Genomic DNA, 72,089 nt, shown 5'->3' with positions numbered 1-72,089 from the left:
AATAGGGCCAGAAAGGCTTTCCTCCATTGGGCTCTTCTTTTGCTACTTTGTATGAGTCTGTGGAAAGATAAGGTTGAAGTAGGCCTCAGTCTGCACCTCTGTTGGTTTTTCCTGTACTTCTCTTGCTTGTTTCTGCACCTTTTTTCCTCTTTCTGGACTACTGTTGCCTCTTTCTGTATTTTTTTTGCTTCTTTCTGCATCTTTCTTCCTCTTTCCAAACATGTCCTACCTATGTAGGCAGAGTTAGAAATTAGATGTCATTCGAGATGTCATCAGTGATGTGATCAGTGATGTTACTGACCATGTCATGAGTGATGTAATATGTGAAGTCATCAGCAGTGCATTGTGGGGGAGCGAGTTACAGTTAGCTCAGCTAACTATAACCGCTGCATTTCTCGGGTTTTGTACGAGTGAAATGTCAGCCTAGGTATAACGTACTTGAAAGTAACCTGTTTTTTTTCAGTAAATATATATATAGTTCACTTCTTCAATACCCATAGAGAAAGAGGGAAGCACTCTTCTGCAAACATCCAATCTATTTATTTTCACCAGGACATAAAACAAAGAGTGCTTCCCTGGCGTGTTTCGGTCTCCTGACCTTATTCATGGGTGTAGTAGTCAAATCAACTTGTCATGTGACCGCTGTCCTTTATACTTCCTAATTGCAGAGATACCGGCCCGCCAGTGCCAATATATCAACACTGTTAAAATAGGTTACCTTTGGTATGTAGAGGCACCAGCCCATACGCAATTATCTGGGTACTACTGCGCTGTGCACCCTGAACGCCTGTTACGCCTAAGCAGGATTTTTGATTGAATAGATTATATTCGGCATCCCGAATACAACGCCCTTGGTTTCTCTGACACCTCTGCCAAGTCTTCCGACAATTCGGACTCTGGCGAAGGCCCCAGTACATCTAAAAATAGGAACAATAACACCAATTTTTTAGACAAAGATCAGAGACGCCAAGCCAACCTGGGCACAACATGCCCCCCATGTTGGTACAGTGCCCCAGGAGACAGACAGACGAGGCAGAGATATTACCAATGGTAAGACAATCGGCATCACCCACACACAATACAGACGTAGCCCTGACCACCAATACAGACTCTATTCCTATTTTCAATCTATCTAATCACCAACTGTCGGAAAAGGAGATTGCATTACTCAGCAAGGGATTATCCTTCGTCCCTACCATCAAACCCAATTTTCTTGAGTTACAGATTGAACTTCTCCGTTTTTTCAGAAAGACACGCCTTCAAGCCTTCTTCCTTGATAAACCTTATGCACCATCAACAGCTTACACATCGTTTCGTCCACACTCGACTTTCTCCTCACTTCAAAATAGCATACACACTGAGATACAGACCTCCAAAAAACTAGTCCTTAAAGAGATCATGGACTTAGAAAAAGAACATAGGTATATCCCACACAATCTCCCAATTGTAGAGAAGAATGCTCTACTTGGTTTAAAACAAAATTAAACCGTAGTTATTAAACCTGCAGACCTAGACACTTATAAACAGGAAATTCAGAGGCAACAGACCATTATGTGAGACCCACATCAGATCCTACAAGGGAGATCCAGACCCTCATCCATGACATCTCAGAAGAGGGGAGAGCACAGGGGTTCCTTAGCAAGAATGAATTCCTATATCTAAACACCAGATCACCCCATACACCGGTGAGTTATAGTACGCCAATTACCATCTTTCATTGAGGACACTAAAGACCTACTTAACAAACTGGAGAATTTCACCTGGCAGGATGATCTTACTTTTGTCACACTAGATGTTAATGCGCTCTATACAAGCATTCCACTGGACAAGGGCATGGAAGCCCTTACATACTTTCTGTCCAAGAGGGATGCTACTCTATATGAACACACCAAAATGTTGATTGAACTGACTAAGTTAACCCTGGACAATAACTACTTTAAACACCGTGAAACCTGGTATAGACAACACCTGGGGGTAGCTATGGGAGCCAAATTTTCGCCTTCCTTCGCCAATATTTATATGGGTTTATTTGAACATCAACATATTTGGAGAGTTTGTCCATCCTATCTCACCAACTCCATTGTCTATTGGGGTCGCTTTATTGACGACATTCTTATGATTTGGAGAGGAAGTGACACTGACTTACAAGATTTCTTTGCCCACATGAACACAAACGAGTACAATCTTAGTTTTACCCATAGTCACAATAGAGAACACATTGACTTCTTAGATGTCACATTGTATGTAGATAATGGCAAACTTGAATCGAGGTTATTTCGCAAAAAGACGGCGTGTAATTCCGTGCTACATGCCACCAGTGCTCATCCAACTACACAAATTAGGGCAATACCTTATGGTGAGATGACACGTATAAGGAGAAACTGTAGCACGGACCAGATATTTCAACAAGAAATCACAAATCTTAAGCAACGTTTCTCTACCAGAGGTTATGATAAGGATACACTGGACAAAGCTCACACCAGGATTAACAACAAAAAACGCTCAGAACTACTAAAGCATAAATTAAGCTATGCCAATACATCATGTAGAAAAGTGAATATCATCACACGTTTTCACACACATAGCAATGAAGTATTCCGTACTCTACACAAACACTGGCATTTACTTCGATTAGATCATGACTTGGATCTTTACCTTGGCAACAAACCTGGGGTTACATACACAAGGGGTAACACTCTTAGGAACATTTTAAACTCTACCAATAAACAGCCTATAAAAAATGATCTAGCTTTGACCTGGTTACCAGCCAAACCGAATGGTTTTTATAAGTGTTCCATGTGTAACATATGCCAGTTTGCTCACAACAAAATCACGAGTTTCAGGTACAACACTGGTCTGACACACAACATAACGCAGTTCATTAATTGCAACACTAAATATGTTGTATATTGTATTGTGTGCAAATGCAATCTTATCTACGTGGGAAGTACTATTAGAGCTCTTAAAGAACGAATACAAGAACACATTCGAGCCATACGAAACAATAGTACGAATTCTCCTTTAGCCGTTCATTATAACACCGAACACAAGTCCACGGAACTTCTGGGCTTAAAATTCCATGGTATTGCTGCATTACGTGATAACCCTAGGGGTGGTGACAAGATCTCAGCTCTTAGAAAATTAGAAGCCATGTGGCTGATTAAACTGAGATCAGTGGATCATGGTTTGAACATAGATAGAGAACTGCATGTATTCCTACGTGATTAACTACATGGTTATTATGTTTTCTCTGAATTATCTTTGTCATTTACCACATTGTCAGCATAGGCACAATAGTAGTCCAATATTGTTATCATCTTGATTCTGCAAAGTTCCTTATACATACAGGTTGTTACTTGTTACTCTGATTTCCATTTGTTGTAACTATCTAATATTGATCAATTCTTGTCACAACAATGTAGTACTATCAGTGCCTCTACTCATCATATATACTATTATCTTTTGGGGCTCTGGCTATATTCTAACATTTCCTTTGCTTCTGTGTGTTCCATCCTTTCGTAGCCTCTTTGGACACTAGTTTTCTCCTTCTCAACCCTGCCTATTTCCATCATTAGGCTTACTTAACACTGTTTACAGCATTAGTTTGTGTTAAAGTTTTCTCCTTCTCAACCCTGCCTATTTCCATTGTCAGGCTTACTCAACATTGTTTACAGCATTAGTTTGCGTAAAACATTACTGCTCTTTTGCACCACAGTCTCTGCCTACTGTTACATTCACCATTACAAGATGGCGCCGGTCTATTTACCCTATGGCCCCGCCGTTATTTTTATCATAAATAAGTCACTTCGTGGGAGTGTGTAGTTTTAATACTCTTTTCTATTACACTACTATGTTTGATCCCGTTCCGGGCTCACTAACATTATTCTAACATTATCACAGTATATTACATTAGCCACTACAAAATGGCGGTGGCCTTTTATATTCTAGTCCACTCTCGCTCTCTGATTTTTTGAGCCGAGTGGCTCCCAACGCTGATCATGTGACTAGTCTCATTACATGAATCCACGTTACACGGCGTTTTCCCGGTCTGACACTGCCTCCGGTGAAGCGTTATCAAGCGCACATACTCGGAGAACTTACTTTGTCTCTTCTACGGTGAGTTGACGTTTAGTTTATTCTGATGTTAACGTGAAGTTCACCACCTTTATTGGGACCTCCTGTCTCCCTTTTTTAATCATGGCTCACTTCATTTTTAGATGTTTCCGTTCTACTTGGACATCTACCAGTGACTCTTTACATTCTCGCATTTGAGACGTTTGAACATCGTATCAGTACGTCTTGGGGGTACTCCGTCCGCAGTATACTTTTGGTGAGTCACTGTCAAGTATTTAATGGTACTGACAGCATTATTAATAGTATTATTGGGAATTCCCGTCTTTTTGTTTACTTACTACTCATTTTGTTTTTAGATACTACTGTATTTTAAGGACATTATCTTTTCACCTTCCACTAACGCATTTAAGATACATTGGGATTAGTTACGCGACCCCCGACACTATCTAGGTGAGTTGATGATTTGGACCAGTCTTTGGATGTTTTTATTAATACCAGGACTATTACTCTAGAATTTTAGACGGACATGCTCTTCTAATTATTTGCATGTCACCATCAGCCTTCTTTTGATTCATATTACTTCTCCTACTATCCGGTTTCACTGCAATAATTTTACACGTGATGCCTTCTCCAATTAGTCAGACCGTGATTGATTTGAAATTCTATCTTCTAATTAAATTGGTAACAAAATAAATATTTTTTGTGTGTTGTTCTAGATATTCTTGGCGCTCTCGTTCCACGTAACTCGAGCGTAATAACTTGTACCTCTTATGATTACATCTGGACTTCATTGCATACTGTATTCCTTCATAGGTATGTGACTTATACATATATCTCTCCAGGAGCCGGTATTTTATTAATTCGACTCCTTTGCTTTCTCCTTGGTTCATCACTACACTTCTGATATTTCTTAGCTTCACTGGCTTGTCAGCTCATTTACTCCACACACTTCCTCTCTATATTCTTTTCTAACAACCTTTGATTTCTTTCTATCATCTTTATAGGGACCTCTCTTTTAATATGACACGGACTCCTGTATTCTCGTGAGTTGCTACTTCACACCCTGTTATCTCTACAAATTGGGACGTTGGCCTTTATTCACAGCCTCGTGGTAATTCTAACATCACACCTGATCGGTGTCTTCTAATGCTTATACCTCTTGGGCACTGTTTTTCAGTCTACAATCGAAATTATATTTGTTTTATTTTAATGTCTAAATCATTTAGTTTCTTACATATATTTTATCTGTTTGTTTACAGCCTTGAGAAAGTCTTTGGTACTTACATTGTACTGACGAAACACGTGTTGGCTGTTTTCGCCTTTGGAGTTTTTATTCTAATACTACTATCAAATAAAAGCAAGTTTTGCATCATAAAGAACTTGGACCTTTCATCCTAATTTTTCACATCAGATGATTTCTACATATGAACTTTCCGAGATATATATGTATATCTGTTTCAATTTCTGAGTAACGCATGAGTATATTATTGGTTATTCAGTTCTACTTCATTTATACTATTTATGGTTGTGCTGTAATAGCTATAATTATTCATATTATATAGGTTGATTTTCTTTCTACCTTACTGGCACTTTTGGGTAGTGAGTGCCCATAGCTAGCCAAGCACCCAAATCCATTTTCATATTATCAAACGTTATACGCCTTTTTGACTGTTTTAAATACATTTGTGTGTTCTTTGATGTGCAGGTTTTTTTCTTTTAAGAACACCACTACCCTCCCTAGTTTGTTTTCAGTTTGGTGGTGACCAGCACTCAATTCTTTTGTAGGCGTTGATCCGATTGTAAGTGCATTTGGATATTACTTCACGTTTTCCTTATCATGGCAGGTTTTGATGATGAAAGGGACAAATTATTTAATGACATTTTTAGCGTACAAGGCATACAGTACACCAAAAAACCTATAACTGAGGTAAAACCTCAAGGTTTAAAGCAATTGTTTGTCAAACTAGAGAGACTTCGTAAGTCAGAACTCTCTAGGTGGTGGGACCTCACCACTCTCAAGAAATACATTGAATTAAAACAGGTACCAAGAGGCCTGAGAGTCATCATATTTCCAACTTTTGAGGATCTTGATCCAGATCTCCTCCTAGAGTGGGAGAATCTGATATCCTCATCCTCATTCGGCATGATGGACTTACTAATCCGACATGCAGAAAGGAAGAGAGGGAAACTATTAGAGGAGATAGAACAGATTGAGGAGGAAATCAAGAAACTGAATCTAGCTGAGGCAACAGAAAAAAATTTCAAAATTTTGAAAGATGTACTTAACGCACATCAAACATATATTCGAGACAAAAAAAATACGCAAACTAAAGAGGGATGAAAACGACTACAAAAATGGTCGTATTTTTACATTTGCGAAGAAATTTGACGAAGAAAGACCAAGAGCTGGTATAAAAGATTTGGACACCAAGAACTCAGATGCTCATACAACAGCAACTGACTCCGGTCTCTCTAGCACTGCTAGTGATATCAGTGATGTAAGAAGTGAGACAGCCCCCACATCACTGGGTAATGCCAATACTGCTCCAGGTACATCTTCTTTTTTATCGGAACTCGAGAGATACAGAAAGGGGACCAGATTAGGGTTCAACAACTCAAAACAAACAGGAAGAAGAGAACCAGGCGAGGGGGGCACAAAATCAGACTTAGAAAACAGCAAAAGAGTTACAAGATCGGCGTCGCGCATACAGAGGAATTGAGTGATGACACTAGACTCTCTATGATTACCAGCGATCCAAGTGTTAACAGTCCTATTACTAACATTGTAGATGATGTGTCAATTGTCAATTTGTCCAAATTAACATTGGATAATGCTGCAACAATGGTGTTAAAAAAGGGTTTAAGTTTCTGTCCCAAATCAAGACCTGATTTCACTCAAATCCATATTGATTTATTCAAATTTATTCGCAAATTGAAATTAAAAAAATTCTTTGATAATCAGAACAAATTGTGTCCTTTACCTGTATACACAGCTTCCAAGAGTGGACAAACCATTGAAGACATCAACAATATACAAATGCTTCTGTCCCTGGATGAAAGTATTGACTTAACACCCAGTATTGGTACGATACTAGATGATCTAAATATAACCACAAATTTACAAACTGATAGTGGATTGAAAATGAAATCAACATTCACCCCCATGCTGGCTGCAGATAATTTAATAGATTGCTTTTATAAAGCAGTCACATCTGACCTGCATAGACTCGAGGACAAACTAATACGCACTCCTAACAGACATAGAGACAACTTGACAACCCAAGAAAGGAAGGCTCTTTTTCATCTAGCCGAAAATACTACAATTACCATCAAGGAGGCCGACAAGGGGGGCAACATTGTCCTTATGGACAATACTGACTACTTTGGTGAAATTGAGAGACAGCTTTCGGACACTAGGTCATACACTAAGATCACCTACAATCCCTTGCCAGCAATCAACGAACTAGTTGAAAGTACACTAACATATTGGCGATCTGAAGGACTGTTATCAGACATGGAAGCCAAATATTTAGTCATCCCCTCACCCAGAATAGCTTATCTGTATATTCTGCCCAAGATCCACAAAAACCTCACATCACCTCCTGGGAGACCCATTATCTCGGGTATTGGGGGACCCACGGAACATATCTCAGAATTCATTGATATCTACCTCCAACCAATAGTACGCCAATTACCATCTTTCATTGAGGACACTAAAGACCTACTTAACAAACTGGAGAATTTCACCTGGCAGGATGATCTTACTTTTGTCACACTAGATGTTAATGCGCTCTATACAAGCATTCCACTGGACAAGGGCATGGAAGCCCTTACATACTTTCTGTCCAAGAGGGATGCTACTCTATATGAACACACCAAAATGTTGATTGAACTGACTAAGTTAACCCTGGACAATAACTACTTTAAACACCGTGAAACCTGGTATAGACAACACCTGGGGGTAGCTATGGGAGCCAAATTTTCGCCTTCCTTCGCCAATATTTATATGGGTTTATTTGAACATCAACATATTTGGAGAGTTTGTCCATCCTATCTCACCAACTCCATTGTCTATTGGGGTCGCTTTATTGACGACATTCTTATGATTTGGAGAGGAAGTGACACTGACTTACAAGATTTCTTTGCCCACATGAACACAAACGAGTACAATCTTAGTTTTACCCATAGTCACAATAGAGAACACATTGACTTCTTAGATGTCACATTGTATGTAGATAATGGCAAACTTGAATCGAGGTTATTTCGCAAAAAGACGGCGTGTAATTCCGTGCTACATGCCACCAGTGCTCATCCAACTACACAAATTAGGGCAATACCTTATGGTGAGATGACACGTATAAGGAGAAACTGTAGCACGGACCAGATATTTCAACAAGAAATCACAAATCTTAAGCAACGTTTCTCTACCAGAGGTTATGATAAGGATACACTGGACAAAGCTCACACCAGGATTAACAACAAAAAACGCTCAGAACTACTAAAGCATAAATTAAGCTATGCCAATACATCATGTAGAAAAGTGAATATCATCACACGTTTTCACACACATAGCAATGAAGTATTCCGTACTCTACACAAACACTGGCATTTACTTCGATTAGATCATGACTTGGATCTTTACCTTGGCAACAAACCTGGGGTTACATACACAAGGGGTAACACTCTTAGGAACATTTTAAACTCTACCAATAAACAGCCTATAAAAAATGATCTAGCTTTGACCTGGTTACCAGCCAAACCGAATGGTTTTTATAAGTGTTCCATGTGTAACATATGCCAGTTTGCTCACAACAAAATCACGAGTTTCAGGTACAACACTGGTCTGACACACAACATAACGCAGTTCATTAATTGCAACACTAAATATGTTGTATATTGTATTGTGTGCAAATGCAATCTTATCTACGTGGGAAGTACTATTAGAGCTCTTAAAGAACGAATACAAGAACACATTCGAGCCATACGAAACAATAGTACGAATTCTCCTTTAGCCGTTCATTATAACACCGAACACAAGTCCACAGAACTTCTGGGCTTAAAATTCCATGGTATTGCTGCATTACGTGATAACCCTAGGGGTGGTGACAAGATCTCAGCTCTTAGAAAATTAGAAGCCATGTGGCTGATTAAACTGAGATCAGTGGATCATGGTTTGAACATAGATAGAGAACTGCATGTATTCCTACGTGATTAACTACATGGTTATTATGTTTTCTCTGAATTATCTTTGTCATTTACCACATTGTCAGCATAGGCACAATAGTAGTCCAATATTGTTATCATCTTGATTCTGCAAAGTTCCTTATACATACAGGTTGTTACTTGTTACTCTGATTTCCATTTGTTGTAACTATCTAATATTGATCAATTCTTGTCACAACAATGTAGTACTATCAGTGCCTCTACTCATCATATATACTATTATCTTTTGGGGCTCTGGCTATATTCTAACATTTCCTTTGCTTCTGTGTGTTCCATCCTTTCGTAGCCTCTTTGGACACTAGTTTTCTCCTTCTCAACCCTGCCTATTTCCATCATTAGGCTTACTTAACACTGTTTACAGCATTAGTTTGTGTTAAAGTTTTCTCCTTCTCAACCCTGCCTATTTCCATTGTCAGGCTTACTCAACATTGTTTACAGCATTAGTTTGCGTAAAACATTACTGCTCTTTTGCACCACAGTCTCTGCCTACTGTTACATTCACCATTACAAGATGGCGCCGGTCTATTTACCCTATGGCCCCGCCGTTATTTTTATCATAAATAAGTCACTTCGTGGGAGTGTGTAGTTTTAATACTCTTTTCTATTACACTACTATGTTAGATCCCGTTCCGGGCTCACTAACATTATTCTAACATTATCACAGTATATTACATTAGCCACTACAAAATGGCGGTGGCCTTTTATATTCTAGTCCACTCTCGCTCTCTGATTTTTTGAGCCGAGTGGCTCCCAACGCTGATCATGTGACTAGTCTCATTACATGAATCCACGTTACACGGCGTTTTCCTGGTCTGACACTGCCTCCGGTGAAGCGTTATCAAGCGCACATACTCGGAGAACTTACTTTGTCTCTTCTACGGTGAGTTGACGTTTAGTTTATTCTGATGTTAACGTGAAGTTCACCACCTTTATTGGGACCTCCTGTCTCCCTTTTTTAATCATGGCTCACTTCATTTTTAGATGTTTACGTTCTACTTGGACATCTACCAGTGACTCTTTACATTCTCGCATTTGAGACGTTTGAACATCGTATCAGTACGTCTTGGGGGTACTCCGTCCGCAGTATACTTTTGGTGAGTCACTGTCAAGTATTTAATGGTACTGACAGCATTATTAATAGTATTATTGGGAATTCCCGTCTTTTTGTTTACTTACTACTCATATTGTTTTTAGATACTACTGTATTTTAAGGACATTATCTTTTCACCTTCCACTAACGCATTTAAGATACATTGGGATTAGTTACGCGACCCCCGACACTATCTAGGTGAGTTGATGATTTGGACCAGTCTTTGGATGTTTTTATTAATACCAGGACTATTACTCTAGAATTTTAGACGGACATGCTCTTCTAATTATTTGCATGTCACCATCAGCCTTCTTTTGATTCATATTACTTCTCCTACTATCCGGTTTCACTGCAATAATTTTACACGTGATGCCTTCTCCAATTAGTCAGACCGTGATTGATTTGAAATTCTATCTTCTAATTAAATTGGTAACAAAATAAATATTTTTTGTGTGTTGTTCTAGATATTCTTGGCGCTCTCGTTCCACGTAACTCGAGCGTAATAACTTGTACCTCTTATGATTACATCTGGACTTCATTGCATACTGTATTCCTTCATAGGTATGTGACTTATACATATATCTCTCCAGGAGCCGGTATTGTATTTTATTAATTCGACTCCTTTGCTTTCTCCTTGGTTCATCACTACACTTCTGATATTTCTTAGCTTCACTGGCTTGTCAGCTCATTTACTCCACACACTTCCTCTCTATATTCTTTTCTAACAACCTTTGATTTCTTTCTATCATCTTTATAGGGACCTCTCTTTTAATATGACACGGACTCCTGTATTCTCGTGAGTTGCTACTTCACACCCTGTTATCTCTACAAATTGGGACGTTGGCCTTTATTCACAGCCTCGTGGTAATTCTAACATCACACCTGATCGGTGTCTTCTAATGCTTATACCTCTTGGGCACTGTTTTTCAGTCTACAATCGAAATTATATTTGTTTTATTTTAATGTCTAAATCATTTAGTTTCTTACATATATTTTATCTGTTTGTTTACAGCCTTGAGAAAGTCTTTGGTACTTACATTGTACTGACGAAACACGTGTTGGCTGTTTTCGCCTTTGGAGTTTTTATTCTAATACTACTATCAAATAAAAGCAAGTTTTGCATCATAAAGAACTTGGACCTTTCATCCTAATTTTTCACATCAGATGATTTCTACATATGAACTTTCCGAGATATATATGTATATCTGTTTCAATTTCTGAGTAACGCATGAGTATATTATTGGTTATTCAGTTCTACTTCATTTATACTATTTATGGTTGTGCTGTAATAACTATAATTATTCACACCGGTGAGTTATACCCTGCCCAAGGTGCATAAAAGTACTATGATTCCACCGGGTTGCCCAATTGTATCTGGTTGCGGCTCAATTTTGGAGCCTTTGGGGAGATATGTTGAACATTTTATCAAAGATTTTGTGCCCCATACGCTATGCCATATAAAGGATACCATGGCTACGGTTAACTGGGTTGAGGGTAGGGGTGGGCGGAATTTGCGGAATTAACCTTCGCAAATTATCGCGAGAATGTTTAAAATTATCGCAAACAAGCAGAAATATCGCGAAGATGCGGAAGTTTTTTTCCGGCATGTTCGCGAGATTTTCTGCATGGTTGCGGGTCGCCAACTTACCCATGTGGTTGCTTGCGGGCGCGGCCATCTTGTTTTGAGTTGTTCTCGCGGTGCATGATCGCGAGAAGAAAGACGTGATCGCGCGACGCATGACGTCACTGCGGGCGCGAACTGTCGCGAGACAGCGCAAATGGCTAAAAACAATACAACATCTCATGGAGAACGCGACCGGATCAAGAAAACTTGTCGGCGAACGCAGGGATTCAGGTAAGGCGATCGCGCGCGCGCGAGAATGTATCATTTTACAGCGCGAGCAAGAAACAAATTATCGCCAAGCTGCGGAAACCGGAATTTTTGACATTTTCGCGCTCTCCGCGGAACGCAAAAATGTCAAATTATCGCAATTTCCGCGAACGGAACGAAATTTTTGCCCAGGCCTAGTTGAGGGACTCCCTTTTGACGCTGAACAATGTATATTGTGCACTCTAGACGTCGAGTCGCTATATACCAACATCCCCCAAGAGAAGGGTATTCATGTTATTGGAATTACTCTTAACTCAAGACCTCAACATCATCCGGTCCCGACTTCATTTATTCTCTACCTACTGAAAATATGTCTGTCACATAATTTCTTCCTGTTCGATGGCAGCTTTTACCAGCAGGTAAAGGGTACGTCTATGGGCGCAGTTTTTGCGCCCAACTTTGCCCTATTGTACATGGACTGGCTGGCAACCCAAAGGATATTATCCCCCTTCAACCCATTTCTCACGAACATTCTAGAGTGGAAAAGGTACATAGACAACATTTTTCTAATTTGGAAAGGGATGAAGAAACCCTTCTTCAGTTCCAGGAGTGGTTGAACGCTTACTGCAATGGTCTGAATTTCACTCTGACCAAAAGCAGACAAAATGCTATACACAACGCTCTACCGCAAACCTACAGAAAAAAACACTTTATTAGCTTACAACAGCCATCACCCACGAGCATTACGGGATTCCCTTCCCTACTCGCAATTCCTTCGTATTCGAGGGAATTGCTATCGTAAGGAGGATTACTTCAGTGAGGCTAAGATTCTGTCTAAAAAGCTGACTAATAGAGGTTATCCCCGCAAACTTGTCAAGAATTCCCTGAAACGAGCATGGTATTGCCCACCTGAAAAACTCCTGAGTCCCAAAACCAGAAGTAGTGGGGACAAGACTGTCTGTGTAACCACATTTTCTTCTATTTCTAATGCAGTGAAAAAATGTTTTCTAAAACATTGGCCCATACTGAATGGAGGTGAAATGAACTTAGAGCGTCCCTTTTTGCTCTTAAGAAAAGCAAGAGCATCAAAGATTACCGAGTGAGGGCAGCACTGACTAGCTAATAAAGCCCGCAAACACTTACTGAGATGTGGGGCCTTCCTCCTACAAGGGGGCATTTTAAATGCGGTGGGTGCAGTGTCTGTCATTTAACAGCTGATACAAAAAAATGTGTGCATGCCAACATAGATGTAACCTTGCCTAATTTTTCCAATTGTAACACTCAAAATGTAATATAAGCAATCACATGCCCCGTAACTTGATCTATATTGGGCAAACCACACAAAAAATCTAAATCAGAATCTGTCAGCACCGGAGCCGTGTGCGATGCAAAACGCCTAATGCACCACTGGTTGAAAATTTCACCACTCATGGCCATACTGAAGACGACCTACGATGGCAAGTAATTAATGTGGTCCAACAGCCCCCCAGGAACTCCATCATCACCGGCATCCTCAAGAAAGAGGAGCTGAAATGGATGTACGCACGGCTAGCCTCCATACTGGCCTAAATCGTATGGAAGACTGGACCAATCTTCTATAACAAGGACAATTGGCGTTTTTATCCTTCCTACAACTTTAGCACTATAATTACCCGCCCATTGGTTGTTCCTTTGACCTTCGTTGCCTAACGTGACTGTTTTGAGCTAATTGTGCACCTACGGTAATTGCGATGATCTTTTACAAACACCATTAGCCTAGCCGGTGAGCCACACTGTTATACCCAATAATGAGTTTTTCCAAATGTATACTGTTCCTATTTTTATACTAAACCGCTTAGTGGCAACTTTTTTATTTTATTCTACCCATCCTAGTATACTGATGATAAAACATTTTTTGGCCACACAATGTATTATTCTGTCACTGTATTATAACTTGTCTGGAAGAGTCCCTTCAGCTTTCTCTATCCCATCTATTACCCACAATTTCCCCTCATTACCACTTTTCGTATCCCTTCACCTAGCCCTTGTCTCTCCCAACATGGCGCCAACCATTAGCAATTCTTCCTTGGTTTAGTGTTGTAGTGCTCACCCCTTCACACATGCACATACTTGTGCCGAGTCACCCTATTGAGCCACCGTCCGACTCAAGCATTGCTCAAGCAACAGCCGGACTCCATTGGAGTATCCTAACGAGCACTGATACTTGCGGCTAGAAACCCGGCACTTGCCTTCACCGATCATCCGAGCCGGATCATAGGTAAGCACCTCGACCACTGCCATTACCATTTGAGTTCAAGTCCACCTTCAATTGGTCCAATTCCATGCCTGACCCTCGTTCCCTTCTTGTGACCCTCCAGGCTTCGGACCACATGCCTTAACTGGACCACTCCTTACCCTGTGTAGGTGAGAATCTTTTCGGTTCCATACCATGTTCCTTCCCTCCGGGGACAGACCTCCATCTATCCTGCAATTATACTACGGCTTAATTCTTAACCAAGGCCCTAGGCTACACACCCCCACCCGGTAAGCCCCCATGCCCAACTGCACCATTGCGGCCTCCCACCTCTCTTGGTACTGTAACCCCTTCATCTCCTACCTTTTAGGCCACCTGGACCTTCATCACGACCTCACTGCAGCCCTAACCAGGCTATATTGCATCCTACCATTAACCTAGGATACAGTTTCACAATGTGCATCAGAGTAAGCATTTTCCTGATTTTTTTAGCACAGTGTCAGCTCCTGCCATCATTCCCTGTATTATTAGCATATGTCACCTCCTAATTGCAGAGATACTGGCCCGCCTGCGCCAACACATCATCACTGTTAGTATAGGTTACCTCTGGTATGTAGAGGCACCAGCCCATCTGCAATTATCTGGGTACTACCGCGCTGCACAACCTGAACACCTGTTACGCATAAGCATCACCTTGGTTTACACTTGCATGACCGAGTCTGTTGCATAGATCCCCTTCCAGGCTGCGATGCATCTTTTTACCTTACAGCATTACCACACTGGGGCCCGAACATGTGGTTTTTCACTCCTGTGAATGTTATTTCAAGCGCGCTCTAGTGCGATTTACCAAGTTTGTGACTATACCTCCAAGATTATTAAATTCTTCCCTCATGTGTTCCCCACCTTCTTTACCCCTCTACCTTCTCCCATACTTATCCAGGCAGCTTCCCAGGCATTTGCTTGATTGCTTAGTCCTGATGATGATCCCATTACCCTGTTGGGGATTGAAACATGGTCGATAATTACATCTTAAACTATAAACTGCAAATTAAGAATTATTTGGAGTATAAGATGTCTGTGTTATTGTGACTACTATTAATTTGTATCTTCTCTAAAGAGTCACTTTTAAAGTCACCTGCCTGTGGTAAGGAAATCAGCTGATTTCCAAATACCCTGTCACGTCCTGCTCACTAATTGTTTATGTATTGTCTTGCTCTATATGTGTATAAATAAATTTCAAATGCAGTCCATCTGGACACGAATAGACCCAGTCTTGATTGAAATATTGTGGCTATCTGTATTGATTCTCCTTGAAAGGGACCGCTGTCTCTTAACAATTTGTCCTTTATACCAACGGCTCATCTGATACGCCAGGCAATCTGAGTTGCGAATGATGCACTATAGTATACATAGAATATCAAAACAATCATGTTTTATGAACTGCAATCCAACTGGAATACATCATTAGGTATAAAAGTCACAGTTCTTGTAATGACTTTCAATCAGTTCTCTGATATATATATATATATATATATATATATATATATATATATATATATATATATATATATATATATATATATATATATATATATATATATATATATATATATATATATATATATATATATATATATATATATATATATATATATATATATATGTTCCATGAAAAGCTCCATTTTACCGGGGGCCCCTGACCCTGCAGGGCGGGCTCTGTAAACAAGAACGGAGAATCCTGTTGCTGCAGATTGTGCCAAAATGTAGAGCCCAACTCCGACTTCTGCATTTCTGTTGCTTCTTTCTGCACATTTCTTTCTTTTTCAGTGCTTCTATTGCCTCTTTCTGGAAATCTCTTCTACTTTCTGTATCTCTTTTCCCTCTTTCTGCACATCTGTTGCCTCTTTCTGTACCTCATTTGCTTCTTTCTCTACCCCTCTTGCCTCTTTCTGCACCCTCCTTCCCTCTTTCTGCACCTCTATTGCCTTTTTCTGTACCCCTCTTACATTTTTCTGTACCATTTTGCCTCTTTCTGCACCTCTGTTCCTTCTTTCTACACTTCTTTTGTTTCTTTCTGCACCTGTCTTGCTTCTTTCTGTACCCCTCTTGCCTCTCTCTCCACCCCTCTTCCCACTTTCTGCACTTCTGTTGCTTCTTTCTGCACTTATTTTGCTTCTTTCTGCACCTCACTTGCCTCTTCCTCCACCTCTATTGCCTCTTTCTGCAGTTCTCTTGCTTCTTTCTGCACCTCTTGTGCCTCTTTCTGTACCTCACTTGCATCTTTCTGTATCCCTTTTGCCTCTTTCTGACACTCTGTTCCTTCTATCTTCACCTATCTTGTCTCTTTCTGCACCCTGTATGCCTCTTTCAGCACCTCTGTTGCTTCTCTTTGCAGTTCTCTTCCTCTTTCTGTATCCTTCCTGCCTCTTTCTGTACCCCTCTTGCCTCTTTCTTTACCTCACCTACTCCTTTCTGCACCACTCTTTCCTCTTTTTCCACCTCTGTTGGTTCTTTCTGCACCTCTTTTGCTTCGTTCTTCACTTCACTTGCCTCTTTCTGTACGCCTCTTGCCTCTTTCTGCACCACTGTTGGTTCTTTCTGCACTGCTCTGGCTTCTTTTGGCACCTCTGTTCAAAATTTCTACATCCCTCTTGCCTTTCTTTGCATCCCTCTTCCCTCTTTCTGTATCTCTCTTGCCTCAGTCTCCACCCCTTTTGAATGTTTCTGCAACTCTTTCTGCAGTTCTCTTGCCTCCTTCTGCACCTCACTTGCCTCTTTTTGCACCTCTGTTTGGTCTTTTGCACTGCTCTTGATTCTTTCTGTACCTTTCTTGCAAATGTCTGCACCCCTCTCGCCTCTTTCTACACCCCTTTTACCTGTTTCTGTACCTCTCTTGCCTCTGTGTGCACCTCTGTTCCCTCTTTCTATACCTCTTTTGCCTGTTTGTGCAAGTCTCTTGCCTCTTTCTGCAGTTTTCTTGCCTCCTTCTGCTCCTCTGTTGCTTCTTTCTGTCCTTCTATTGCCTCCTTCTGCATCCCTGTTGCTTCATTCTGCATTTCCCATACTTCTTTATGCACCTGTCTTCCTTCTTTCTGTGCATTTATTGCCTGTTTCTGCATCTTACATGCCTCCCTCTGCACTTTTCTTGCTTCTTTCTATAACTCTTGCCTCTTTCTGCACTTCTATTGCCTGTTTCAGTACCTCTCTGGCCTCTTTCTGCATTTCTCTTGCCTGGCCTCTTTCTGCACTTCTCTTGACTCTTTCTCCACCCCTCTTCCCTCTTTCTGCACTTCTGTTGCTTCTTTCTGCACTTATTTTGCTTCTTTCTGCACCTCACTTGCCTCTTCCTCCACCTCTATTGCCTCTTTCTGCAGTTCTCTTGCTTCTTTCTGCAGCTCTTGTGCCTCTTTCTGTACCTCACTTGCATCTTTCTGCACCCTTTGTGCCTCTTTCAGCACCTCTGTTGCTTCTCTTTGCAGTTCTCTTCCTCTTTCTGTATCCTTCCTGCCTCTTTCTCTACCCCTCTTGCCTCTTTCTTTACCTCACCTACCCCTTTCTACACCACTCTTTCCTCTTTTTCCACCTCTGTTGGTTCTTTCTGCACCTCTTTTGCTTCGTTCTTCACCCCACTTGCCTCTTTCTGTACGCCTCTTGCCTCTTTCTGCACCACTGTTGGTTCTTTCTGCACTGCTCTGACTTCTTTTGGCACCTCTGTTCAAAATTTCTACATCCCTCTTGCCTTTCTTTGCATCCCTCTTCCCTCTTTCTGTATCTCTCCTGCCTCAGTCTCCACCCCTTTTGAATGTTTCTGCAACTCTTTCTGCAGTTCTCTTGCCTCCTTCTGCACCTCACTTGCCTCTTTTTGCACCTCTGTTTGGTCTTTTGCACTGCTCTTGATTCTTTCTGTACCTTTCTTGCAAATGTCTGCACCCCTCTCGCCTCTTTCTACACCCCTTTTACCTGTTTCTGTACCTCTCTTGCCTCTGTGTGCACCTCTGTTCCCTCTTTCTATACCTCTTTTGCCTGTTTGTGCAAGTCTCTTGCCTCTTTCTGCAGTTTTCTTGCCTCCTTCTGCTCCTCTGTTGCTTCTTTCTGTCCTTCTATTGCCTCCTTCTGCATCCCTGTTGCTTCATTCTGCATTTCCCATACTTCTTTATGCACCTGTCTTCCTTCTTTCTGTGCATTTATTGCCTGTTTCTGCATCTTACATGCCTCCCTCTGCACTTTTCTTGCTTCTTTCTATAACTCTTGCCTCTTTCTGCACTTCTATTGCCTGTTTCTGTACCTCTCTGGCCTCTTTCTGCATTTCTCTTGCCTGGCCTCTTTCTGCACTTCTCTTGCCTCTTTCTCCACCCCTCTTCCCTCTTTCTGCACTTCTGTTGCTTCTTTCTGCACTTATTTTGCTTCTTTCTGCACCTCACTTGCCTCTTCCTCCACCTCTATTGCCTCTTTCTGCAGTTCTCTTGCTTCTTTCTGCACCTCTTGTGCCTCTTTCTGTACCTCACTTGCATCTTTCTGCACCCTTTGTGCCTCTTTCAGCACCTCTGTTGCTTCTCTTTGCAGTTCTCTTCCTCTTTCTGTATCCTTCCTGCCTCTTTCTCTACCCCTCTTGCCTCTTTCTTTACCTCACCTACCCCTTTCTACACCACTCTTTCCTCTTTTTCCACCTCTGTTGGTTCTTTCTGCACCTCTTTTGCTTCGTTCTTCACCCAACTTGCCTCTTTCTGTACGCCTCTTGCCTCTTTCTGCACCACTGTTGGTTCTTTCTGCACTGCTCTGGCTTCTTTTGGCACCTCTGTTCAAAATTTCTACATCCCTCTTGCCTTTCTTTGCATCCCTCTTCCCTCTTTCTGTATCTCTCCTGCCTCAGTCTCCACCCCTTTTGAATGTTTCTGCAACTCTTTCTGCAGTTCTCTTGCCTCCTTCTGCACCTCACTTGCCTCTTTTTGCACCTCTGTTTGGTCTTTTGCACTGCTCTTGATTCTTTCTGTACCTTTATTGCTAATGTCTGCACTCCTCTTGCCTCTTTCTACACCCCTTTTACCTGTTTCTGTACCTCTCTTGCCTCTGTCTGCACCTCTGTTCCCTCTTTCTATACCTCTTTTGCCTGTTTGTGCAAGTCTCTTGCCTCTTTCTGCAGTGTTCTTGCCTCCTTCTGCTCCTCTGTTGCTTCTTTCTGTCCTTCTATTGCCTCTTTCTGCATCCCTGTTGCTTCATTCTGCATTTCCCATACTTCTTTCTGCACCTGTCTTCCTTCTTTCTGTACATTTATTGCCTGTTTCTGCATCTTACATGCTTCCCTCTGCACTTTTCTTGCTTCTTTCTATAACTCTTGCCTCTTTCTGCACTTCTATTGCCTGTTTCTGTACCTCTCTGGCCTCTTTCTGCATTTCTCTTGCCTGGCCTCTTTCTGCACTTCTCTTGCCTCTTTCTGCAACTCACTTGCTTCTTTCGGTGCTTCTCTTGCCTCTTTGTGCACCCCTGTTGCTTCATTCGGCACTTTCCATGCTTCTTTCTGCACCTGTCTTGCTTCTTTCTGCACCATTGTTGTCCCTTTTTGTACCTCTTTTGCCTGTTTCTGCAAATCTCTTGCCTCTTTTTGTAGTTCTCGTGCCTTCTTCTACATCTCTGTTGCTTCAGCTTCTCTTGCCTCTTTCTGCACCCCTGTTGCTTCATTCTGCACTTTCCATGCTTCTTTCTGCATTTGTTTTGCTTCTTTCTGCACCCGTCTTCCCTCTTTGTGCAACTCTCTTGCCTCTTTCTATACCTCTCTTCCCTCTTCTGCACCAGTCTTGCCTCTTTTTATACCTCTGTTGCTTCATTCTGCACTTCTCTTGGTTCTTTCTGCACTGCTCTTGCCTCTCTCTGCATCCCTCTTGCCTCTTTGAGCACCTCTTTTGCTATTTTCTACACTTCGATCTCCTCTTTCTGCATCCCTCTTGCCTCTTACTGCACCTCTAATGCTTCTTTCTGCACATCTCTTGCTTCTTTCTGCAGCTGAATTGCCTCTTTCAGCACCTCTGTTGCTTTTTTCTGCAGATATGTTGCCTCTTTCTGCACCTCACTTGCCTGTTTCAGCACCTCTGTTGCTTTTTTCTGCAGATCCCTTGCCTCTCTCTGCACCCCTCTTTTCTCTTTCTGCACCTCTCTTGCCTCTTTCTGTACCTTTGTTGCCTCTTTTGCACTTTTCTTGCCCCTTCTGCACCCTTCATGCCTCTTTCAGCACCTCCGTTACGTCTTTATGCACTCCTCTTCCTTCGTTCTGTACCTCTCTTGCTTCTTTCTGCACCTCACTTGCCTCTTTCAGCTTCTCTGTTACTTGTTTATGCACTTCTCTTCCTTCATTCTGCACCTCTCTTGCTTCTTTCTGCACCTCACTTGCCTCTTTCAGCACCTCTGCTGCTTTTTTCTGAAGATCTCTTGCCTCTTTCTGCACCCCTCTTTTCTCTTTTTGTACCTCTCTTGCCTCTTTCTGCACCCCTATTCCCTCTTTGTGCACCTCTCTTGCCTCTTTCTGTACCTTTGTTGCCTCTTCTGCACTTTTCTTGCCCCTTCTGCACCCTTCATGCCTCTTTCAGCACATCTGTTACGTCTTTATGCACTCCTCTTCCTTCGTTCTGTACCTCTCTTGCTTCTTTCTGCACCTCACTTGCCTCTTTCAGCACCTCTGCTGCTTTTTTCTGCATATCTCTTGACTCTTTCTGCACCTCACTTGCCTCTTTCAGCACCTCTGTTGCTTTTTTCTGCAGAGCTCTTTCCTCTTTCTACATCCCTCTTTCTGCACCTGTCCTGCCTCTTTCTGCACTCCTGTTTCCTCTTTCTGCAACTTTCCTGCCTGTTTCTGTCCCTCTCTTGCCTCTTTTTGTACCTCAGTTGCTTCTTTCTAGGCCTGGGCAGTAAACTCTGCTCCGCTTGTGGAGTTTGCGGAGTTTTCTGCACTCCGCATTATGCAGAGATCGCAGAGTTTTTTTCCTAGCTCGCGCTCACCAACGCCAAGTTGGCGAGAGCGAACAAGGAAAATCTACTTCCCGGCGAGATTTTTTCTCGTCTGCGATCGTCAACATCAAGTTGGCGAGCGCGAGTGTGGAAAGTAAACCTCCTGGCAAGATTTCTCAGTGCAGGAGGGGTGTCAGGTTTCTCATTGCAAGTGGTCAAGTATGCTCGAAACCGCTTGTGTTGAGAAACTGCCCGTTCACATTGAGAAAGCTGCTGCTCGAGTAAAAATCTACTCGAGCAGCAGAAAAGGAAAGCCTGCACTGTGTTTGGTGCCATATGTGATGATCGCACAGTGTGCATCCAGCACTGTGCCATTACCGTGAACAGCATTTATCTCACTCGCGGAGATCCACGTAGTGCAGCTGAGTTTTTTACCACTTCGCGGAGTTTCGCGTAGTGCAACTATGTGAACTCCCCTGAGGGTTACTTCTTTCTGCACTTCTATCGCCTCTTTCTGTACCTCTCTTGCTTCTTTCTGCACCTCACTTGCCTCTTTCAGCACCTCTGTTGCTTTTTTTTGCAGATCTCTTACCCCTTTCCGCACCTCACTTGCCTCTTTCAGCACCTCTATTGCTTTTTTCTGCAGATCTCTTGCCTCTTTCTGCACCCCTCTTTTTTCTTTCTGCATCTCTCTTGCCTCTATCTGTTTCCCTGTTCCCTCTTTATGCACCTTTCCTGCCTGTTTCTGCATCTCTCTTGCCTCTTTCTGTACCTCTGTTGTCTTGTTCTGCACTTTTCTTGCCTCTTTCTGCACCCCTTTTGCCTCTTTCTGCACCTCTGTTGCTTCTTTCTGCACTTCTCTTGCCTCTTTCTGTACCTCTCTTAACTCTTTCTGCACCTCTGTTGCTTTTTTATGCAGATCCCATGCCTCTTTCTGCACCTCACTTGCCTCTTTCAGTACCTCTACTGCTTTTTCCTGCAGAACTCTTGCCTCTTTCTGTACCCCTCTTTTCTATTTCTGCATGTCTCCTGCCTGAATCTGCACTCCTGTTCCCTCTTTCTGCACCTCTCCTGCCTGTTTCTGCACCTCTCTTGCCTCTCTCGGTACCTCCGTTGCCTCTTTCTACACTTTTCTTGCTCTTTCTGCACCCTTCGCGCCTCTATCCGCACCTCTGTTACTTCTGTCTGCACTTTTCTTCCTTCTTTTTGCACTCCTCCTGCCTCTTTCTGTATCTATCTTGCCTCTTTGAGCACCCCTCTTCCCTATTTGTACAACTCTTGCCTCTTTCTACACCTTATTTGCTTCTTTCTGCACTGCTCTTGCATCTTTCTGCACCTTACTTGCCTCTTTCTGCACTTCTCTTGCTTCTTTCTACACCTCTGTTGCTTCTTTCAGCAATTCTCTTTTCTGCAGTTTTTGTCCTTCTTTCTGCACCCCTCCTGCCTCTTTCTGTATCTCTCTTGACTGTTTGTGCACCTCTCCTACCTCTTTCTGCACCACTCTTTGCCTCTTCTTGCACCCCTGTTACTTCTTTCTGTACTGCTTTTGCTTCTTTCTACACCTCACTTGCCTCTTTTATTACTTCTCTTTTTAAATCTCTGTTGCTTCTTTCTGCACCCCTCCTGCCCCTTTCTTCGCCCCTCTTCCCTCTGAGCAACTCTCTTGCTGCTTGATACACCTCTCTTCCCTCTTTCTGCACTAATCTTGCCTCTTTCTGCACCTCTGTTGCTTCTTTATTCACTTCTCTTGACTCTTTCTGCACCCTTCGTGCCTCTTTCAGCACCTGTGTTGCTTCTTTCTTCACTTCTCTTCCTTGCTTCTTTCTGCACCTCTCATGCCTCCTTCTGCACCTCTATTGCTTCTTTCTGTACTCCTCTTGTTTCTTTCTGCACTGCTCTTCCCTTTTTCTGCATCGCTCTTGTAAGCCATGACTGTTGGGTATCAGAGTCCTATGTGAGTTAAGGCAGAAGTCAGGCAGTCCGGAGCCCGGAGCGGAGCTGAGAGGCGGCAGGTGGAGTGCAGGGGCAGCGAGCCACCACCGCCGAAAACACCACCGAAACACACAGAAATCAGGTGGGACCCTGAGCGGGAAACAAGCCGGCAGACACAGCACCTCCAGACCTGTATTCGGCCCAGAGGCGATTGTACACGAGGAGACTTTTCACACTAAAGATATCGATCAGGAGTTGGGGAAAGTAGATATTTACTACTTTGAACTCGCGTACGCGGCGAGAGTGGAACCTGTGGGAATACCCTCGGTGATTGCACCACTGGGTAATTTGCATGAAAACCCTGACCTTGCGCTTTTAAACACTGCTTTTGTGACTCAATGGATTGGTTTCCTCCAAAATCCTACAAGGTTTTAGGAGGATCTGTTGTGAACTGATTTGAAATTTATCAGCCCTGAGTTAGTCATAAAGGGGAACAGTCCCGCTGCGACAAAACACGTTGGTTAAAAGAGAATAAAGAGAATAAAGAACACAAAGAGGAACAAGCATTACGGCATTTTTCATTTCTTAGAAAAATAACTACTAACTGTAATTTGACTGTTTTGCCGTGTGACTTGAATTTGGTAAAATTGTTGGTTCAATCTTTTGATTGATTATTTTGGGGGAAGTGGGTGCTTTCTCCTCCTTTCAAGAGCACCGCACTAATTTGAACAGTTGTTACTAAGTAGTGTATTCCATGTATACAGACTGAGACTCATGCATCTAGAACAGTAGAGCTCCGGCGGCGAGTAGAGACCGAGCCAAGCCGCCATTAGGAGTGTCCGCAATGTGCGAGCCCAGGGGTCAGACCAAAGAGGCGGCCTGACTAGGTCGGGTGCGGCTTGCGGCGCCTTTGTGTGCCCTGCTTGCTTCAGCGCTCCAGCTCGCAGCAAAGACAATTGCCAGAAGAGTGTAAAGAAATGCATCCTAGCAACGCTGTTTCTATTTTTTTTCCGATGCTGGGTTTTGTTTCTACAGTAGTGTTCCTTTATTGAACTTAGCTTGTTCTATTAGCAGGGCTGCATTGATCATAAGCTGAACTATAGAAAACAACCTAGCAATTAAGTTAACCAGTACCTTGACTGAACCTTGACCGAATTCCTGCTTCTACATTAAGGGCATATCGGGCAGTCCTAAAGGCGGCCTCCAAGGAGGGAAGTGCCTAAGGGTGACAAGAAGCTGCCTACCTCCCCAATCTCACCCCATTCTCATCCTTCATTACCCACCACTGCAATAGGTACTCATATTGCTCTAATCGACCAAAGTCAGCCACAGTCAGCAGCCAGTTACCTCCCGACCCCACAACCCCAGATCCCTGTCCCCCAAAGCTCCGGTCAGGCTTGGCAGATCAGGTTTGGGATCACCTCTTAGCATGGCCCTCAGCTGGGGCGTCAGTTTAAATAAATCTGCCAGAGCACTTTGTCCCGTCGCAATACCAACAGTACTAACAGCACTAATAGTACCAACAGTACCAACAATAATCAACAGCAACAATAACAATAACAATACCACAACAATACCATAACAACACAATATTGCGACAAACAGACGAACATGAGATCCATCAAAGAAAGGAGGTATGTTACAAATGTTATCAGTAACGGGAAAAGGAAAAATAAGATTTTAAGACAACCAACCAAAAGTCAGGCTACTACATCTATAACGCAGGCCATGGGGTAATGGATAGACCAACGCCATCGCCAGTGAATCCGCATAAAAACTATTTTCAACCCAAAATATATTCCAAGTTTTCATTCATGAAAGACGCTGGGGCAGTGCTGAACCTCAGCATTAACAAGCAATTGGGCCTCCCTTCTCCATTACATCCAGAAATGAAAACTCCAAAAGGCAAGGGCACACTGGCCAAATCTGCACTAAATGGCAGCGGTGAAACACTATTCAGCACAAAAACCGACGAAGCAAAAAAAGAAAAATTAGATCAGGAGCGTGCGCAAGCAACAGGAATGGAAAGATCAGCAAAATGTCAAGCACATTGATAAACACATTGGAAAAGGGAACAAGGAAAAAAGTCAGTCCAAAGGAAACTCGCCTTCCTCTACCCTTGCGAAGGCTCTAAGAATATCATCAAGAATACCACTGGAGCCAGATAATAAAATACGGACCTGCCAGTGCGCAACAACTCATGCAACCACAGCACTTTTGGAGTCAAAAGCTTTTTCACTCACCTCCGACACAACTTTGGCAGGCATTGTGGCTATCACTACTTCAGATAAACTACCAACCAAACCAGTATAAGTAAAGAACCTACAACTGAGTTCGGACGCCACAGCTCCCGATTATACCAATTAAAGAACCAACGTAACACCACAGTATAGCAGGGACCAGGGAAATGCATCAAATAACATTGACATCAACACCAAGTCGATAAATCCAACTCTCTCTGGACCGCACTCAAAACTTCTGGCAATTACTTCAGGCAGCAGAATAGTGAAGGCTGGGGATGTACAAGAAGAGACCCCGAAAAAGACCCCAAATCACGCAGCCAGCAACACTTCCTTCCTCACGACTGAAGAATGGTAAAACCTGGTCACCACATACTCCACTGAGGACAAAGGCACACAACACTTCATCACACAGGAAGTGTGAAAAGGGAGCTGATAGAGGACATGCCAATCAGAGGGAAGAAAATATGGGCAGCCCTCCTAAACACCAAGCAACTTTCAACAAAGGCCATGGAATACCACTCAGATAAAATGGACCTTCAACTCACCCTTCTCAACTGTCTATCCCTGAATGTTACAAGCATCGATAGTAAGCTGTGTGAACTTAACAACTTCATTAAAAGAGCCCAAACTGAAACGACAATAATCCCTCCGAGCTGCACCTGCCATCTAAATATCGACATACTTGAAACACCAACTGCAGTGATGGGTGATCTCCTTATGGACCTAAAAAACAACAAATGCAAATAACACACCAAATAGTGGCAAATTTAAACCTAACAAAAGTAAACAAACAAGTGAACTCTTAAAAGATGTGGCACTGCCCGACCAGGACCAAAATGAGCGGGTCAAACCCGACAAGAATGACAATGCCCCGGTCACTCCCTCTGTGGTGGCTAGGAAAGATCTATGGCCAGGAGTACAAGCGGCACCCGAGTGGGATCAACAAGAGGAACTAGGGACCCAACGATAAAGCATCTAACATTTGTGCCAGATTTAATTGATTAGGGGTGGTTGAAACTGATGGTACTCCTGAAGACACTAGAGTGTAGTTAGGAGTGTCAGTGCCAGGGACAAAATCAACGCCATTTTCTTCTAAGGCCTGAAACCGATTAGCAGTTTGAATATTTGCCTATGCCACCTCATCCACTACAGGGTTGGTCTTTTTAGCATTCATTTTAGCCTCTGATACCTTTGATACCTTAATTGGAGATCTCTCACCCTTACCAATAGATAACTGAGGGGAGTCCAATGTTAAGGAAGCGGTTTGTTGTGTTTTTTCCTGCACTTTAAAATAAGATCTTAAGGACGGAGTTATCTTAAGTTGCAGAGTTTCTTCAACTGTCGTGTTGAAATAGCAGAAGAATATTGTGAAATCTGGGGCTGAACCCCCTTGACTTCATACTTAGCTCCTTAATAGTTGGTTTCCCAGCAATAGAAACAGAGGAAGGGATAAAAGGTGAGGCTTCCAAATGACCCAGAGGGTTAAATGCTTTATTGCGCAATGTGTATCTGGTGGGTTGTTCTGGGACTATACCCTTCTCTTAAACTGCTACTTGTAAATGTGGGTCGACAATAGCCTCGGAAAACCCGAGAGAAGTACAGTGGCCATATGCACCCCTTTTATCTATTTGATTAAGGTCCAGAGCTGGGGTCCTCGGTTTTGATTTCCTTTTTCACCGCGGAGACTGATTTGAGGGGAGATAACATTGCGATCCACTCTAATTGAGCTTTTAACTCATCTGGGGCTCATGAGCTGAGCAAAAACAGAATGCCCGATAATCGAGGTGGAGAAAGGCTGGGGGCAACCAGTAGAGAAAGAATGCTCTTGAGGTATTCTCGTACTCTCTTGCTCTTGTAACAGAGAAAGAGAGTTTTCTAGAAAAAAAATCTTTCGAATACTACCAGAACAGCTCTCAACACTACCAACACTGCTGACAACGTAAAAAGTAACAGTTACCACTTTGCAGGGGCTGATCCTACCTGGTGTCCCACAGAGAGAAATCCTCGATGAGGCGCGCCTATCAAGGCAGATCCCAATGGCTGCCTGAAGCAGACGACCCCCACTGTATTGTACCTGGGAACGCCTGTTCAGGCCAGCCAGATCCAATCCTGTGCTCGAGGCCAGCCCACCAGCTGGCCAGCCCAGTCCTCCGGCAAAAGGCAGCAGAGACGCCGCCCCCGCTCACCCACCGACAACCCGAAGAACGCCAGGAAACACCAGGAAATGTGGCCGAAGACCAACCGAGAAGATCTGTGGCAGCCAGACCGGGAAAAGGACACGAAAAAGGAAACACCACAAAACCGCAACACTCCATGAGCTAAACGCGGCGTCCAACTGTGGTAAGAGCGCATTAAACATTGGGTTGAATTATGTGACCAAAAGCCCAGGAAACATTAGATCGGCACCAGGGGTAGGGAGGACCTCGCAGCAAGAACTAGCCCGCCACCATGTTCCCAACTACGACCTTAGATGCTTTATCCTTGGAAATCAGGAACAAGTTCGCTATTTCAGAGACGAATCAGGCCAAAATACAAGAGTTGTGTGAATCCTTAGAAGTCAAAATGACAACAATCACTGAGAGAATTTGTGGAATGGAAGCCTCAATTGAAGCCTTGAATAAACAAGTTGAGTCAAATTGTACTGAGATACAGGCATTAAAAGATGGGGAAAAAGGCATACTAGATAAACTTGAGACCCTAAAAAATAATGCCAGACAAAATAACATCAAAATTATCAATATTCCAGAAGGCTCAGAGGGGGATGACATCAAAAACTACATCATAAAACTGCTAAAAGAGTTTATTCCAACCATGGCCTCTAAGGAGTTGGAGTCTGATATACAGAGAATTCACAGAGACCCCTTTACAAAAAATCCAAATAGGAAAAATCCCTGGCGAATTTTGGTCAACTTTAAAACTTACGCACTAAAAGAACGTGTGTTATCGGAAGCCTTAAAAGCTGGTAGTTTAACGAAAGTGGACTGGGCATTTTGGATAAGGTCAGACCTCTCAAGAATCACGCAGGTCAGACAGTGAGAATTGGGGAAATTTATGCCAACTTTAAGATTGTTGGGCGCAACAGTGCAAACGGAGATTACCAGCCTTATTTAGGGTGATGTGGAAAAAACTAAATGTTTAATTTTAGAGACCATAAGGAGGTAGGGATCTTCATTGATCAAATAGGGGTAAATTTACATCATACCCAATGTGGTTAAGGAGGGTTCCTTTGGGGGGGCACACACGAGAAATAAGACATGTTGGTTTTTCACTGGGTGGGGAGCAAATTAGGGAAAAAAAATAAAAAGTGCTCTTAATTTTGTCAGTGTCAAGGAAGTTGCTAATAAGAGAGGGGTAGCTCGAGATCAGAGTGGGCTCTCTCTGATAAGGGAGAGGGTGCATTGGGTTGCCTCAAATGCCTGAAGTAACTCCAATTAGAATCTGTACATGGTACATTAATGGCCTCAGGGTAGTGGGTAGACGAAGAAGGATTTTCCAATATTTAAGTCAATCTAATTTTGAATTTATCATACTACAGGAAGCTCATCTCACAAGTGATGAATGGGAGGCGGCTGTTTCTAAGCAGAAATGGATTGATGGTTCTCTCCATACCACACAAACCTGCTGCACTAAAGGTGTGGCCATTATCTTTAAAAGAAAACTGCCAAAGTAATCTTGGGCCTCACCAAGATAGATGATAAGGGGCGACGGATTATGGCTGATATTAAGATACAAAATGACTGGGTGGTCCTGGTGGGATACTACGGTCCAAACTTAGATGATGATTTAGCACTTACAACTATATAAAATCATTTAGTGGAATCCAATCTGCCGATCATTATGGGCGGCGATTTTAATATCTTATCGAACCCCTCTCTTGATAGGTCAAGAGAATAGTATCTACCAAAATGGATTACCAGATTAGAGTCCTGATGGACGATCTAAGCCTCATAGATATCTGAAAAACAAAAAACAGGGTGGTAACTGGCCCTCTGAGCTATACTTTTCATAACAAAAAACAAGGTCATCGTTCTAGAATCGATTACTTTCCGATAGATACTAGGCTGACAAATAGTGTCAGCTCAGTAACACATATCACAGAGCACCTATCACATCATTCAGCGGTGTTAAGGGATTTACAATTTACAAGACACCCTGTAATAGGAAGGTGGACGTTTGATAGAGTCTTTCTCCAAGATGTTTCAGTAGTCGAACAACTAAAGAATGAGACTTTTTTTTTTAAGTAAATGATCTTTCAGCTCCCATAGAGGTAATATGGGATGCCAATAAGGCATTTATCAGAGGCAGAGTTATCAGTCTCTCAGCTAAAATCCATAAGGAATCTAAAGAAATGCTTAAGTTATTGGAAGCAGATATCGTTAGAGCACTATATAATCAAGCGGCCAACCAAAATAGTGCAGAGCAGAGGGAGGATAACTCTGAGGCGATAGCCAAGTGGCAAGAGATGACAGACTATCTAGATAATATTACCAGAAGAAGATGGGAAGCTAGTAAACTAGCTAAATATGAATACGGAGAAGGGTTTGGGAAACTCCTTGCCTGGAAATCTCGTGTTAATCAAGCCAGAAATGTAATCAAGGAGATTCTTAACACAGAAACCGGGGAGTTAATATCAGAAAGGACTAATATGGAAAAACCATTTGAATCCTATTTCCAAGCACTGTATACTGATGTGGTCCCGGATTCCCAAATAAAAAACTATTTGGATAGAAAATCCTTACAGGCTATATCTGACGATCAGGTCCAACAGTTGAATGAAAAGTTTTCACTAGAAGAAATAAAGACCACAATAAAATACCTAAAAAGAGGCAGTGCTTCAGACTTAGATGCTATTCCTAATGAGTTTTACATTGTCCTTAATGAGACACATGTTCCTGTCCTGGAGAAATCATTTGATAGTATTTTTCTAATCACACTCTAATCCCCAATTCTTGAAACGAGGCAGCAGTTACTCTGATCTTGAAGCCCAATAAGGATTAAAAATATTGTGAATCCTATAGACCCATTTCCCTGCTGAATTCTGACTACAAAATCTTTGCGCAAATTTAAGCAGGGAGTTTGAACAACATGATGGGTTACGTGGTCCATCTGGACCAGAAGGGGTTTATTAGAGGACGCCAGCTTCATGATTTAACTCATGAGCTGATTGGAGCAATTGACATCACCTTAGCTAATACGTTGCCGCTCACTATCTTTGCTTTTGACGCAGCCAAGTCCTTTGATCGGGTGAGCTGGTCTTGTTTGCATCATATAGCTCACTCGTTTGGCCTAGGAGAATTTAGCATGGATAATAGTCAATGGAAATTTAACTAAATTAGTTAGGCTGGAGCGAGGAACTAGGCAGGGCTGCCTCCTTTCTCCCCTCCTCTTTGATCTTTACATAGAACCATTGGCTTGTAACATCAGGGCCAGTGAACTCTTTGCCCCATTTGAATATTTAGGATGGGTAAAAAACTGACCCTATATGACAATGATTTGATGATTTTCACGAGGGAATGGTCAGCAATTCTGCCAAGGTTGGAGCAACTTCTGATAGATTTTGGGAAGATATCTGGCTATCTAATCAACTCACAAAAAACAGAAATTATGTTGTGGAATTTGCAAACCAGTTCCCCTTTAGCTCAGCAGTAAATAAGATACTTACGCATTCAAAATACTCAGGACATTGATAAATTGGCCCAGGTTAATTTGGAGGTAAAAAGAAAAGAGATCAGATCCCTATTAAGATCATGGAGCAACCTCCCATTGTCAATTATTGGTCGTTCCAATCTTGTCAAAATGTCTGTTCTGCCCAAAGTCACCTTTATCTTTGATACAATTCCTTTATTATTTAGCCCTGAATCTTTGAAAAATATACAGAGTGACATAAATAGCTTTCTTTGGTCCAACAAAGGGGTCAGGATTGCATGGAAGAAATTAAGATGTGCAAAACTAGATGGGGGTATAGCCAGTTCTGACCTTCATTTTTATAGTTGGGCCTTCCATTTTAAGAATGTGAGATCTCTCTTATTTGACTCTTCTGGTTATCCTCCCTTTCTTTTAGCTATGTCAAAAAGTGTTGCTCAGGAGGGGGATGGGTTTCTTTTCAAATTTGGACATCCTAAGTACTTTAAAAAGTTAAACTGAAGGTTTTAAGGTCTACCTGTGAATTATGGTTCCAGCTGAGGAAGTCTTTCAGAATTTCGTATTATTGCTCAAGTGCTCCTATCTGGAATTCTCCAGGTACCCCTGAGTGCCTTAAGGATAGCTTATCAGTCCCACTATTAGAAAATGGCATACAGAAATGGGGTCAATTACTGCAAGACAATAAATGACTTCCATGTGATACTCTTAGCATTCTAACAAACGGAAGGCTGTCCAGATTTAAATTCTATCAACTGTCTGGTTGGGCTGTTAACCAGGGCAAGGATGGAGTCGCGAATGAAGAGCTGTAGGATAAGTTATTAGCCCCCCTCCACCAACGTAAAGAAGTATCTAAATGGTACTGGATTTTAGTTAAAGGAGATCCCCTGTTAATGCCTATGGAGGAGCCTTGGAGAAGAGATTTGTCTTCCAGCGATGTGACATCTTATTGGCAAGTATCTATGCGTACTTTATGGAGGATTGTGAAGGCCGCCCCATTGAGGATAAACCATCTGTTTACACTCCATAGGGCCTACTGGACTCCGAAGAGGCTTACCAAGCTGGGAGGAGGAGTGAAGGCCTGCTCGAAGTGTGCCCTGGGGGGTGCGGATGATGTGCACATGTATATACAGTGCCCCTAGATCTAGGGCTTCTGGCACCAAGTGGGTAAGACAATCTCAGAAGTAACTGGCCAAGAAATTAGGGTAAGCTTGGTTTTAGTTATTTTTGGAATTTGGCCTGAAGATGGTATTAAAAGCTGTCAAATTTCCAAGCTTCATTTTTATTTGTTTTAATTCTCTTGATAAGAAGGGAAATTTGTCTAAATTGGGTATCCCCCAACCCTCCAAAGTTTCTGGATTGGGTTGCCTCTGTTAAAAGAGTCGATAAATTGGACATGGGATGTATGTCAAAGAAAATAATTAGATTCTGGGGGCTAAGGGAGGAGTGGGTCAATAAAATTAGTATTTCAACTTCCTAGAAAAATAAAATTCCAATGATAATGAAATAAGTGAGTTCATGGGATGATGGCTCATTCAGAGATCAATGGTTCGTTCCTTCCTAGCCAATTCCCAAGAGTCCTGTGGTCGGCGACTCCAAGAACCCTTGAGGTGGAAAGAGATTTACAGGGCTGCGTGTCCCCTCTATTTGGTCCAGGAGAGTGCCATGGTACTGCTTTAAGTCCACTCACTTTCTTTCTTAAATGAGGACAAATAAATCAAAAATAAAAAGAGGAACTAGGGACCCGTGGTAGAATTAACAAGAGCAAGCATTCCGGCTTTGGCCCCCCAGAGCCCTTAGAAGATCTCCAACAACAACTGGTTGAGCATACCTCTAGCAGCTGCAACAAGCAGACAAGCCAATCTGACGAAGGGGACGCATCTCAGAACAAGTGGCAATCAGCCAATCAAAGCAGGAAACAGAGGCAAAAAGGGAGGAAAAAAAACCCATCCATAAGACCCTTCTTTTTAAGTAGCAACAAAATCCCTGAGCTGACACCAGTCAGAAGAAAGAGTAAGTGGAGAGCCACCAAAGCCACAGTCTGAGCTGATTGCCACCGGCACACCCCGTCCAATAGGGAAAGAACATGTAGGAAAGGAATGTTTAAGTGAATATAAACATCCAGAAATCACCAACTTAATTGAACAGGCGGAAAATAAACCGACAACGGCAGCAGCAAGGGGAGACGCCCCTACGATAATAGCAATCGTCAAGGCGCCCACCAAGCCAGTAAAAACAGCGGACGTCAAACTAAAAGTGGAAATAACAAATAGAATGGGATCATATATACAGCAAACCCTAAACGTAGGGCAGAGGAAAAAAGAGGCAAGTACTGAAACAGCAGTAAGAGTGGAACCAGAAAAACAGCTGTCCCTTAAACGATGGGAGAAGAGAAATTGATCCACACTGAGGAATCCCTCCGAACAACTCCCAACAGAAGATGTACAAGACAATCCTGTTCATCCCAGAGTATGAATCGAAAGGACGGGGTGATATCCTAAACAGAGGAAACATTCTGCGAATACGAACTGCCATCAGCAACCTGGCCGGGATTGGTTCACATAACCTGGAATCTGTAGAATTTGAAACGTTTAAACATCTGTCGGAGCAAGAGGTAACAAAAACAGCATGGGCAACCCGGGAAATAGCGGAGAAAATTCTTAAGGAGGAGTACCAACTAGAAGCTTGGGGGATCCGACTAAAGTTTCACCACGCAGTCAGTTATCCAGTTATACTTTGACACCAACAAGAGCCTAATGACAGCAGGCCAAGCAATAAGAGAAGTTTCTGGCCCACTAACTCTGTGCTAAAGGGGGCACACAGTACCTCTGTAGAGGCCATTAAGAGCAACATCCCTAACACCCTGAGTTCACAGGCCAACAGTGGAAAAGTTATTTCAAACGATTGGACTTTGATAGCAAAGGCTATAAACACCAGACCCGAGAACCCATGACAGAGAGCAGATCAGAAAAAAAATATTCCAAATATAAAACTATGTTCCTGGAATATAAATGGCCTGGGAACTAAAACCTTGGATAAGGCCCTACTGACGTACCTCCAACAATTTGATCTAATTCTCCTCCAAGAAACGTGGCTGGAAGACCCATTTCACCTACAAGGTTGCAAAGCATATCATCTCCCAGCAACCAGAAGTTTGAAATTTGGCTATTTGAAAGGAGGCCTTATGACATACGCCTTGATCAAAACCATAATGACAGTTAAGGAACTAACAAGTTAAAACACCCCAACAAACAGAATAAAGACAGTACAGATGGACATAGCAGGACTGAAAGACAATCAGCAGCTAATACTTGTTAATATCTATCTACACCGTTGCAAAAAAAAAACCGGCACAAAACTCCTGGTTGCCGAACTAACAAAACAAATTTCCGAAGAGGCAACTTTAAACTACATTATCTCTGGAGACTTTAACATGTTCCTTTCAGGGTGCACCAACTTGGCAGAAGACCGACAATCAGCATGGGGGGCCCCACTCCAAGACGAGTGCAAGTAGGGCAAACAAACTAAGATCTCTAAAGACCTCTTGAATGATCTAGAAAGTCTGTCTCTTGTAGCATTAAATAGTTGATTCACAGGGGACTACCCTCAAGCTGCAACCTTTCCATAATGCCTTCACAAATACCACAATAGACTACACCTTTTCATCTCTATCGCTTTTCAGCTCAATAAAAGATTTCAGGATTGGAACGCTGGATCACAGTGATCATCAACCACAAGAGATCATACTCGCCGCTCACGGAACGGCACTCACCCATTTGTTGATCCAACTTCAAAGGTCACAATAAATCACAAGAGAATAAAATATTAAATGAGCGATCCAGGAAAACTTTTGGCAGTATCAAAAACACGGTGGGAGTAAGTAAACTGGTGTGCGGGAACAGCATAACAACATGGGAAAAATTTACCAAAAGCTTTGATCCATCTTACTCCAAAACAGAGTCAACGATTTTCCACCAATTATTTATAAGCAGGATCCAAATTACTGGGCTGAAGCTCTACTACCCCTTTTTAATAATATCGTGGAAGCTGAAAGAATTCCACATTCTTGGAAGGGATCAATTATTTCACCGATCCACAAGAAAGGTATCAAGATTGACCCAAAGAATTACAGGCTCATTGCACTAATTGACATTGAGGCCAAATATTATGCAGGACTTTTATTGGATGAACTCACGGCGTGGACACTGGAAAATGCCGTAATTTCCATCAATCAAACAGGCTTTCAAAAAAAGATGGGCACAAAATAAAGGGAGCCAAGTCTGGCACATAGAACTCACACTTATGAAAGGAGATGATAAGAAAAAAAGGCAGTCTTGGCATGGCCTACCTTCAGTCAGCAATTAGGCTGCTTGCTTTAAGAGACATATGGAAAACCAGTATGCCCCACAAAAGCTTCAAGGATCTTGTAAATAAATCAGTAAAGATTGTATCCCTTGAAGAAGACAAAGCAGCACTAAGCAGGAGGGCTCATGGATGGTTTGTAATTCAGAGTTACTCGAGGTACAAGCCACAAACTTACCTAGAAACAGGCTTCTCGAGACTCATAAAGGAACGTTTTTTGCTTCTGCGGTTGGGAATCTTACCCGTTAAGAGGCACCTCCCTCCATGGAAACGCACAAACACAACTAATCATTGTGGACTATTTGGCGACACCAAAGAGGATATCTTACACTTACTGTGCATTTGCAAGGGCTTAGATGAGAAACGAAGACAGCTATTAAAGCCACGCCTGATTGAAAGTCAGATACAAACATGTAGACAGGTGGTAAAAGCCTGCTTCAAGAGAGGCGACATGTGGTTGGCCTGCAGCTTCGTCCACTTTATGAGCGCAGTAAAAACAAAGCTAAACCTGGCAGTACTCTAACAAATCGGTCCTCAATCCAAGCCCATCGATCTCTGAGCTACTCACTGGAATCCTTCTTAAAAGATATCTACTGGGGTACCTACTGTTTACAACTACTGTTCCTTGGGGTTTTAAATAGTCTTTTATCTGTGGGTCATTAATTGTGACATAAAAACTGCCAATTGTAACTGGCAAATATGTGCTTCTGGATGAGCATCTTTAGACTTCCATGCTAGTTCAGTCATGACTCTTAAGGCCAATTTTATAGAAATATGCACTGCACTGCCCTAGGAACATTTTAGGAGAATGGTCCCTAAATCTTACACCTTTCTCTTTTTCATGACAATCATCGCTTCTTATTGCTCGTACTGTATGCGAGTTTTTATACTCTCCTTGTAATTTTATTGATATATTGTAATTTCTAAATGAATTTTAACTAACTTCTCTATTACAAAATTGGTTGTTTTATGCACTTTGCACACATGTTTTACTATGTAGCTGATTGCAAAGGTTTTTGTTAATCAAACAATAAAGAGATTACTTGCATCCCTCTTGCCTCTTTGAGCACCTCTTTTGCTTCTTTCTGCATGTCTCTCTCATGTTTCTGCACCCCTCTTGCCTCTTTTTGCACCTCTGTTGCTTCTTTCTGCAGTTCTACTGCCTCTTTCTGCACCTCTCTTGCTTCTTTCTGCACCTCGCTTGCCTCTTTTTGCACCCCTCTTTACTCTTTCTGCACATCCCTTGCCTCTTTCTGCACCTCTATTCCCTGTTTCTGCAACTTTCCTGCCTGTTTCTGTGCCTCTCTTGCCTCTTTCTGTACCTCTCTTGTCTCTTTCTGCACTTCTCTTGCTCTTTCTGCACCCTTCATGCCTTTTTCAGCACCTCTGTTGGTTCTTTCTGCACTGCTTTTGCTTCTTTCTGCACCTCACTTGCCTCTTTCTGCACTTCTCTTGCTTCTTTCTACACCTCTGCTGCTTCTTTCAGCAATTATTCTCTTGCCTCTTTCTGCAGTTCGCTTTCTTCTTTCTGCACCCCTTCTGCCTCTTTCTGTACCTCTCTTGATTCTTTGTGCACCTCTCCTAACTCTTTCTGCACCCCTCTTGCCTCTTCTTGCACCTCTGTTTGTTCTTTCGGTACTGCTCTTGCTTTTTTTCTACACCCCACTTGCCACAGAATGTGCAATAAACATTCATATCCACACAGATGTCTCATGTCCACCATCTTTCTTGTGTGGAACTATGGATGAATATAGGGTCAGTAATTCCCCGTACCTTCCTTGTTGGCCATATTGTGGGACTTGGCTCACAGAGTGACACTTTGGTTTTGCAACCCGGGTGACGGTAGCACTCCAACACGGATACCAAGTAAATATTTGTCTAATAAAGCGCTTTAACATACTACTTTGCTCGAACGTTATATATATATATTTATAATCTGGCAACTAGCACAAACCAAAATTTTACCACACAACCGGAAAAATATTGCCCAATTATGCGTGATCTAGCCCAATCTGGAAGCACTGATGCCACAGCCACTCCCTCACGGCTGGTATACACGCATACCACACACATCCAGAACAGGCGTCACAGGACATGTGACACTACTAATATAAAAGACCGGGCGCACGTGCACTACGCCATTTTAGTTAAGCTTTCTATAGCCCAAAGCCAACTAAAAAGTAGCCCAAACTAGCCCAATATTGCTACTTTAGGGAAGGAGGGGCAGGGACAGCGTCAAGCAGGCGGTGAATGCATTGGAATTGATGATGCAGCAGTATGCCAAGTAAATATTTGTCTAATAAAGCGCTTTAACACACTACTTTGCTGGAGGGGTGTATATATATTTATAATCTGGCAACTAGCACAATCCAAAATTTTACCACACAACCGGAAAATTATAGCCCAATTGTGCATGATAGATCCCAATCTGGCAACACTGATGCCACAGTCACTCCCTCACAGCTGGTATACACCCACACCGCACCCATCCAGCACAGGCGTCACAGGACACGTGACCCTGCTAATATAAAAGACCGGGCGCACGTGCACTATGCCATTTTACAGTTTAGAATTCAGGGCCTCACTTCTCACTGAGTTAGTAGCACCGCAAGCACTGAGCTGGTGTACAACCTGCGATGATGATAGGTGCACTAGTATGTCCTCTGCCATGGCCATTTTAAGACTCAATACCCCATGTGAGACCTATTACCTTCCAGAACGTAGCTGCATGATGTGGAGGGTGCCTTGACCGCGAAAAGATGATCAGTGAGACCTGGGTGCACAGCGGCGGGCAGATACCTCTGGGCGGCGGGAGTGGATGGGGTACAGCAGCCTGGATGCAGAAAGGCTGCACAGCGATTTGGGCGCACACAGTTATATATGCCCTGCCATTACCCTTTCTTACTGCATTTTGAACAAGTTTTCCAATAGCAGGACAGTTTTTAGAGTCGGCCAAATGTCCATCGCTCCCACATCTGTAACAAAGTAGTTGAGTATTTCTTTTTTCATACTTTGTACCCTTAAATTTACCATCACATTTTGCTGAACTTTCCTTTCTCTGTTTTTTTTTAAAGAGGTAAGGTGTGTTGGGATCATCGAAGCATGCAGACACAAGCGTGACTTTCCTCTCACAGCTTGTGACTGCCACGCGTCGCTTTTGGAATGTTCTGTTTTGAATGTGAGAAGGTTGGGAGGTAGAAGTTAATGGGGGTTCAGTCGTTCTTGCTTTATACTTGCTGCTTACAAAACATGTTCTGAGGATTAAACCACATCAAGAGAATTACCTTCTCTGTCTTTTCATTCCTGCATACTGGTCTTTCCTACAATTACTAATTCTGTACTGTCTTTCAGATGTGGGAGCTTGAGGATGCACTATGTCACGGCACATGGCTGGAGACACACTGGTGACACAAAGATGAGCTGTGAAGATTTTCTCCAGTGTCACTCTCTCACTCTCTCTCTCTCTCTCTCTCTCTCTCTCTCTTTCTGTCTCTCTCTTCCTTTCTCCTTTCTGATTCAAAGATTGACGTCCCCCCCAACACCACCAGAGCTGAACATGTGTAGAACCTGCGATGATACGTGCCCATCCTGGCAATCAACATCCATTTTGAATTGTGAACTCCGTTGACGGCGTGTACTGAGTCTGAGGAGGTTCCTTTGGCATGTGGTCGACTCTCTTCGACACACGCCAGTGTGAGAAGGTGAGCAGAGAGGCTTGTTTACGCAGCAGCGGGCACTCAACTCCAGCCAGTGGGAGTGGATGGGGTACAGCAGCATGGATGCGCAGCGGCAGCTCCGGATAGTGGGAGTGCATGGGGTGCAGCAGCCTGGGTGCGCAGCGACTGTTATACACCTCTGGGCAGTGCAAGTGTTTGGGCTACAGCGGACTGGGGACCATAATATCAAGAACGGCGATAACATTATCACCCCTTTAGCGGCAGCAAACTGCTGCTAAAGCAGAGATAAGTGGATTGATAATATGCCCTTAAGAATTCCCATAGAAGCCCAGGTTCTGGTGTGAAGGACATCAAACCTGGGCTTCTATGGGAATGCACAAGGGCATATTATCAAGCCCCTTATCGTTGCTTTTGCTGCAGTTTCCTGCTGTTATTACCATTCTTGATAATATGGATCTGGGTGTGCAGCGGCTGTTAGACACCTCTGAGCAGTGGAAGTGGATGGGATGCAGCAACCTGGGTGTTCAGAGCCAAAACAGAGAATTACGCGTGTGCAGTTCTATATAGTCTACAATGACTAGTTCTATACTATCTTTCTGATTACTAAACTTGAGGGAGCAGTATGTCCCGGCACGTGGTTGGAGACACACCGGTGACACAAAGGTGAGCTGTGTGTTTTTTCCAGTGTCAACACTCCCTCTCCATCTCTTCCTTTCTCTCTCTCTCACACTTTCTCTCTTTCTCTGTTTATTCCACTATCTCTCATTCTTTTTTCTCTCACTTCCTCTCTCTCACACTGTGTGTCTCTTTTCCTCTCTCTCACACTGTTTCTTTCTCTCTTCCTTGTATCTCACTCTTTCTTTCTTAATATTTCTCTCTTCCTCTCTCTCACTCTTTGTCTCTCTCTTCCTCTATCTCACTCTTTCTCCCTCTCTCTTCCTCTCTCTCTCCCTCTCTCTCACACTGTTTCACTCTTTCTCTCTCACTCTTTCTCTCTCTCCTCTCTTTCTCTCTCACTCTTTTCCTCTCTCTCTTTCTCTCTCTCTTCTCTCTCACAGTTTCTCTCTTTCTCTCTTCCTTGTATCTCTCTCTTTCTCTCTCTCACTCTTTCTCTCTTTCTCTGTCTTACTATTTGTTTCTGTCTTCTTCTCTCTCTTTCTCTTTCGCTCTTTCTTCCTCCCTCTCTCACTTTTTCTCTCTTCATCTCTCTCACACTGTTTCTCTCTTTCTATCTTTCTTGTATCTTACTCTTCCTCTCTTTCTCTCTCCTTTGCTGGATGCATAACGCACCATCTTATTTTACTTTTAGTTTTGCAGGCTGTGATTCACGCCATGGATGTACATAGTTTTATTTGTTCTTGTTTTCTTTTAATAAAATATTTTACAAACATAGTTTTATTTGTTGTTGTTTTGTTTTAATAAAATGTTATATATGTAAATCCATACATGACTAAGATTCTTATCTGTCCAACCTTACAAGCATCTTTTTTATTAAAACTGCAACACCAGCCGATTTGTTAGGCTCAACATTTAAAAACGTTCCTGTCACATTTGTTTGTGGGGGGTGAGTGGGGATGGCGGACAAGCAGCTGCTGCTGGGGGATGTCGGAGTACAGTTGGGTGTCTGACCTGCATCATCGTTGCCTCCATTGCATCTTTTCTCATAGACCTTCAAACTGGCGGCCTGGCTCTTAAAAGTGCGGCCAAGAAATCGCACAAGAAGAGCTGCGAGCCCACCAGTGGTTCGCAGAGAGAGACTTGCGGGCCCAAGAAGGTTGTTGACCGTATGCTAGTGATGTGGGAAGAGGGTGCATTACCTGCTGATGTGGGGAGAGGCAGCGTGAAAGGGATATCTCTCACAAACAGAGATGTTTTCAGAAATGCCTTGGACAGATGCCAGCTGGCGGACTGAATCACATAATGTCTTTTCAATGCTCATATAGTAAGACTTATGAACAGTTCGTATCCAGGCTTGCAGAGGAACAACTGCGGCCCGTCCGCTCAATTTACAGAGGCAGAACAATGAGCCGTCTGCTCCCAAAGGAACACCAGCGTAGAAGCTCGCAGAGGTAGAGGCACAGCAGCATACTAGCTCACAAAGGTAGACAGCTACGAGCCAATGGACTGGCTTCTAAAGGCATAGCTGCGAAGTGGTGATGTTGGGCACATTGAGCATGAAAGGGTTATCTTCCTACTGGTGTCCTGGAGTGGAAGTCGTGCTGCCTGGCGCTCACCTGTTTCTGCTTATTGTTAATAAATCTTAAACCTTCACTGCTTCCAAATCATCATTATACAGAGCTCCGCTATATTAAATTGCCCCCGGAACCTTTCTTTTATATTTTCACTTGATGCGAGGCACAAGATGGCTGCTAACAATTCCTAGTTTGAAGTGTTAGCAGCCAATCAGAGGATACTTCCTGCTTTGAAGTGTTAGCAGCCAATAAGAGGCAAGCTCGTGCTCGGGAGTTAGGCACCGACCAGATATAGACATATTTTTTTCCTTTAATATCTCAAAAACAGATTTACACCATTTCTAAAAAAACACGCTTTCTAGACCAAGAGCTTTCTCCCTGCCAAATTTGGCGTAATTCCGTTCAGCAGTTTGACTTGTAGCCTTGTCTAAAGTTTCCTATAGAAAATGAATTGAGAAAACATGTTTTGACAACCCCCTTTTTTCTCAGCCCCCCTTTAGCAATCACCCCTAAACTTTAAAGATAGGAGCTGATCAAAAAAGAGAGACTTTTTAGAAAATTCCATAAAGAATCATCAAACGATGCCAAAGTTATAAGCAGATGGAGGGCTCCAGTAGAGGGGCTCCACAACCCCCCTCCGAACATAAGTGAAGCCCCGAGACTGCGGGGACACCAGCAGGCCCCACACAGCCCCAGCGAGCCCCCGCTATTATTTTTTAAGAAATGCCCCTGGGACCTAGCCCACCCCGGGGTCTCATGAAAATAAAACACAGGAACCCGTGACCCCAGCTCGAATTGCGCCGTTTTTATTTAGTTTTTTTTAAATGTTTTTTTTTTACCCTGGTGTTCCTTATGGGACTCCCTGAGCAGGCCTAGGGGGTCAGGGTGTTTCTACCCTGCCCCCTTCTCTTCTTTTCTACCTTTGTGTCTCTGTTTTCTAGCGACTCGGTTCTACCAAGCCACAAGATGGTTGCCGACACTTCCTGGTTTGGAGTGTTGACAGCCTATCACAGTGAAGCTCGTGCACAGGACTTAGGCTCCGCCCAGATATCAAAAGTATTATTTTTCTAATTTCTCAGCAACTACTGAACGGATTTACACCAATTACAAAAGGTCACTTTCTGACCCACGCACTACCTTTGTGACAAATTTGGGGTAATTCCATTCAGTGGTTTTAGCTGTAGCCTTGCACAAAGTTTCCTATGGGAAATTGATTTTTTGACTCCTATTTTTTGAATTTCTCAAAAACTACTGAACGAATTTACACCATTTAAAAAAAAGGTTGCTTTCTGAACCAAGCTCTACCTTTTTACCAAATTTGGGGTAATTCCATTCAGCAGTTCGGACTGTAGCTCGTCGCAAAATTTCCTATGGAAATTAACAAGGGGGAAAAGCGTTTTGGGACCCCCCTTTTTTCTCAGCCCCCCTTGACGAATCACCCACAAACTTTCAGGATAGGAGCTGACCTGGATAGACTTTTCCTTTGGAGAATTTCGCAAAGATTCATCAAATGACGACAAAGTTATTAGCAAATCAAAAAATGCTTTTCCTATGGAAACTAGGTTGTTACTATAACTACCTACTGGCGACCGCCAGTAGGTAATATATAAATATATATATATATATATATCATTGGATGCTGTCAGCATGAAAGTGAATACAATTAGGTAGTGTGTTGGATGCCTTAGGAAGAAGTATTATTATTGGTTGCGGTTTAAAAAAAGAAATGCACTACAGACATGGATACGCTTTTGAATGTGTAGCGTAAGCCACACCTGCTGTATCTCATTTGGAAGTAGCCTGTTCCTTCTAGAATGATCTGTGAAATAGTGAACTACCGGTTCCACTGGGTTGCTAGGTTCACTGAGCTAAATGTGTATTGGGGGAAGGGTGTTAAAGAGACAGATCATTTTTTTAAAGTTGAGGAGTGATGACACAACTTAAGTAATGGCAAGCATTAATTTCCAACTCAGGACTATGTAATAAATTGTTGTGTAGTATTTCAATTTAAAAAAAATTAAGTTAGATATAGGTTTGAACTCCCATTTCTTTTCCGCGATTGCTCCCCGATGATCATGAAAAAATCAAGAAAACACGCCAACAGAAACCTCGTTTTGAAAGAGAGGGAAAGGGTTAATAGATACTAACCTTTCACAAGTGTAGAAACAGTAGTCTAAAATTAAAGACATGATTTCATTTGCTGCCTTTCTCATGATCATAGAGTGGAAAGTTGAAGAGGTTGACATTTTATAGTTGCTTTCTATAAGAGTGGTGTACCATTGTTGTGCTTAGATTTTACAAACCTTAGCAGTGTCAAACTATCCAGAAAGAGCTAAAAGAACAATATAATTTACAATTCCCTGGCACTTATATAACTCTGTAAAAAATGTACCTTATAAAAGAAGATGTATATCGGAGTTTGATTAAAAAGAGTATCACAGTGATGTGAAGAAAAATATATCATATGAACTCTATCTGGCTGAGGGTATGTGTTTAAGATGTTAGTACAGCTGAAAATTACCATGATCAATTCCGTTAACAACGACAATGTTTTAAATGCCCAAGCATTATGTACAGAATAGATACATCTATATTATTTGCATTATGGGAGTTGTGGGAGTTTTAGTCACATTATTCAACAGTTAGGTCTGCATTAGGAAGCGTTTTTCAATGTGGTTTTTAACTTATATGATCAGTTTGCATATCTTTAGGTGGTGAGATATGGTTTTTCTGGTTGCAGATAGTTGAGATGCAAAGAACTATATGTTTTTGGAAAGATTGCCTGAAGGTGTATATCTTTTATAAAATCACATATATATTTACATGGTGATCTATTTTCTTTAAGGCTGTAGAAAATGTCAAGTATTTAGTGAGGTTGGTACATTTCTTTCAACATACTCTGTCTAAAATTGGGGAGGGTAATAGTAAAGAATATCTTTTGAGAGTTTGTGTGCTAGCTCCACTTGGCATGTAAGTTTTTATTGAGAAATTTTGAATATATGTTTTAGAGACACAATAAATATTTGTGAAAATGATGAAGGTATGCCATTAGGAAAATGTTTTGATCTTTCAAAAGGTGAGAATTGTTGTTTTCATTTTTAGAAACGTATTGATGCATGTGGGCGCTGAGTAACAGAGCAATGTATACCCTTAAAGAGCCAGGTATGCAAGTATATATCAAGTGTGATATCTAGACTTATTCAATCACCCAGGTTCTACACATGCACTCTTCCAATCACACAGTCACTGATTATGTACTCATTAAACTACGCAGGCAACACCCATGTGTTCATCCAATCACCCAGATAGTAGCAATATAGTTTTGTGAATACACAGGCACTAACTATGCAGATATGGACCCAGTGATGTAGTTCCATTATACTCTGGGAATCATGCAGGCACTACCTATATTCTGACGGAATTACGTAGGCACTCTCGATGCACTCATCCAATCGTCCAGGGTGTATTGTTGTACTCAACAAGAAACACATGTATTTACAAGTTTGAGTGAGGAATATGTACTAATTTAGAACCATCTGGTGAATTAGATATGTAACCTGTCGCATACTGAAGAATTAGTGAGCTATATGCTGTGATACACATTAATGTGCACATTTTTATATGGAGTATTTCCCAAAATGTTAATCTAACACATCTAAGTAGAATAAATTGAAACACTACGCTCCCGATTATGATGAGGGTCGGAAAGCCTCCGACTGCAAGTTGGAGGATTTCCAAGCTTCATCACGGTTTCAGTTTCAACCACAGAATTACAATGCAGGCATTCAAAACTGAAACCGGCCGGTCATTCCCGCTGGATTCTGGTGAGCTCAAAGAACCATCGGCCAGTCGTAGACCGGCATATAATCCTAATGGATGATGTTTCCGCTGTTGGGATTATGATCTTGGTTTCTGATAGGCTTTCCATGTTGGGCTTTCTGACATGGAAAGTCTGTTGGAATGTGACATTGGGGGCCCCAAGCAGGGCCCCCTTCACCCTGCGGCCTCTAGTTGGGGGCCAATGGGACACCTATGATACCCCCATGTTAATGCCTGCACCGTGTGACGGGCCCAGTGAGTTGCCTGCCACAATGTGCAGGAATTCACAAAAACTCCCATTTCTGTATGCAAACTTGTGCAACAGTCGTTTTACGGCCGCAGCACTAGCTTCCATAGGAAAATGGGAGTTTGCGACTGCACCACGTGCAGTCGCATTTAATTAGGTATGCGGAGCTGCCGACCAATGGCCGGGCAGTACCCATACCAATACGGTGTCGGGTGGACACAGTTGTGGAGAGGCACAAAATTAGGTCTTATGTTGTGTATTTGGATTTACAGTATTTAGACACTGTATGTTCTTTTACACTTTGGTTGATGTTTATTTTTAAATTGAGTACAAAAGGGAATAAAGTGGTCTTTTAGCATGTATAAGTGAGAACAGAGATATGGTTCAGCTCTGTTGTAGGAGAGGTTGATATAATATTAAAAGGTACGTAATAAATTAAGTTGTGCGTTTTGGTTTGGGATTGGTACATTGAAGTATGTGCTTGTAGTTATGTAGGTAGGTCGATTTGTACATGAAACTGCAAAATAACATAAGCTATTTTTAGCTAGTAGATTGGATAGAAAAAAATTAAATATAGTTTTGTTTTTTTCAGATACATTTCTGCTTAATTACAGAAAGCTTGCATGCAGAGGATTGGTGGGTAAAGGAACAGAAGCAAGTACAGTATCTATGCAAGACTGAGACTCAAAAGAGGGAAATGAAGAAAACTGGTGAACGAAAAAAGAGCCATTGGTAAGAGGACAAACTCATTTCTTAAATATATTTGTGGACATTTCCAAGGATTATTAAAAAATTAAAATTAAATTCAAGCTATGATAAAAAATAATAGTGGGCAAAATGTATATAGCCAGAAGAGGAAAGAATGTAACAAAGATGTATTCACCTCAACCAGGAGAAAGAAGCAGTTTAAGGAAGTCAGAGCTACGATGTTTCGTAGTAGAGTAGTTATAAATCTACTGAGAAATATTCAGAAATATAGAAGAAGACGACATGCAGTGTAACAGAAACAACAAGTTGAGAGAGTAGTTGATAAGGCATTTGCTCTGAGGGTGAATGTTTTTATTTTGATTATAAAGAGAATGAAGACTCTTGACATAATGGTGATGTACTTGAGTAGACACAACCAAAAAAAAGATTAGTAAATAGAAGTAACTTTTGTACAGCTCTTAGTGGAGAGTGCATACATACTTCTAGTACAGAATATTTCTTTAATGAAGCAAGCTATCTCCAGGATAACAGATTAGTTTATTCTATTGATTGCAGAGGACGATGTTAAGAAATGCAAAATAACATTCCTATAGCAAAGTGGGGATGCTACCTACAAATGTGGAACAAGTTATTGGAGAACAGGTACAAGGAAGGAGGAGTAAGGCGCTTGTATAGAAATAGAATTGTAGTAGTGTCTGTAGCATTCAACAGCAGTTCATTGAAATATTAAGGACATGTCTATATATCTTTCCAAGGCAAAGTTTAAAACAGAAAATAGGTACTTTACAAGGATTGGATCCTTGCAAGATTAGAAAGCATATACATTTTCAGGGACACTCACTAGCTTGTTTATCAAGCAAAGTATGCCGAAGCACTTTCCATCATTTCAGGATATTAGTTGAACACCACTCAACAATGCAAACTTTACTTGGGAGGCTGTGAATGTGAAAACTCCTGCTTTGTGTTTAAGAGAAAGTAATAGAGCACTTGTGTATGGTATGTGGCAGATGTAGAAAAAGTGTGTGATGATGTGCAGTTTAGTTTCTTTGGTCCTCAGCTGGATTCTAGGGAAAATGAAGAATTGTTAAGAGGTGGAGTTGTAGAACAGGACACATTGCTTTGGTATGTTTTTAGATGGTAAAGCATGGACATAACCCACAATTTTTTTTTTTTATTGTACCCCTTGACAATCTCTTGTGACACATTGTGCATTGGGCAAATCTGCTCACTATGAACTCCTCTTAAAGAATGTTCAAGATAGATAAACGTGTGTGTTCTTTTTATTTTTTTAGTTGGAAAGTGTATTATCCAATAATATTCCTTCATTTCTCAGTGACATGATTTTCTTTTTTTTGTGGTTTTGTACATGACCTTGAAAACTCTGAAGCCATATCAGTTGCAGTAGTCTGCACCTCTCTAAGGACTTTCTGGGTGAGTATTTTTGCTGGTGCCACTGATGTAGATGGTCCTCCAGCTTCCCTCTACTTGATGGCCGAATAGAGATGTTTTCTATATTAGGTTTTTAGATGATAGACAATGGACGTCATCCCACATGAGTATTTGTGTGCATTGTACTAGTTTTGGGGCAGTTTTTCATTCCTGTTGAGTTTGGGTAGTTTTATGGGTTTTTTGTAGTTATGTTCTGTTTGTGAGTTCACATGTTGAAAGTTATGTTTTAAATTGTTGTTTTTGTTAAATGTGTTGGTAAAATAAAGTTAAACAATTGGATTACTAAACAGCTAGATTCAAACTTTGTGCAAAATATATTTTATTATCCATTTTACATTTTGTCATTTGTATTTGTGACTACTGATGTCATTACGACTTTCTTTGTTGCTGTGAAGAAGACAAATGCATTTTTTATGTAGTTTTTGACAAATGTATAAAAGGGGACATTTAAATTAGTATCTTACTAAATAGCTATACTGAAACTTTATATAAAATATGTCTATATATGGGATTTACACTTTGTCAAAACTAGGGGTGGGCGGAATTTGCGAAATTAACTTTCGCAAATTATCGCAAAAATGTTTAAAATTATCGCAAACAAGCAGAAATACTGCGAAGATGCGGACGTTTTTTTCCGGCATGTTCGCAAGATTTTCTGCATGGTTGCGGGTCGCCAACTTACCCATGTGGTTGCTTGCGGGCGCGGCCATCTTGTTTTGAGTTGTCTCGCGGTGCATGATCGCGAGAAGAAAGACGTGATCGCGCGATGCATGACGTCACTGCGGGCGCGAACTGTCGCGAGACAGCGCAAATGGCTAAAAACAATACAACATCTCATGGAGAACGCGACCGGATCAAGAAAACATGTCGGCGAACGCAGGGATTCAGGTAAAGCAATCGCGAGCGCGCGAGAATGTATTATTTTACAGCGTGAGCAAGAAACAAATTATCGCCAAGCTGCGGTAACCGGAATTTTTGACATTTTCGCGCTCTCCGCGGAACACGAAAATGTCAAATTATCGCAATTTCCTTGAACGGAACGAAATTTTCGCCCAGGCCTAGTCAAAACACCCAGTATTCTTTTTTTTTTTTTTTTTTTTGTGTATTCACAGTGTGTCCTTTGTAATGTCACTCATAGAATCATACAGGCACTACCTGAGCAATCATCAAGGACGTCCTTTCTCCACCACTCTGCAAACACGCCTCCTGGCACAGTACTAGTAGAGGGATGAAGTCCCATTGGCTATTGAGGTTTGTTGGGGGCTAACTACCCCTCCTGCTACCTCCAGCAAGTCCCACACAGTCAGTTTACTCAGAGGTCTTCAGAGGCCATGCCCCCTTTCTGCACCACTCTGCAAACACATCTCCTAGCACGGTACTGGTTGTAGAATTAACTTCTCTTGGATGCTAAGGGACCAAGAAAACCTCCTGTTACATTCTGTAAATCCTACACAGCGGATTCCAGAGAGCTGGTCAGAGGCCAGGCCCCCTTTCCCCACCACTCTGCAATAACCATTGCTACCTAAAAAAAACATAGAAATTCACTGAACAAACAAAGGTTAAAGGGACGTTATAGTTAGAAATCAGCATTTAAAAAACCTTAGAAATACACAGAAAAGACCAAAGGTTACAGTGCCATTATAGTTAGGAAATATATATTTTTTTAAAACCTTAGAAATTCACTGAACAAGTTTACAGGGACGTTATGGTTAGACTCAGATTTCACATGCTCAAACCAGAGAAATTCAGAAGTTATAGTTAGCTGAGCTAACTATAATGTCCCTGTAACCTTTGGTTTTTTTTGTGAATACATATATATATCATATATATATATGATAGACCTGTCACAATTGATACATTTCTCACTTGTAAGAGTGAATTTGCCATATATATTTTGGAATGTACATGTGAGCTGTGCTACATCCGGAGCACCGTACCATAAACGGATCTTGCAGCACATTCTGGTTATAACAAAGGATGACCCTTCTTTTCCAGTGGCTCGAATTTCACTGTAGCAATCTTAGCCACCTCAAATATTTTGTGATTGACATAGTACCCAGCTTAAGGCATGGAGGCATTCGAGAATCAATATTGAGAAAGTTGGAGACCAGGTACATTTTAAATCTGGATACCAAGACTCCACAGGGACTTTACACCAGTGAAGACCTGCACATCTGCCTTTAAAACAAATCTGTTAATGTGTTTATGCTGTTCAAGAGTACAATGTCCCACAATTATCAAGCATAAATTCAATTTGAGGGTTTTTAAAGTGTGAGCAGGCAAGTTAGCGTTTAAGATAACACGTTCTGTGTTTTAGAGTTGGTTTTGCACATTATCACTTTAACAGATTAAAGAATCGGCTGTACAATATAACAATGCCCATATGCACATTGATGTTTTTGGCGTCTGATTTGCATACATTAAGCGAACTAAGTGAAGTTGAGGGTTGAAAGATTGTATTTATAACAATACTATATTCAAAATATATATAATTTAAGGACATGAAAAATACCTTGTTTACAAGGGGGTTTTAATAAGCTCACAATGGCGATAGCAATTACAACCAACAGTAAACAGGTTCCATAAGAGATATTTAACGTACTAGGCACTTTTTAAGTAAGATTGTGCACAATTATAGTAGTTTGTACTTAGAATGAAATTTCATTCGGTCAGACTATTTGCTGAATTATGTTAATATTGATTATTTTGCACATATGCTCAGTTTTGAACACATGCCCATTATAGAAGGAACCTACTTTTTGTGGCCAGTGTTTTAAGCAGAACGTTTGAATCATTATTTTTTATGCATAGTATGTTGCAGTAATCATGATATAAAGACAATTTCTTTTTCCTTTGGAGTAGAAATATTAAGATTTTCTTCTAGGATTAATGTTTGCTTAAAAATTATAGTAATCAATTATCACATGTGTATGTCTTTTTTCAGCCGATTGTGTTAAAGTCTGTTTTTCATGTTTATGGATGGATCAATCACGTGGGCTTTTTAATATTACTGTGGGCACTGTAGTTGCATCATGTGATCAAGCCAAACTTGGCTGAAACACATCATGGTGAATTGTGAAAAATAAATATTTGCACATATTCTCGGTGTCTGTGTCTGTGTCTCAATGACTCCTGTGTTCCAGTTGTTATTTAGAATGCTATGGGAGTCTGCAATAGAACATTAGGTAATCAACTGACAGGCTGCTCCTGTTGGAAGTACATGTTTTAATGAGAATGTCAGACTTCATTCTCATTGGCTGAGATAGAGTATGTGAATTCACAGAAAATATGCTCTCATTTTAGCTTTTGGGGCATCTTCTGTAACCTCTGTAGGGAAATCATGACAAAACAGTTTTATCACAAGCATCATTCATAAAATGCCAGCAGAAGGCTTTTTTCAGAGAGTTAAATCAGCTTAGAACACAAGACAATTCACACTAAAATTAGTATGTTACTATTAACAAATGATTATATTGTAACTTAAATCTGTTATCACCCTTTATACATTCTTCGTTTTGTGATCTTCAAAAAAACTACCACTTCACCACATTGCATTTCAATGAAGATCATGTCTCAGAGTCCTGTAGGTTCTGCAACTGCATATTGTCCATGTTGTGGCCAGACAATAAAGTGAATGGTCCTTACTATTGTTGCCAATAAGGAAACTGACAAAGAGCAATCTAAGCCAGTGTAACACACTAAGCGCAAACTTTTTAAACAAATATCCTATAAATTAGGGGTGGGCGGAATTTGCGTAATCGCGTTACGCAAATCTCCGCGAAACGGTAAAAAATCTCCGCGAACACGCAGAAATTCCGCGAACACGCGGAATTGCTTGTTCGCGATACTTTTTTCCTGTTCGCGATCGCTGTTTGCGTGCTCGGGGTGAAATATCTCGCGAACACGCATATTGAGAACGCGAACAAGCAAAAAAGTTCGCGAAGTCGCGGAACGCAGATTTTTGGGCAATTTCGCGTTCTCCGCGGAACGCGAAATTACCCAAATTCCGCAAATTCCGCGAACGGAACGGAATTTACCGCCCAGGCCTACTATAAATCCTATTGAACTACTGTGGCAAAATAAAGTTTGTTGAAAGATATACACATTTTCAGTAAGTTAATGAAATTAAATGTAAAAAAATAGAACAAGAGGAAAACTAAGTAAGAAAATGTGTAAAAATGTATGGAAACAAACAAAGAATAATCATGCAACTGAAACTTCACCAAAGAAATGTGTGGTAGTATGTTGTCTATGCTAGCTATCACGTGATGGTAGCAAGTAGGATATGAAAAAAGTGATTTACTCTGGCTTGGTGTGTGATCAAGGCAGGGGACCCTGTCAAAACGCGTCATAGCCTACAATGCAAAGACTAAACATTGAAGGAAACTGACCTTTGGATTTCCGTGTCATTCTTCTGGCTGAGCGATCGACGAATTCCGGAAGTGGTTGTGGATGTATATATATTTTTATATATTATCTACTGGCGGTCGCCAGTAGATAGTTATAGTTAGGACGGTGTTTCCATAGCAAATCTGAAAATTCTATTTTGAATAACATTGGCGCCGGTTGACGGATCCTCGCAAAATTTTCAAAACGAATGGGGCGCTCCGCTCAGCTCCTACCCTGGAAATCTCGGGGTGATTCATCAAGCGGGGGCTGAGAAAAAAGGGGGGTCCCAAAACACGTTTTCCCCATGCATTTTCCCATAAGACCTTTAGTCGAAGGTACAGCCCGAATGGCAGAACAGAATTACTTGAAATTTGGCAAAGAGGTAGTCCTCAGGTCAGGGATGTGCCTTTTGCATATATGGTGTCAATCTGTTCAGTAGTTCCTGAGAAAATTGCAGTTAAAAGTACATAAATATCTATAGGCGCGCACCGTGCGCGCACCATAGCGTGCGCGAGCGTAATTCTGATTGGTGGTTACATGTCAGTCAACATTCGAATCGGTCGAAATCAGGAAGTGTTGTCTGCCATTTTGTGTGTGACAGTGAAAAAGAAAGGTGGAGAACGTGAAAAGGGGGCAGGGTACAGAGTTCCTGACCCCCTAGCTTTTGTCAGGGGGTCCCTGAAGAACCATGAAGGGTGAAATATTTTTTTTTTTTTTAAATCGGGGGGTGCGCGCACAGTGCGCGCACGGCGGAAAAAAAATCATTAAAAAAATAGAATTAAAAATCAAATTTAAGTGTTTAGATATTAGGTGGCTCTAAAAAGAGCCGTTGTGTTCATTGAGGAACAGAGGAACAAAAAAATTACAAAAATGATAGGGTGCCGCACGTGTGCTGCTGTATCTTGCTCTCTATTAGGGGAATGCTGGTGTCCCAATAAGAGAGAAGAGCATTGCACGCATTGCACCGTATATGCACCCTCTTAAACAGAGGGTGTATATCCAGAGGAACAGAAGCAAGTGAAGCTGCCGCCGCAGATGAAGTGCTCGGCTGAGCTGCTGATGATGTGCTCGGCTGAGCTGCTGAGGATGTGCTCGGCTGAGCTGCTGGAGGGTTTTCTCTAGCAGCTCGAGCATAAGCCACAGGATGCACATCTCTAACATGCCTGATCATAGTGAAGATACTAAAAGAGTATTTCTTTTTAGGATCTCCTCTTGATAAGACACCATTACAAATAGTGCAGGTGACTTTTGGAGCATTCACCTTCTTCTGCCCCTCTGGAAAAGTGAAAAATTGCCATATAAAAGAGTTTTTCTGTTTCCTCTGTCTCTGTGGCACAAGGGTCTCCTGCTCACTCCCAGAAGATGACTGCTGCTCTGCCATTCTCAAGTACTGGAGTACTGGAAAAGCTGCTCAGCTCCTTCTCCCAGGGAATCAGAAGTAATAATGAGGGGAGTGGGTGTGGTGTTGGACGTTTCTGGGACTGAAACTACTATAAACCAATGAAAAGTGTTGTTTCTAAACCACATGACCTGAAACTACTATAAACCAATGAAAAGTGTTGTTTCTAAATCACATGACTTGCCGTGCGCGCACGGAGCACGCACGCACGCATGAGCGTACGCGCACAGAGCACACACGCATGCGCGTACGGAGCATGCGCACGGAGCATGTGCGCATGCGCGTACGGAGCACGCGCGTACGGAGCACACGCACATGCGCATACGGAGCACGCACGACGTGCACGTGGAGCACGTACGCATGCGCACACTGAGCACGTACGCATGCGAGCACCGTGCGCGCATGGTCAAAAACACATAAAAAACAATAAAAATTTTTTTAAAGTGTTTATAAGTTTATAGAATATATTAACTATGCTGATCGACAAATAAAAAAAAAAACTGAGCTGTTCCATATCACAGGATAAAGTTAATCTATAACTATATATCTATAACTATATATATAGGTAGCTTATTGTAAAATAAATATTTAAAAAATATACTAATACATTCATAAATTAGCATTTAAAAAACCTTGCAAATTCACTTAAAAACCATAGGTTTCACACACGTTATAGTTAGGAATTAGCATTTAAAAAACCTTGCATATTCACTAAAAAAACCATAGGTTTCACACACGTTATAGTTAACAATTAGCATTTAAAAAACCTTGCAAATTCACTGAAAAAACCATAGGTTTCACACATGTTATAGTTAGCTGGACATTTCACTCATAAAAAACCAATGAAATTCCCCCGTTATAGTTAGTTCAGCTAACTATAACTCGCGCGCCCGCAATCCACTGCTGATGACGTCACATATTACATCACTCATGACATGGTCAGTGACATCACTCTTGACATCACTGATGACATCTCAAATGACATCACTGATGACGTAATCCATGTGATAAATTACCACATCTTCTCACACCCTAATATAACCTTTGATACACCGACTCAAAATGTAAGAGTTCCATTCTCAAAACCATACATACTGCAATACCAATAACTACATACCCACTTATTAACTCTTAGGTCTACATACACCTCCACTCATTCACCTGTACAGTCACTCATACTTACAGTCACTCCATACAAAACTATCATATGCATTTATACACCTATATAGATACTCACACACTACCAATCATCCATAAAGGTACTCTCACACCTACTCAGTCATGCAAATAATCACACTCCCATTTACTCACTTATGCGGTTATACACACTCAAGTTCACTTACTCATAAAAATAGGATCACATTCTTAGGCTCTTATAGAATCATTGATACAAGCACACACTCATCCATACAGTCACTCTCACAATCACACACTCTCACATCTACCCACTTATATACTCTTACACTCATATATACTGCCTTTCACATATGTAGTTAGTCACAAATGTACCACTGAGATATACATTCAATCCCTAACACACCCATACATACACTCACTCAACCATACAGTCCATCACAGATGCACTCTTAAAACCATGCACCCATAGAATCACCCACTCACACATCTATGCATAGAGTCACACACACCCTACCCACACAAACACTCAGGAACCCCTACAGATACTGAGACAAGCAATCAATAACTCATATAGACACTTATATAGGTATTCACAAAATCATGCCGCCACTTATACACCAACATACAGACACATACAAACATTTACACAGTTTAGTCACTAGTCTGCAGTAAGATACATTTAATGACTCACTTATAGAGTCAGTTACGCACCACAGAAAATCATCCATTTACACACTTGTACACCCACTCATTCTTCAACAGGCCTTTCCCTATATATATTAAACATATTAAAATTGTTCAGAAACACATACTCAATGGATGATGTCATCAGTGATGTCCTTTGAGATGTCGTCAGTGATGTCATGAGTGATGTCACTGACCATGTCATGAGTGATGTCATATGTGACGTCATCAGCAGTGGATTGTGGGCGCGCGAGTTATAGTTAGCTGAACTAACTATAACGGGGGAATTTCATGGGTTTTTTACGAGTGAAATGTCCAGCTAACTATAACATGTGGGAAACCTATGGTTTTTTCAGTGAATATATATATATATATATATATATATATATATATATATATATATATATATATATATATATATATATATATATATATATATATTACCTACTGGCGGTCACCAGTAGGTAGTTATAGTTAGGACCTGGTTTCTATTCAAAAAGTATTTTTTCTTTTGCCAATATCTTTGGCGCTCATTGACGAATCTTTGCAAAATTTTCAAAACAAATGGGGCGCTCCAGTCAGCTCCTGTCTTGAAAGTTTCGGGGTGATTCGTCAAGCGGGGGCTGAGAAAAAACGGGGCCCAAAATGCATTTTCCCCATGTTAATTTGCATAGGAACTTTAGATAAAGCTACAGCCCGAACTGCTGAATGGAATTACACCAAATTTGGCAAAAAGGTAGGTCTTGGTTGAGAAAGAGCCCTTTGTTTAGATCGTGTAAATCCGTTCAGTAGTTCAAGAGAAATTAGACAAAGAAAAGTTTTGATATCTGAGCACCGAGGAGGGTTTGCGAACCATCCCGGGCACAAGCTTCACTCTGATTGGCTGTCAACACTCTAAACCAGGAAGTGTTGGCAGCCATCTTGTGACTCGGTAACTGAGTCAAAATAAAGCAGTCAGAAAAATATTAAAACTCAAGAAAAGGGGGCAGGGTTGAAACCCCCTGAACCCCTAGGCCTGCTGAGGGGGTCTGCCAAAAAAAGCTTTAAAAAAAAAAACGCCAGAATTTGTGCTGGGTGCACGAATCCTGCAAAGAAAATTTCAAAAAACGAAGCACGGGCTTCCATGGTTCGTTATTGTTAAGCCCCCTGGAGGGCCAGGTCCCGAGTGCAATCCCAAATTATATAGCGGGGGCTCACGGGGGCCCCCACAGACCCCCACAGCACCGGAGACCGCCACCTCCCCAGGGCTTTGCAAATTAAACACGGGGGCACGTGGCCGCCCTGCAGCCCCGAGGACCACCACCTCCCTGAGGCTCTCTTTATTTTTAGAAAATTTGTGTGTGGGGGGGGGCCTCGTGGGACCACCACCTCCCCGGGGCATTAAATATGCAAATTTGGGGATCCGTAATGCCCCCCCCCGGAGCCCTTGATGGCCCTGGGGACTGCCACCCCCCAGGGCCTGCTCCTGCAATGTACCAGGGTGCCCACCCCGGGACATTGCTGTTTGCTATGACAGGGTGGGAGCATGGCTCCTACCCTGTCATAGCAAACACTGCTTTGCTTCATTGAAGCGAGAGCAGGAAAACCCCTTCTAAAAATGTTAAAAAGAAACCGGCATCATGCCAGAGGCCTCGCCCCCTCCCTTCACCACTATGCAAATGCGCCCCCTGGCGCATTGTAAGCTGGGAAATTAAGTCCCACTGAATACCGACGGTCCCTGGGGGCCAACTAGCCCACCAGGTACCTCCAGTATTTGCCACAATGCTGCGTTGCAGAGAGGTGGTCTGAGGCCACGCCCCTTTTTACACCACTTTGCAAACGCAACCCTTATCACACTGGTGGTGGGGCGATGAGGTCCTCTTGTGTCCTGAGGACCTCAGGACACAAGTGGACTTCATCCCCTGAGCAGCAGTGCACCAAGAGGCACATTTGCAGAGTGGTGTAAAAAGGGGGTGTTGCCTCGGACCACCTTTCTGCAATCTAGCTGTGTGTGCTTACTGGAGGTACCTGGTGGGCTAGTTGGCCCCCAGGGACCCTCAGTATTCAAGGGGACTTAATCTCCCAACTTAGAAAGCACCTTGCTCCACCTCTCAGCAATCCCACTATGTGGGGCTTACTGGAGGTAAGAGGTAGGCTAGTTTGCCCCTAAAGGACCCTCAGTTGCGAAGGGACCTTCAATCCCATTCAAGAGTGCACCAGGTTGCGCGTTTGTAGAGTGGTGGGCAAAGGGGGCGTGGCCTGCTCTGAGAACTTAGCAATCCTGTTGTGTAGGACTTACTGGAGGTAATAGGAGGGGTAGTTGGCCCCCCAAGGATATCCTTGGGGGCCAACTACCCCTCTTGTTACCTCCAGTAAGTCCTGCAGAGTGGGATTGCTAAAATGTCTTCGGAGACCATGTCCTACTTTCTCCCCCACTCTGCAAACACGCCTCCTGGCAGACTACGGGATGGGGGAAGAAGTCCAATTTACTTCTGAGGGACTTTGGGGGCCAAGAAGCCCTCCTGGTACTTCCTGTAAGTCCTACGCAGTGGAATTCCTGACCGTTGGTCGGAGGCCCAGCATCCTTTCTCCGCCACTCTGCAAACTACTAGTAAAGAAGTGTTTACAATGTTATAGGTTTCGCATTTGCAAGATTTAGAGTTATTGGCAATGTAAATGTAAAAGTGTTTTATGTTTATGGGAGTGGAGTGGATGTATGTTGTATGTAGTGGAATTATGTGGTAAGTTGTGCAGTGAAATGGAGAGTAATTTTGTGGTATGGTAGTCTGTGTTGTGGAGTGGTAATGTCAGGTTTAGTCTTCCTCATTTCCATAGTAGCTTAACTATGAACTCAATGACACACAAAAAGAAGGAATCACTGAGGAGCACTTCTGGACCTAGTCAGAGGTATGAGCAGGGCCACTGGAATTAGGTGACTGTTTGGCTGCACCGAATTCCGCACAAATATACATTTTCCGCATTAGACACGAAATTTATCATCTGCTCCCTAATCTGTAGATTTGAACAAAAAAAAACTTGTTTCTAGCTCCAACGGCTCAAACGTTACCAAAAATAAAGCGACAAGTGTTACAGCGTGTTTGAAGGCCCTTTGCACACCTAGAATGGTGACCTGTTACTTTTTGCTAAATGTGGGTGTTAAATTGGTAATTACGGTGTGCAAGCCACTCGTCCTTCCTTATGCGCCTCTCTTGCCTCTTTCTGCATGTCTGTTGCCTCTTTCTGCACCTCATTTGCTTTTTTCTGAAACCCCTTGCCTCTTTCTGTACCCTTTGGCACTCTTTCTGCACCTGTCTTGCCTTTTTCTGTACCCCGCTTATGTCTTTCTGTACCTTTGTTTTGCCTTTTTCTGCACGTCTGTTCCTTCTTTCTGCACTTCATTTGTGTCTTTCTGTACCTGACTTGCTTCTTTCTGTATCCCTCTTGCCTCTCTCTCCCCTTCCCTCTTTCTGCACTTCTGTTACTTCTTTCTGCAATTATCTTGCTTCTTTCTGCACCTCACATGCCTCTTTCTGTACCCCTATTGCGTCTTTCTACACATCTTTTGCCTCTTTCTGCAGTTCTCTTGCCTCCTTCTGCACCTCACTTGCCTCTTTTTACACCTCTGTTGGTTCTTTTTCACAACTCTTGGTTCTTTCTGCACCTCTCTTGCAAATTTCTGCACCCCTCTTGACTCTTTCTGCACCCCTTTAACCTGTTTTGCACCTCTCTTGCCTCTGTCTGCACCTCTGTTACATCTTTCTGTACCTTTTTTGCCTGTTTCCGCAACTCTCTTGTCTCTTCCTGCAGTTCTCTTGTTTCCTTCTGCACCTCTGATGCTTCTTTCTGTGCTTCTCTTGCCTCTTTCTGCACCTCTGTTGCTTCATTCTGCACTTCCCATGCTACTTTCTACACCTGTCTTGCTTTTTTCTGGCCCTCCGTTGCCTCTTTGTGCACCCCTCTTCCGTCTTTGTGCAACTCTCTTGCCTCTTTCTGTACCTTTCATGCCTCTTTCAGCACTTCTGTTACTTCTTTCTGCACATTTCTCCCTTCTTTCTGCAACCCCTCCTGCCTCTTTCTCTACCTCTCTTGCCTCTTTGTGCACCCCTCCTTTCTGCATTCTTCTTCCCTATTTCTGTACCTTTCTTGCCTATTTCTGTATCTCACTTGCCTATTTCTGCACTTCTCTTAATTCTTTCTACACCTCTGTTGCTTCTTGCAGCAATTCTCTTGACTCTTTCTGCACTTCTCTTGCCTGTTTCTGTACCTCTCTTGCCTCTTTCTGCACTTCTCTTGCCTCTTTCCTCATCTCACTTGCTTCTTTCTGCATCCCTGTTGCCTCTTTGTGCACCCCTCTTCAATCTTCATGCAACTCTCTTGCCTCTTTCTGCACCTTTCATGCCTCTTTCTGTACCTCTGTTACTTCTTTCTGCACATTTCTTCCTTCTTTTTGCACCCCTCATGCCTCTTTTTGCACCTCTGTTGGTTATTTCTGCACTGATCTTGCTTCTTTATGCACCTTAATTGCCTCTTTCTGCACTTCTGTTGCTTCTTTCTACACGTCTGTTGCTTCTTTCAGCAAATCTCTTGCCTCTTTCTGCACTTCTCTTCCTTCTTTGTGTACCCCTCCGGCCTCTTTCTGTACCTCTCTTGCCTCTTTCTGCACCCCTCCTACCTTTTTCTGCACCCCTCTTGCCTCTATTTGCACCTCTGTTGGTTCTTTCTGCACTGCTCTTGCTTCTTTCTTCACCTCCCTTGTTTCTTTCTGCAATTCTCCTGCTTCTTTCTACTCCTCTGTTGCTTCTTTCAGCAATTCTATTGCCTCTTTCTGCACTTCTCTTGCTTGTTTCTGTGCCTCTTTTGCAAATTTCTGTATCCCTCTCGCCTCTTTCTGCACCCTCTTCCCTATTCCCTATTTCTCTACCTCTTTTGCTTCTTTCTACATTTCTCTTGTTTCTTTCTGCACTGCCCTTGCTTCTTTCTGCTCCTCGCATGTCTCTTTCTGCACTTCTCTTGCTTCTTCCTACTCCTCTGTTGCTTCTTTCAGTATTCTCTTGCCTCTTTCTGCACTTCTCTTCCTTCTTTTTGCACCCCTTTTGCCTCATTTTACACCTCTGTTGGTACTTTCTGCACTGCTCTTGCTTCTTTCTGCACCTCACTTGCCTCTTTCTGCACTTCTCTTGCTTCTTTCTACACCTCTGTTGCTTGTTTCAGCAATTCTCTTGCCTATTTCTGTACCCCTGTAACCACTTTCTGAACCTTTCTTGCCTCTTCTTGCACCTCTGTTGGTTCTTTCTGTGCTGCTCTTGCTTCTTTCTGTACCTCACATGTCTCTTTATGCACTTCTCTTGCTTCTTTCTACTCCTCTGTTGTTTCTTTCTGCAATTCTCTTGCCTCTTTCTGCACTTCTCTTCCTTCATTTGGCACCCCTCTTGCCTCTTTTTGAACCTCTGTTGATTGTTTCTGCACTGCTCTTCCTTTTTTCTGCACCTCACGTCTCCTTCTGCACTTCTATTGCTTTTTTCTACACCTCACTTGCTTCTTTCTATAATTTTCTTGCCTCTTTCTGCACTTCTCTTCCTTCTTTTTGCACCTCTCTTCCCTCTTTTTGCACCTCTGTTGGTTCTTTCTGCACTGCTCTTGCTTCTTTACATACCTCTGTTGTTTCTTTCAGCAATTCTCTTGCCTCTTTCTGCACTACTCTTGCTACTTTCTGCACCTCACTTGCTTCTTTCTACAATGTTCTTGCCTCTTTCTGCACTTCTCTTCCTTCTTTTTGCACCTCTCTTCCCTCTTTTTGCACTTCTGTTGGTTCTTTATGCACTGCTCTTGCTTCTTTACATACCTCTGTTGTTTCTTTCAGCAATTCTCTTGCCTCTTTCTGCACCTCTCATCCTTCTTTTTGCACCTCTCTTGCCTCTTTTTGCACCCGTTGGTTCTTTCTGCACTGCTCTTGCTTCTTTCTGCAACTTACTTGTCTCTTTCTGCACTTCTCTTGATTCTTTCTAGTCCTCTGTTGCTTCTTTCAGCAATTCTCTTGCCTCTTTCTGCACTACTCTTGCTTCTTTCTGTACCTTACTTGCGTCTTTCTGTAATTTTCTTGCCTCTTTCTGCACTTCTCCTCCTTCTTTTTGCACCTCTCTTGCCTCTTTTTGCACCTCTGTTGGTTCTTTCTGCACTGCTCTTGCTTCTTTCTGCACCTCACTTGCCTCTTTCTGCACTTCTCTTGCTTCTTTCTACTCCTCTGTTGCTTCTTTCAGCAATTCTCTAGCCTCTTTCTGCACTACATTTCCTTCTTGTTGCACCTCTCTTGTCTCTTTTTGCACCTCTGTTGTTTCTTTCTGCACCACTCTTGCTTCTTTCTGCAACTTACTTGTCTCTTTCTGCACTTCTCTTGCTTCTTTCTATTCCTCTGTTGCTTCTTTCAGCAATTCTCTTTCTGCACTTCTCCTCCTTCTCCTTGTACCTCTCTTGCCTCTTTTTGCACCTCTGTTCGTTCTTTCTGCACTGCTCTTGCTTCTTTCGGCACCTCACTTGCCTCTTTCTGCACTTCTCTTGCTTCTTTCCACACCTCTGTTGCTTCTTTCAGCAATTCTCTTGCCTCTTAATGTACCCCTGCACCCTCTTTCTGTACCTTTCTTGTCTCTTTCTGCACCTCCCTTCCCTCTTTTTTGCACCTATGTTGGTTCTTTCTGACCTGTCCTTGCATTTTTACTGCAGCTCACTTGTCTCTTTCTGCACTTCTCTTGCTTCTTTCTACTCCTCTGTTGCTTCTTTCAGCAATTCTCTTGCCTCTTTCTGCACTACTTTTCCTTCTTGTTGCACCTATCTTGTGTCTTTTTGCACCTCTGTTGGTTCTTTCTGCACTGCTCTTGCTTCTTTCTGCACCTACTTGCCTCTTTCTGTACTTCTCTTGCTTCTTTCTACACCACTGTTGCTTCTTTCAGCAATTCTCATGCCTCTTACTTCACCCCTGTACCATCTTTCTGTACCTTTCTTGACTGTTTCTGCACCTCTCTTGCCTCCTTTTGCACCTCTGTTGCTTCTTTCTGCACTGCTCTTGCTTCTTTCTGCACCTCACTTGTCTCTTTCTGCACTGCTCTTGCTTCTTTCTAATCCTCTGTTGCTTCTTTCAGCAATACTCTTGCCTCTTTCTGCACTTCTCTTCCTTCTTTTTATACCCCTCTTGCTTCTTTTTGCACCTCTGTTGGTTCTTTCTGCACTGCTCTTGCTTCTTTCTACACCTCACTTGCCTCTTTCTGCACTTCTCTTGATTCTTTCTACATCACTGTTGCTTCTTTCAGCAATTCTCATGCCTCTTTCTGCACCCCTTTACCCTCTTTCTGCACCTTTCTTGCCTGTTTCTGCACTTCTCTTGCCTCTTTTTGCACCTCTGTTGGTTAAGTCTGCACTGTTCTTGCTTCTTTCTGTACCTCACTTGCCTCTTTCTGCACTTCTCTTGCTTGTTTCTGCACCTATTCTGCAACTTTCTGTATCCCTCTTTCCTATTTATGCACCTCTGACTTAGAGGTAGTTTTAATCCCCCTGCCCTATTATGTACTAGGGCCTTACAGGGGAGGTCATGCCAATCACAGGGATACCCCAACCCTAGTGTACCCTAGTATATGTAGGTGTTTTCACTGTATTCTAAGTGTCTTTCAGGAGAGCACTGGCTCCGGGCCTGGTTAGTCCGAGTCAGTTGCCACCAGTACCAGTCAGCAAAGCGTTGTTGGCACAGGATGACTTTGCAACAAGGCCTCTTTCTGCACCTCTGTTGGTTCTTTGTGTATTTCTCTTGCTTCTTTCTGCACCTTTCTTCGTCTTTCTGGACTTCTGTTGCATCTTTCTGTATTTACTTGGCTTCTTTCTGCGCATTTCTTCCTCTTTCTGCACATGACCTACCTCTGTAGGAATAGTTAAAAATTAGCATTTAAAAAACCTTAGAAATTCACTGAAAAAACCACAGGTTTCAGGGATGTTATAGTTCAAAATTATCATTTAAAAAACCTTTGAAATTCACTGAAAAAAACATAGGTTTCAGGGACATTATAGTTAGAAATTAACATTTTAAAAACCATAGAAATTCACTGAAAAAAACATAGGTTTCAGGGACGTTATAGTCAGTTGGAGATTTCACTCGTACAAAACCAGAGAAATCTGGCCGTTATAGTTAGTTGAGTGAACTATAACTCGCGCATCCGCAATGCACTGCTGATGATGTCACATATTACATAATTCATGACATGGTCAGTGACATCACTGATGACATCTCAAATTACATCACTGATGACATCACTGATGACAATATCCACATGATAATCTGATGCACCACCTCACACCCTAATATAACCTTTCATACACCCACTCTAAAATACAGACTACCATTTTCGAAACCATAGACACACCCATACCAGTTACTACATACCCACTCACTGATTCCTAGCTCTACACACAGGTCCACTCTTTCACTCATACAGTCAATCATACATGCAGTCACTTATCAATACAGCACTATCATTTGCACTCATACACCTATACAGACACTAACACATCGCCACTCATCCACAGAGTTACTCACACACCTAGTAAATTATGCAAAGAATCATTTACACTCCCAGTTACTCACCTATACAGTTATAGACACACCACCTCACTGACTCATACAGATATTAACACATCCTTACTCTTTTATTTTTGATTTGTAAAATAAATTGGGACTAAGCCAATCGAAGTAATAAAAGAGATCTATGAGGCAAAACCCTATCTGTTGCCTCTTATGGGGCATATCTGATATTTCTAAACTTCAGTGTATAGAGGACGGCTTTCTGAAATCCTTGGCATCTCTACCTCAATCCTGCTCTAACTACATTTGTCACTCAGGCCTGAGTATTCCCTATTTTACAGATAAGATCCGTATAGCACCGATTCTTGTGGGACTCAGTTTGGCAAAAAGAAACTCTTTCTTGAACTAGAGACATCCTAAAAGATTCTTTAAACCTAGATGGCCTGGGTAAAATAATATGGTTAAAATATATTGAGATTAACCTGCAGGCTGTTGGCTTACTTAACTTATATGAGGACCCAAAGTTCTGTATGTCAATAACTAAAAAGGAGCTGAAAGTTCGTCTACTAGCCCATTTTAGTGAGAAGAGATATGAGTCTAACTCTAACTAGTGCACAGTTAGACAATACCACATAGCACCTAGTATAAATTATCCTAAATATTCTTATTTAGCATTTGTTACGAACCTCCAACACAGATATAATTTATTGATATTTTGCCTAAACTATATTCCTCTTATGTTAGGTCATCCTTCAAAAACGTATGCGATCGCTCCACTTCCTCTTTGTCTTTGGACCTGCGATCCTATCAGAAAGACCTGCCCTTTGTATTCGTATGTAAACTGTGCATTAGTTTTAAACAATTTCGTCCAGCCCTATATTATCTTCAGTCATTACCAGATCCTTTCGAAGTTTCTGCTTGGTCTCGGTATTTTTATCTGCTGTAAGCAGGAGGAGACTAAATACCTAACCTAATATCCAAGAAGCAATCAAATACGCTGGCTTGTTAAAAACCTGTGTATATATGTATGAATTATTGTTTTCAGCTTATGATTGTTATACATATCACAATTTTTATTGTTCTCTTTTTAAACAGTTTTTTAGTCACACATTATCCTAACTTGTAATGTTTGCTTTTAATTATTGATGACATTATGCCTGTAGAATACTTTTTATGCCGGTATTGTATCGGCAAAATAAAGTTATTTTGACTGTCAGACTGATTATTTCAACAGTACATCATTTGTTGTGTGTGAGTATACAACCTGAGAACAGTAAAAGAGAAAATTGACCCATGGAACAGATTTCCAGTGGCATTTCACGTGAGTAACCATCTCACTACAATTCTCACAGACTGCTGGTGTTATAATCACTGCAACTGATGAAGGTTCTCTGAAGGGTGCTGTACAGGTGGAATATTCTGCTGCACCTTATTTCTCCTGGAAAATTCAGTGGTACACCCTTTCATGAATTGTTTTTAAGTGCTTTCAATTGGAACTCATCCCATGTGAATACATCTTGGCAGTGCTGCTGCGTAGATGCATGTGCAAATATTACACTGCACATATTTAGCTGTAATCTTTTCAACTGAAGGTATTCCAAAATGCTTGCAGACATCACATTATTTTGTGTTTGCTGGTGTAAAGATATACCTGCTTGTGTTTAAAGTGGTTGTGCATAAAAGTTTATTTTTAAATAGTTAAATAGGTTGTGTTATATGTATTTGTTTATTTGTAGTGAGCGCAAAGCACAGTGTTTCTAATTGCAATGAGATAGTGTGCAGTTTTCCCCACAATCTTTATGTTTCTTTTATCCTCACTGTTCACTGATACTTGTTTAAAAAGCACATCATTTATGGTGTATGAGTAAAGAAGCTGAGAACAGTAAAAACAGAAAATTAAATGCGTATTTATATTAATACATAACTTTACATTATGTGTATATGCATTGTTTAAATTCTAAGTTACTTTTGTAATTTTATTATTTATAAAACTAATAAATATTTCAGTGTTTTCCTTTTAGACAGATTAATGGCACCATCTATTGGAGAAATGTACTTTACTAATTAATTCTTGCTGTTTTGTACCATAACTTTAGATTTTGAGGATGCACACTCAGGCACAGATTGCTACAGTTACCAACACACCTAGGCACACATTAATACAGGAAGTGACACACTCGGCTACACACAGATAGAGGTACTCACACACACAGGCTCACACTGGTACAGCCACTGACACACCTATACACACATTGATACATTCACTGGCACACCCAACTACACACAGATACAGGCACTGACACATCCAGCCAAACACTATTGCATCCAATAGAATACCCAGGCACACATTGATACACCCAGGGTCTTGCCAATGCAGACTCTAACACACTGAGTCATACAGCAATGAAGACACTGACACAGCCAGGCAAACAGCAATACAGACACTTCCCCACCCAGCCAAACACTAATCTTTCCAATAATACACCCAGGCACACAGTGATGCACACACTGATACCCCCAGATACCTACCAATGCAGGCCCTGACACACACAAGCACACAGCAATGCATGCACAGACACACCCAGACACACACTAATGCATCCAATAACACACACTGATGCACACACTGAGGCATCCAGAGACTTACCACTGCAGACACTCAGGCAGACAGCAGTGTAGACACTGACACACCCAGCCAAACACTAAGCATCCAATAACATACCCAGGCAAACACTGATGCACACACAGACACACCCAGGGACTTACCACTGCAGACACTGACATACAGAGGCATACAGCAATGCAGGCATCGACACGTCCATCTAAACACTAATGCATCCAATAAGACACCTAGTCATATGCTGCCACACCGAGGCATACACCACAGCAGGCTTTGATATAACCAGGCATACACCAATACAGACACTGATATATATATATAACCAAGCACTAATGCATCCATCAAGAAACTGATCTAATACACTGATGCATCTAGGCGTACACTAAAGCAGACTTTTATATACCCAGGCATGCACCAATACAGACACTGACATACCTATTTTAACTGTATTGTATCCAATACCACACCCAGACATACCTTGATGCATGGGGTGACACACCCAGGTTGGTACTAATCCATACTCTAACACAACTGGGCATGCATTAATGCAGACACTGACATGACCAGGCATACACCAAAGCAGGCACTGACACCCCCATCCAAACATTAATGCATCCAATAGCACACCCAGGCTTAAGCTCATGCACACACTGACACATCCCCTCTCACATTGATAGAGTCATTGACACATTAAAAAATCAGAGTTAGCTCTTTGTTTGACTAGATTGTGGTTCAAACAAGAATCACTTTTTTCTTGACAGGTTTTTTAACAGTTTAAAAAAAGTTTCCTCTTTTTTGTTTTTTAACAAAAAGTGAACAGAGTAGCAAAAAGAGCAATGATAGGAAACTGCAATGAAGCAACTGGATTCAGTCTTAAAAAATTATCGTGTAGTCACTGGAAGCAACAACAAAAACTAAAAGTGATTCTTCTTTACTGTATCCAAGAATGCAACCACAGAAGACATTTTTATAGCAACAAGCATGTGGACTTTTCAACAGTGAATAACCATGTCACTCAATTCTTCACAGGCATGTGGTATTTTAATGACTACAGCTGATGATGGCTCTCCCAAGGCTCCTGTAGAGATCGACGGTCCTGCTGCAACTGCTTTCACTTTCATCATCTGGTTGAAGACCCTTTCATGAATTGTTTTCAGGTGCTTTCATATGGAACTTTTCCAATGAGAACAATTATTTGCAGTGCCTCTGTATAACTGAACTGCTTGCTGCAAATATTACACTGCACACATTTTGCTATAACTACTTTTCTCCAAAAGGTGTAGTAAAGTGCTTCCACACATAACTTTCTTTTCTGCAAGGTGGTCTGCCTTCCTCCGCATCCTCAGCAGGTTGTGAAAGCTCATCCTGGATAGCCGATGTAGCTTCAGCCATTGTGTAAAAGCAGAGCACCACTGGGTCTCAATCCTCCTTCTAGAGACTTCATTGGAGAACAAACTGCTTTAGGGTGTCATTCTCCATGTGTAAGGGCGGGGTCTTAATATACCTAATCAGTAGACAAGGTTTCAGTGTCCTTTTGAGTGAATGTGCGAATCCGTTCCGTACATTTTTTGATTCGTGAAAGTTGGAAAATGGGTACCTTTGTTGAAAAACAGATATAAGGTGGCTTGTATATACTTGTATGCTCACAATGATGTCATTAATGAAAATGTAGGGGTGCACATATTTGCAGTATTTTAAAACATTTAGCAGACTAGTGATCAGGATTAAAAATCATGGAGTAGTAGTCCGTCTATACTTACTGACCCGCAAAGGTACAGTTTTACGCTAAAACTTATTATTATTTGTTTAGTTACATTCAAAAACTTCATATACTTTACAATAACTGCATATGTGATTTTTATGTGGTTAAATGTAAAAAGAATGTCTACAATACAAAAACAAAAATAACTCAATTTAAAATCAAAATGATAGTAATACACTTAGTATTTAAAATAAACCCCGAAAATTAACTTTAAAAACTAAACATTAGAGGGACATAATACTTAAGAAATGGAATTTGAAAAGCCTTTGAAATTCACTGAAGAAATGAAAAGTTACAGGGATGTTATAGTTAGGACATTGCAATTAAATAAACCTTAGAAATTCACTGAAAAAAACAAAGGTTACAAGAACGTATGTGTATGATCAATATTCATAAAGAGCAATTCTACATTTATTTGGGGTGTCATCACATTAGTGATTTTCAATTCAAGTAACTGTACGGTGATTAAGAGGGATTTCTCAATGCCTACTTCAATCAAAACCCAAATCGTGTGACGCAAAGGAGCCGTTCACAGCTTCCCCCCCAAATCAAAATTATGTGCATGTGGTAAGTTACAAAGAGAATTGCCATATTTGGTTTGTTCACCCCGTTTTTTCTGATTGTGGGAGTACTACACCAATTTTTCCAGCTGGTAATTCTAGCTAGAACATTCACAACAGGCTTTGGCTCCAGTAGTAGCCAAGACTCACTCCGTGTTTTATTTATGAGGGGAGTATTTTATTTCCCTTACTGCCAGACAAAATTCTTCCTCTAATAATCTGCCTCACCTTTAAACCCTCTTACAGTTCCCTGAATACATTCAAAAACCTTTTCAGAGCAGGTGGAAAATGTATACATTACAACCCCACCGAATGTGGAATTCTATGCAGTTTTATGAATGGAAAAATTGGCCCCAAACAATAATTGTCCATTCTGTTAAGTTTTAATGGTAATTCAACAGTACTGGTGCAGATTTACCATGCAATAACATAAAATGGCTTTTTTTCAGATAGTACAGCTCAAAAACAGTCAGCAAGTTTTGTCTTGTTCTGTTTCTGATCTGTACTTCTGAAAATAAAGCACTAACGTGGAGAGATATCATTTTACATGAATTCAGTTTACTTATTGTAGATACCTAAATCAGGAATTCTATCTGCACTAGCAAAATCAATCATGATACAGCCAGTGTAAGTCTAATAAAAGAATGAAGTGAATGATGTCTAGAGAAATCAAGTAAATTACTGATAACACTAGTAACAGTATATTTATTTGACTCATAACTCACAAGTCTCCCTTTAAATTAGCAGCAACATCAGAATAATGAATAATGAAATATACAATCAACATAATCCATCAAGGGAGGAAGGAAGAGTGAAAACAAACATCACTCACATCCTACAATAGTCCATAAAGAAGCAGTCTTTTCCCTCAAACTAAACTCCTCACACTAAACAAACATAGACAAAATGGGAAAACTTGACCAGCAACAGAAATACCAGCAGAACTTAAAGGACTATATTGCTGGTCTCAGCCAAGGAACATGCTTGAATGGGTGTAGAAACACATCTTGTAGATGGTGCATTGGGGTCCTTTCAAGGCTTCCTATGAAATACTTGTGGTAGAAGTTTGAACTAAATTAAGATACGTTTACATACCCAATAGGAATTTGCAGGAGGAAACAACAGATAATATAAATAACATCACAAAATTGTACAAGACAAAACAAATCAATACCAAATAGAGGAGTGATTATATTAACATATGAGTCTTCAATAAAATCAAGATATCCTTCACTAATAAGTAGGAGAATCTGAATTTTATATCAAGTGCAAGGTTCTATTATTCTGGTTTGATGCACATCCAGTACTGAAAATGAGCAAACGCTTTACAATAGCATCTTCTAAATATGAAGACTTTTGACCAATTGGATGATTTAACAATGTCTTCAAGCCCTGCCCCAGATCAAAACACCTTAGAGGTCACTGAACCTCCAACTGAGTGTGCATTAAAACTGTTTGTACTTAACCCTACCAAGAACATCACCCTTTTAACTAATTCTAATGTTTTTTAAAGGATATTGAAAATTGAGGAGATGACATTCTCAAAGGAGCTCTTCTTGACACATAAGGCTCAAATTCGCAAAGGTAAATTTAGTCATGTGCATTTAAGTATATTTACTACTAAACCTAGGTGTATCTCTCCACTACTTTGCTATTTACCACTTCCAACAGAATTTATGAGTGTAAAGTTACAATTAGTGGGATTGAGTTACAAAACGGTAAACTTTCACTTTTGTGTGTTCCCTCTTTTTCGGTATTCACAAACAATGATTTAATCAGAAATTTACGTATGTGAAGACTTTGCAGTTCGATATGGAACACATGAAAAGCCTCCTGTTTTTGAAGACATTGTTTTTGCTGTTTTAGGGCTCTGCACACCTTATTACTGATAACCAGTGATAAAGTTCTGTGCGCTCTCCTTCAAACATGTTGGAATTGGCTTATACCTAATTGGCACATTTAAATTACTTGTAGGTGCCTAGAAAAGTGGCACTACCCTGTACCCAGGCACTGTAAAGTGTCAATCACTTAAATAGCCCTTTAAACATGCCTCAGGTTTGCCATTGCAGACCTCGATGACTCCACATAGAAAGCTCCAAATCCTCTACAGAACCAGCTGGTATGCAACTCATCTTGATGCAGGCCTTCTCATGTCAAGCCCCTTGTCAACGGCACCCTCGATGACGACACAAAACTTCGCATTGCAAGCTTTGCAGCTCCTAGAAATCACCACTGCACAGCGCTTCCTCGACATGGAACACCCAAATGCTCTACAACCAGGATTAAATATTCTCTTGTTTAGAGGGCCTGACTAGGTCCCTGTGGCCAGCCCGCGCTCCATTGTGGTTGGCTTGCACTTGTGACTTCATCTTGGTCCAACGCGACCAGATAACCAGAGTTGGCGATTTGTGCTTTTTGGTGCTATTTTCAGTTAAATATTTAAAATTGCATTTCTCTGGTTCTACTGATTGGATTGTTGTCATATTTGTCTTAAACTATTTATTAATTTTTAACTCTATTTTTCTAAATTGCTGTGGGATTTTTCTTGTGTTATATTTTCACGTTATTACTGTTTGAAGTACTATGAACATACTTTACACATTGCCTCAAAGTTAAGCCTGACTGCTATTGTGCCAATCTGCCAGAGGGTTGATCACAGGTTAAGTTGGGGTTTCTAGTGACTTCACCCTAACACGGATTGCGGATGCTGGTTGAGTAGGTTTCCCCCCGCACCAATAAACCAATTTCTAACATCTAATAAATAAAATTATACCTACAATTATACCACAATGACACAAATCAGTACAACCAGAGATATTCCATTTTGAAGTTTTTAGTGAAAACTATGGCAATCTGGTTGCGCCATACTGGGGCAAAATCACAAGTACAGGCCAACCATGATGGAGCATGGGCTGGATACAGAGACCGGGTTAGTCCCACTCAAAGTTATACCTTATGTCCTTGATGCGAGGCTTCGTGTCACTCAGCATATGTTCTGATCAAGAGTGCCACAGTGCTTCATTGCAAAGCCATGTGTTGATTTGTGTTGTGCTGTGTCGATTCCGATGAGAAGCTGCCATGGATGCAATGTGAGGTCCTGCTTTGAGTTGCATTGTGCTGCGTTGGTAGTGATGAGGAGTTGCGAGAACTGCAGTTCAGGTCCTTCATCAAGTTGCAATGTGCTTCATTGGTTACAATAAGGCCACTGATCAGGAGCTGCAAGGGGCTCCAATGCCTGCTCCTGCATTGAGCTGCAATGCGCTGAATTTTCTGGAACTCACAATTTGACAGGGAGGAGTATACTCGGATGCCAGATAAGGGTCCAGGACCTGGGACACCTCTC

The sequence above is a fragment of the Triturus cristatus genome, chromosome 2_1 (assembly GCF_964204655.1).
Source record: "Triturus cristatus chromosome 2_1, aTriCri1.1, whole genome shotgun sequence".
NCBI lineage: Eukaryota > Metazoa > Chordata > Amphibia > Caudata > Salamandridae > Triturus > Triturus cristatus.
The sequence above is the reverse complement of the archived record's forward strand: the minus strand, read 5'-3'. Positions refer to the sequence as shown.